At 48.1% G+C, this 69,452-nt stretch overlaps 5 protein-coding genes across 12 annotated transcripts in view; all 5 read right to left on the minus strand.

The window, feature by feature from the left end:
- The window catches only part of LOC120641192 (translation initiation factor IF-2-like), a 4,221-nt gene extending 3,623 nt beyond the window's left edge, over positions 1-598 (minus strand). For both annotated transcript variants that reach the window (XM_039917196.1, XM_039917197.1), the window contains exon 1: positions 1-598. This exon is cut by the window's left edge. In XM_039917196.1, coding sequence (XP_039773130.1) covers positions 1-572 — 572 coding nt within the window. In that variant the 5' untranslated portion in view covers positions 573-598.
- Positions 599-18,587: 17,989 nt separating this feature from the next.
- LOC120641193 (poly(A)-specific ribonuclease PARN-like) lies at positions 18,588-23,252 on the minus strand. Its single transcript, XM_039917198.1, has 7 exons — positions 22,812-23,252; positions 21,976-22,103; positions 21,456-21,778; positions 20,727-20,840; positions 20,340-20,466; positions 19,865-20,129; positions 18,588-19,660 (listed from the first exon to the last, which is right to left on the minus strand). The coding sequence occupies exons 1-7, from the start codon at positions 23,183-23,185 to the stop codon at positions 18,838-18,840; spliced, it is 2,154 nt and encodes a 717-aa protein (XP_039773132.1). The 5' UTR covers positions 23,186-23,252; the 3' UTR covers positions 18,588-18,837.
- A 186-nt stretch (positions 23,253-23,438) lies between these two features.
- Positions 23,439-27,395, minus strand: LOC120641194 (indole-3-glycerol phosphate synthase, chloroplastic-like). 3 transcript variants are annotated; one of them, XM_039917201.1, is made up of 10 exons: positions 27,115-27,395; positions 26,763-27,020; positions 26,496-26,672; positions 25,733-25,810; positions 25,589-25,633; positions 25,322-25,486; positions 25,136-25,214; positions 24,539-24,621; positions 24,031-24,099; positions 23,439-23,921 (listed from the first exon to the last, which is right to left on the minus strand). In XM_039917201.1, the coding sequence occupies exons 1-10, from the start codon at positions 27,301-27,303 to the stop codon at positions 23,826-23,828; spliced, it is 1,239 nt and encodes a 412-aa protein (XP_039773135.1). In that variant the 5' UTR covers positions 27,304-27,395; the 3' UTR covers positions 23,439-23,825. The 3 variants fall into 3 exon arrangements, with proteins under 3 accessions (XP_039773135.1, XP_039773134.1, XP_039773136.1); XM_039917200.1 differs by having other exon boundaries at positions 25,733-25,885; XM_039917202.1 differs by lacking the exon at positions 25,733-25,810 and adding an exon at positions 25,811-25,885 and having other exon boundaries at positions 23,480-23,921; positions 27,115-27,394.
- A 304-nt stretch (positions 27,396-27,699) lies between these two features.
- LOC120641195 (protection of telomeres protein 1b-like) lies at positions 27,700-32,274 on the minus strand. Of its 5 annotated transcripts, none has more exons than XM_039917204.1 (10): positions 32,013-32,271; positions 31,171-31,304; positions 30,818-30,998; positions 30,090-30,157; positions 29,923-30,008; positions 29,461-29,739; positions 29,302-29,366; positions 28,818-28,876; positions 28,437-28,592; positions 27,700-28,240 (listed from the first exon to the last, which is right to left on the minus strand). In XM_039917204.1, exons 1-10 carry the CDS (start codon positions 32,209-32,211, stop codon positions 28,031-28,033), a joined length of 1,437 nt encoding a protein of 478 aa, XP_039773138.1. In that variant the 5' UTR covers positions 32,212-32,271; the 3' UTR covers positions 27,700-28,030. The 5 variants fall into 5 exon arrangements, 3 of the variants coding, with proteins under 3 accessions (XP_039773138.1, XP_039773139.1, XP_039773137.1); XM_039917205.1 differs by having other exon boundaries at positions 29,302-29,378; positions 29,623-29,739; positions 32,013-32,270; XM_039917203.1 differs by having other exon boundaries at positions 29,302-29,378; positions 32,013-32,270.
- Positions 32,275-32,725: 451 nt separating this feature from the next.
- LOC120641196 (kinesin-like protein KIN-14F) lies at positions 32,726-39,183 on the minus strand. The gene is made up of 17 exons (XM_039917206.1): positions 38,954-39,183; positions 38,126-38,289; positions 37,861-38,004; positions 37,220-37,546; positions 37,036-37,104; positions 36,632-36,823; positions 36,229-36,310; positions 36,053-36,142; positions 35,787-35,966; positions 35,572-35,678; positions 35,174-35,352; positions 34,868-35,032; positions 34,472-34,725; positions 34,232-34,395; positions 33,964-34,143; positions 33,237-33,811; positions 32,726-33,145 (listed from the first exon to the last, which is right to left on the minus strand). Exons 1-17 carry the CDS (start codon positions 39,021-39,023, stop codon positions 32,998-33,000), a joined length of 3,090 nt encoding a protein of 1,029 aa, XP_039773140.1. The 5' UTR covers positions 39,024-39,183; the 3' UTR covers positions 32,726-32,997.
- Positions 39,184-69,452: the final 30,269 nt, after the last annotated feature.

A 69,452-nucleotide genomic window follows, 5' to 3' on the forward strand; every position in this document is an offset into this window, starting at 1 on the left:
AAATGGAGGCCACAGAGCGCGGCGGCGGCGGCGCCGCCGTGTGGCGTGAGCTCGAGCGCGGCCTCCACCTCGGCGTCCGTGGTCCACCAGTGGAGGTCGCTGATGTACAGCGCCGTGTACCTGGGCGGCGACGAGTAGGAGGCCGAGGCGCCCCCACCGCGCGGCGCGCGCTGCGGCCGCGGCGGCACGTGGTGTCCCGGAGGCGCGGGAGGAGGAGGAGGAGGAGGCCGCGGCGGCTGCTGTCGCGGGGCGGCGGGTTCCGGCCGCGCCTCGGGCTGGCGCTCCGGAGCCGGGGTGCGGTGCGGCGGCGGGGACGGGGACGGGGACAGGGACAGGATTGAACAGCCGGGGGAGGGGGTTTTGGGAGGCGAGGAGGGGGCCGGGGAGGGGGAGAGCGGAAGGAGCGGGAGGAAGCTGACGTTGACGTCGCCGTAGAGGCCGTCGCAGTCCTCCTCGTCGGAGGGGGTGCGGAGGCGGGCGTAGGCGTCGTCCCGGACCGCGGCGATCGCCTCCTCGGCCTGCGGGGAGGCGGAGGCAGCGGCGAGCCGGCCGCCGGCGCCGTACCCGTCCATGGCGGAGGCGGGCGCGGCGAGGAGGGTTTTAGGGGCTGTTTGGTTTGGCGCCTACGGCGCCACACCGCGCCACACATCGTGCGCCGCAGGTGTGGCGGCCGAATCGGCCGCCGCGTGTGGTTTGGTTTGGTTGGGTGGTGTGCTGTGTGGGTGTGGGGCCTGTGGTGTGGTGGAAAGTTGAGCGGCGCAAGCACGGCAGCGACGACCAACGCGGCGCGGCCGCGCGGAGGCTGCAGAATGGGGGAGTGGGAAGACCGGGAGGGGCCCCAGTTTGGCGCTCTCCCTCTTCTTCATTGTGACAGCTGTATGCAGGTTCACGGCTTCACGAATCACGAACGACACTCCAGTTGCTAGGGGAGGCATCCCAACCGACAGGGAAGCGAATGTTGGATCGTGGCTTCCCATGCGATTTGAAAATTTGAACATTCGTGTGCTAAAATTCAGAAAATTCCACCACGCCACCAAATCTGTCGGGTGGTAAATCCAGCCGGGTGGCTGAATGCACCTGCCTAAACTCTGAGGGAGAATGAACTCGGCAGAATGCATCCGCCTAAACCTTGAGGGAGAATGAACTCGGGGTAGCTAGGATTAGTCCGATCTAGATCAAGAACATGATGAACACAGAAGGTTTAGAGTAGTTCGGGCCGCCGGAGCGTAATACCCTACATCCACTGTGTTTTGTATTGCCTGTACTCACAAGAAATTGCTCGAGAGTGGTTCCAGTTAGTGAGCTGAGAGTGTGAGGGAGAGAGTGCGCGTCCATTTGTCCTGAGACTAGCGTGTGCTCCCCTTTTATAGTCAAAGGGAGCATGTACATAGCCGTTGGGACCCCGACAGGTGGGCCCAACATTGATGTATTTAAATAACATAACGCCTAGCGTTATTATGGTGCTACGCCTGGGGAAGATCTTATTCCGGGATTTCGCTGCCTCATCCGCATGGATGTACTGACCGGCGCAGATCCTCTGACCGGCGTGTCTTGCCCTGTCATGTTGGTGCGGCGCTTGCAGCTAGCCGGGTAGGCTGCGCCACGCATGCTGTTCATGCCGCGTAGCTTGCGGCGTAGGCGGCATTACGGAAAGGGTCGTGCCATCGTATCCATTTAATGCGGCAGACTAACGTACACCGCGTGCGCGGCGCCTGCGGCTACACTGTGCACCTTGGTAATATGCGACCAATAGTGGAGTTTGGCAAATGCTGTCCCGTGCTCTGTGGCGGTCCCGGAGGTCCGGGAGACACGTGGAGGTCCCGGAGCCACTCGGGTCCGGGGCCGTTGGTCTGGTGAGGTGGAGCCCGGACAGCAGGGGTCCGGCTGCTCGGTTCCTTGGCACGCAGTTGCGGATAACTACACGAGTCCTGCCTTCTTGCAGTAGGAGTAGGTATCCCTGCTACAGGGTACCGACAGCGGCCCCCAGGCCCACCTTAGGAGAGGCTACGAACCCGCAGGTGCGGCCACTACTGTGACCTAGCTCCGAATAACTTGAAGCTTCCAGTGCTCGACTGTGTGTGTTGCAGGGGTCTTGTCCGGCTTCGACCATCCATCGGGTTTCTCGATGTCTCATCAAATCGCAACGGCTTACCGACTCGTGACCCCCACACACAGTGGTACACCTAGTCACGCGAGCGACGCTCGGCATTGTTGCGGCCGGGGTAAATGGAATTTTTGCCACCAGCGCAGCTCCCGAAAAGTCTGGTCTTGCCAGCGCTTCGTGCGCGCACGTCAGCTCAGCTTCCGCCTCGCTTAGTGCGCGGGCGACGGTTCAGATCCCGCTTTTTCACACCTTCACTTGTTACCCGCGTCTCATGATAGGTGGGCCTGGGCCCCTGTGTCATGGATTAGGCGTCTAATTCTAGGCATGAGTGTCGCTTGACTTCCAGCGACGGTTTCGGGTCACACCGGATTGGTCAGGCTTTATTAAAGGACCGTGCCGCTGAACGCGGCTTTTTCTTCACATTCGCCTTCTTCCTTCCAAGCCTTTGTGCCCCTTTGCTTTCGAGCCTCCTCGCCCCTTGCTCTTCTGTGCAGATTGTTTCTCTCCTCCACAGCAAAATTACGTCCCTCGTCCACCCCCGCCGTTTCCAGACCGAGGCGGAACTAGACGTGGTGCGCCGCCTGTTTGGGTGGAGTCCACGGGAGAACGCCTGGGGAATTCGAGCGGGCTCGGTTCCCCTCCGCGATCTGCGCACCGGGGAATTTGTGCTGTTTGTTTCGCACATTTCCACCGGCGTGGGGCTGCCGATTTCTTCGTTCTTACTGCTGCTGCTGGAGGATTTCGGCCTCTAGCTCCAGCATCTCACGCCCCACTCCATCCTCCTGACATCGATCTTCATCCACCTATGCGAGATGTTCATGGGGGTGCGGTCCTGCGTCATCCTCTTCCGCTACTTCTTCGTCCTGGTGAAGTCCGGGAAGAGCAAGGATGAAGTCGGGGCGTACTACTTCCAGACAAGGAACTATCTGCAGACGCCCTACATCCCCGGCCTCACTGGTGGAAAGTGGGAGGATTGGCGCAGGGAGTGGGTGATCGCCACGACCGATGCCAACGAGCGCCTCGTCATGCTGACCGAAGGGCCCGCCTCCGACTGCCAGTCCTAGAGGGCCAAGCCGTCCCTGCCGTCGGAGTTTGCCCCCGTGTTGAGCAAGAACAGGACGCTGGCAGATAGCGGCCTCATCTCGCTGCACGTCCTTGGGGATTTCCTGAAGCGCCGGATCGCCCCTCTGAAGTAGCGGTTGCGTCCTACCTAGAGCTTCACCGGACTCCAAGACTGCAGCAGAACCCACCGCGGAGAGGGTAGCGATCTGACCCAGGAAGGCCTGGAGGTCGTGGTGCGGGCGGTGACGGGGGAGATCTTCGTCCTGGAGTACTTGATCCTCCCTCAGGGCATCGTTCCCCTCTGCGAGGACTTGAGACTGAGGGCTACGGTGTTGGCCACTCTGCCGACCCTTGACGATGGCGGTCTGACACCGCGCCAAACGGGAGGTGACCCCAACCGCGGCATCCAGATCCCCGGCGCGACTGGGGACCTGGCCCAGACTGGCGCCACGAGGTCCGACATTTCTGACAAGGGCAAGCAGGCCGTGGTTGGTAGCTCCGCCCCGAGTGGTCCCAGCCCGGGCCGAAGCAGCTCCGGCGCTCCACCGGTGGAGGTGAGCCAGCGCAGGTTGCACCGTAGCGACGGGACCCCAGTTATGGAGCCCTCCGCAAAGCGTCAGAGGGCCACTGAGGACGCAGGCCAGGGTAGCTCCCGGGCCCCCAGCTCACGCGGGACCCCTGGTGTAGCTGCGCCGCCATCACCACCGCCGGGAGGTGCCTCTCCCCGGCTGCAGCTGCAGCAGCAACAACAACAACCTCCATCACCACCGCCACCACAAGGGCAGCAGCAGCAGCCATGAGGTGCGCCTCCGCCACCGCCGCCGGAGCAGCTAGAGCGATCGCCGCACCGGACGGCGCCCTCATCTCAGCAGCAGACAGCGCCACCACCACCTCCGTCGCCACGGCAGCAGGAGTAGCAGCGGCTGCAGGATGATCTAGTGCCACCGCCACCGCCACCACCACCACCACAACAGCAGGATCCGGCGCCGCCGCCGCCACGGCAACAACGGTCGCCCAGCCTCCGTGCATGCTGGAGTCCCGGCGCTTCGGGGTAAGTGTTCTTCTATTCACTCCCGGTGCTTCGCTTTTTGCTGAAGAGCTTCTTCTCTTCGTTTGCCAGGGCCTCTCGCCCTGGCAGCTCTTCCGCCGCCCCTGCTTCATCAGGTGCCAGCTTCGGTGCCAGGCCTGGTTTCCCACAGCAGGCTGCCGAGCTAGGCGTCACTGGTTCGTCAAATCCGACTGGCTCCAGCTCGACACCCCGAACCACCGAGGGGATTCCAGCGGGGGTCCAAGCGACCGGTGCCTCGGCGGCAACGACGGAAGTGGCGGCGGAAGTGGGAACCTCGGGTGCGGAAACGCCGGACGCGGTGGCGCCCGTGGCTCCAGCTCCGGTGGCAGACGCGCCGACACTGGGCTTGGCGACGGCGAACACAGCGACAGCGGACGCAGCAACGACGAGCACCTCGGTACCCGAGAGCCCAGTGTCTGTGCCAGATGCTCCCACCCCCAGCTCCCAACCTGCAGCAGAGGAAGAGCTGGAGGTGGTTTCTGGTAGGCGTCTCTTGTAGGGTCCCCTAGAGGAGGATGCGGTTCCGCTCCCCCGTGTGCTGGTCCGGGTCTGGCGGACCATAGAAGAGGCGATTTCTACCGCCGAGGCAGCATTCCGGTGGGAGTGGGCGGCTCTAGAGAGCGAGCGTCAGCGCCTCGGCGACTGGCACATCCGCTTGGAGGAGCGCACGAAGACCGAGGCCTCCCGTGCTGCCGCCACCGGTCCGAGCTTGAGGCCGACCTTGAGACCTACCAAAAAGGGCTTCGGAAGGTGTTCGACCGGGAGCTCGCGGCGGCGGGGCGGGAGAAAGCCCTGGAGCAGCGGGAGGAGGCTATTGCCAAGGAGGAGGCCAGCCTTGCGGCCCAGCGATTTGAGCTTGAGACTCGCAGTCAGGGACTCGAGGTCCGCAGGTAGGAGCTCAATGAACTCTCTGAGTCTCTGCATCGATGGCGCCAGGAGCTGCAGGAGACCGCCAGCCAGCAGGCTGTTGCCGAGATGGACCTCGAGGAGGAGAGGAAGTCCCTTGCACAGCGGGAATCTCTCACCACCAGCATGGAGCGTTCCCTTGAACGCCAGCGCGAGGCGCTTAAGGCCCTCCGTGAGAAAGTGGTGCAGAAGGAGGCCTCGCTCCAGGAGAAGACCCGCCAGCTGGAGGCGGCTCAGGCGGCACTGGATGCCCGGGTGCAGGAGGCGGTCCAGGAGGCAGTCCGGAAGCTACAGGAGGACCAGCACATGGGGCCCAGCAAATCATCGACTGGGCGGGTGAAGCAAGCTCAGCTCTGGTGCCACTTGGAATGAGTCCAATCCAAGTGGCGGAGCAGCCAGCTTCAATTGCTGATGCCCTCCCGGTGCTGGACTTTGCTTCAGAGAGACTCCGGCGCCTGGATCAGATCCTCATTGGCCACCTCGAAGCCGAGGGCCGTGAGCTGTGCCGGATGGTGGCGGAGTACATTTTGACCTGCCTCCGGAGCCACGACCCTGCCATCTCGCTAGCCCCTGTCGTTGATGGTACAGTGGCAGAGACGGAAGCCTCCGCTCGGGAGAGCGTGCAGGAGGTCGTGGACTTTGTTGCTGCTTATTTCAAGCGGGAGCCTCCAGATTCCTGAGCGGCGTACCTGCAAAATGACAGGGGACCGCTGGACCATCGTAGTAGTAGAACCTTCTCTTTTTTTGTGTATGTAAAAATATTGTACTTGTTGAAATTTTAATAGAAGAAATTTCAACTTAGCTGTTTGTCACTTGCTCTGATCTGCCGTATGCGGCCCTCGGCGCCCTGGCCCCTAGGTAGATAGGTTCAGGTGTTAGAACCTATATGCCATCCGAGCTGAGCAGACGCTCCGGACCCCCCCCTATGGGGTTGAACGGGTGTTCTTGGGCATAGGTGTAGCACAGATTGTAAGTCAAACGAGCGACTTATTCCCTGAATAGGAGAAAAAACTAAAGAGAGGAAAATCAAACTCGCTGGGATGGTAGTAATGATACTGCAACTTAGCTGTTTGACACATGCAGAGTCGATCCTTGGTATTTGGCTCAAAGGGAGCGCTCCGGGCCGCCTGGGAGACAGGCTCAATTGTTTGAGTTTGTCTACCACCGAGTCTGGACCTCGATCTGCATGAAGCCTTTAAGCGGATGCCCGGGCCCCCTGGTAGGTAGGCTCAATGGTTTGAGGCGAGCTACCACCAGTCAAGGCTTAACCTGCATACCACTCAAAGTCAAAGCTTAGTAGTGGGCCCGCGGGACCTATTCTGAACCTGCCCCCAAGCCAGTATGAGGTCCGGACCTCCGGGTACGCAAGTTCAGGTAGCATAATGCTTGTTATAGGGTGGTGGAGTGTGTAGGCTTAGGGTACAGGACCAGGATAAGCGGCTACACCGGACTCCGGACCATTCCAGGAAACAAGCACCTTTTCTCCGGATCTGGTTCCCAGCGTTCCAGACCTCTCCTAGCAGTGGGTGAGGCCATTCTGTCGTACTCGATCCTTTGAGATATGCAGCTGGACTTGCCGTGTAGGACTTAGCAAGCCAACCCTTGAGCTAGAACGAGGTCCGGGCCCCTACTTACCCAGCTCCGGGTACTAGAGCACTCGTTACACGGGGGTGGAGCGTGTAGGCTTTCGGTACGGAACCGGCTAAGCGGCTACACAGGACTCCGAACCACCCCAGGAAACGAGCTCCCCCTCTCCAGAGCAGGTCCCTAGGGGTCCGGACCCCTCTCCCAGCAGCAAGGGGTCCAGACCTGTACGACAGTCCGGCAACTCAATACAGATCTTAGTTGTAACGACAAGAGTGGAAGTCCGCGCGGGGGTTAGAAAGGGAAAGGTTCGAGTATCGAAATGTGAAATAAAATTTTAACACAAAGATAGAACTGGGAGCAAATCTTTCCTTTGCAACTTGATATACACGGCTTACGCGATGGATGCCAGAGGCCGGGTTCATGAGGGCGGACCTCTACCGCTCTGGGCCGCGCGTTAATGCTAGCCGGTGGTGCGATGGATGCCAGAGGACGGGCTTACGAGGACGGACCCCCACCGCTCTGGACCGCACACTGATTATATCTTATTACAAATCAAAAGTTCATTTCCTGCTTTGTCTAAGCGTAAAACTTACGCAGATGCTCTATGTTCCACGGGTTGGGCAGCGACACTCCTTCTTCTGTGGCAAGGTGAACGCATCCGGGGCGGCATACTTTCCGTCACCTTGAAGGGACCTTCCCAGCTGGGGGAGAGTTTGTGGAGCCCTGCTCGGTTCAGGATCCGCCTTAGGACCAGGTCCCTAGCCCGGAGCTCCCTACTGTGCACGAACCGTTGATGATAACGCCTGAGCGTCTGGTTGTAGCGTGCATTTCGGATTGCTGCTCGCCACCTTCGTTCGTCAACGAAGTCCACGTCGTCACGCCGCAGTTGTTCCTGCATGGTTTCATCAAAGGCCTGGACCTGTGGTGAGCCCAGGTGGATTTCCGGGGGAAGGCATGCTTCGGCCCCGTAGACCAGGAAGAATGAGGTCTCCCCGGTGGCTCGGCTGGGTGTGGTCCGGTTGCCCCATAGCACACACGGAAGCTCATCAACCCATCTTGCACCATGCTTTTTCAAGCAATTGTAGGTGCGGGTCTTGAGTCCCCTGAGGACCTCTGAATTTTCCCTCTCGACCTGTCCATTGCTGCGGGGATGTGCTACGGACGTGAAGCATAGCTGGATGCCGATGTCCTCGCAGTACTCTTGGAAGAGTCTGCTTTTGAATTGGGTCCCGTTGTCCGCGATGATGCGGTTTGGGATGTGAAATCTGCACACAATGGACTTGGGGAATATGACTGCTGATCTTTTAGTGATGTTCACCACAGGGGTAACCTCTGGCCACTTTGTGAATTTGTCAATGGCGACGTAGAGGAACCGGTACCCGCCGACGGCCCGGGGGAACGGCCCCAGGATATCCACGCCCCATACGGCGAACGGCCATGAGGACGGGATCATTTGCAGAGCCTGAGCTGGTGTGTGCATTTCCTTTGCATGGAACTGGCATGCTTTGCAGGATCTTACCAGCTCAGCTGCATCCTGGAGTGCTGTCGGTCAGTAGAAGCCATGCCGAAAGGCCTTACCAACAAGCGTGCGAGATGAGGAATGACTTCCACACTCGCCTCCATGGATCTCCGCGAGTAACTCGCGGCCCTCTTCCCGGGAAATGCACCGCATGAGGATACCATTGGCGCCACGGCGGTAGATATCCCCTTCTACCACCGCGTAGCATTTAGCCAATCGTACTATGCGCTCAGCGGCTACATCATCTTCAGAAAAGGATGTTGTCCTTCAAGTAGTCCCGTATCTCGGAGATCCATGCATCGAGACTTCCCTGAGTAATTGGGGGTGGCCCTATGAGGTCTCCAGGGTCCTCAACAGCGCACACAACCCTGGGCGGGCACCACGGATGGAATGCCGCCGGGACCGCTAGCTTCGAGGTGCTAGCTTGATCCCCTTCACCCAGTTCGGCAGGCTGGGCGGTAGGTCTCAGCAACCGTCTTTCGAAGACGCCCTCGGGCACGGGTGCCCAGGTAGATGCTCTCGTGGAGAGGTCATCTGCTGCTGAGTTGAATTCGCGGGGAACATGTTGCAGTTCCAAGGCGTCAAAGTCCTTCTCGAGCTTCCTCACATGTATGAGGTATGCTGCGAGCTGGGGATTGCTGCAACTGCACTCCCCTCGGACCTGCTTGATGATCAGCTGAGAATCTCCCTTCACCAGGAGCTGCCGGACCCCCATAGACAGGGCTTCTGTCAGGCCAAAGATCAAAGCCTCATACTCTGCCATGTTGTTGGTGGCCTTGAACTCAAGGTGCACCATGTACTTCAGTTGATCTCCGTTTGGGTCGATGAGGACCACACCAGCTCCGGCCCACTGCTTGAGGACGGATCCGTCGAAGAAGAGTGTCCAGTGGGGCTTGGTGAAGCTGGTGTCCTGACTTCCGGCTCCGGGGGTCCGGCCCGGACCCCCAGAATTGCTTGGGGAAGGAGTCCATTCTGCTATGAAATCAGCCAGAATTTGGCTTTTGACTGCGTGGCGGGGCTGGAAGTCCAGCTGGAACTTTAGCCAACTCTGCTGCCCACTTGGCGATGTTGCCTATGACGTTGGAGTTGTGTAGGATCGCTCTCAGTGGATAAGAGATCACTACGACAACTCTGTGTGCCTGAAAAATAATGGCGCAGTTTCCTGGACGCAATAAGTATGGCATAGATAAGCTTATGCGTCTCAAGATACCTGGCGTTTTGCCTCGTGGAGGACTTCGCTGACATAGTAGACTGGCTTCTGGATGGTCTGGACCCTGGCCACCGGGTCTGGCTCGCCCTTGTCCACCACGTCAGGTCCTTGGGCCCCCAGCGGTTCTGGGTTCCCTCTGGGCTGAGGCTCCTCCGAACCCCCATGTCTGGGGTTCGGACCTTCAGACAGAGGTTTGGCTGCCGAACCACCATGTCTGGGGTTCGGCCCATCATCCTTGGCCGGGGGGGGGGGGGGGGGCGGTGTCCCCCTGGCGGGCTTGCTCAGTCCTCTCGGCCACCAGCACCATGCTGACCGCCTCTGTAGACGCAGCAAGATACAAAAACAACGTCTCACCTGGCTCTGGAGCCACCAATACTGGCAGTGAGGTGAGGTGCTGCTTCAGTTCCTAGAAGACCTGTTCAGCCTCTTCAGTCCAAGAGAATGGACCGGACCTCCTCAACAGCTTGAAGAAGGGGAGAGCCTCGAAATGAAGCGGCTAAGAGCAACCAAGGACCCGGTGAGCTTCTGTACGTCCTTGATGCGGCCAGGAGGCCTCATCGCCTCGATCGCCTTGATCTTGGCTGGGTTTGCCTCGATGCCTCGATGTGAGACCAGGAAACCCAGCAGCTTCCCTGCCGAGACGCCGAAAACGCACTTCTCGGGATTTAGCTTCGTGCACCTGGTGCGCAGTCGGTCGAAGACAAGGGTCAGGTCCTCAACTAGTGTTGACCCTACCTTTGTTTTCACTATGATGTCATCGACATATACCTCAACTATTGTAACACCCCTGTGTTAATCGTCTCGCTAATCTTGAGTTAACTCGCTAATCGTGGACTCAAATTCGTCGTTAGCGTTAATCGGGTTCGCATAGGAACCTTTGTTTTAGCGATGTTCGATCTCGTTTTTGTCTTTGATGTGAGCTCCAAATCAATTTCCGCCCAAAACGAAAGTTGTAGATCTTTTCTTCCTCTACAACTTTTATTTTGGCCAAATTTCAAGTTCCTATATGAAAATTTGAGTTTCATCCGGTCAAACATGGGTCAAAATCGAGTCAAAATCCTTCGAGTGTTCTCTGTGCTCCTCTGTTCGGTACTGTGGCGCCGCGACGCCCATACCGCGACGGACGCCGGCGAGCTCGTCCACGCGTCGACGATCGCGCCTCGACTTCGGCGTCTGAGCGCCGCCCTTATCCTCTCGCGTGCACGGGAAGCTTCTCCTCCCTTCCAGCTTCCTTCTCCCTCGCGCTTGCATCGCGCTGAGCTCGGGCTGGACGCCGTCACTCGCCGTGCTGGCCAACCCTCGCCGCCGCAGCCCGATTCCGCGCACCCCAACCTCCCTAGCTTCGCCTTGGACCTCCTCCACCCCTCCCCGAGATCGGCCGCGCTTAAACCCGGCCGAAATCGCGGACCAGACCGCGCCGCCATCGTCGTTCTTCTTCGGAGCTCTGCCTCTCCGTCGAACTCCCTCCTACGGCCGTCCTACGCCCGAAATCGAGCCTCGGTGAGCTTCCCCGCACCACCCTCGACCTCCCTGACCTTTTCCCCGCCCAAATCCGGCGCCGCCGCCGCCGGTTCGCCTTCGTGCTGCCGTGGGCGCTCGGCGCGCCGCCGCGCGCACGCCGCCGACCGCCCTGCGCGAGCCCCGCGGGCCGCGGCCGCACGCCCCGCAACCGCCGGCCCTCGCAGATCGTGCCCCCGCCGCTTGACGCCGCCTCCGCCGCCGCGAGCGGCCGCTCTAGCCCCCCTGCGCCGCCCTTGCCCCGCAACCGCCGGTCCCGCCGCCGGGAGGCCCTGGCCGCGGCCGGGCTGGACCCCGCCGCCGGCGAGCCGCGGCCGCGACCGCGCCGCGGCCGCGACCGCGCCGACCGGCGCCCTGGCGCCCGCTAGCGGGCAAAAGCAGGGGAGGGGGGCGGGCCTGGCTCCCTGACTTGTGGGGCCCGGCTGTCAGCCCCCTCTCTTTTATGTTTTTCTTTCAATTATTTCGGCTGGTAATTCATAGTTGTGTAGAAATTCACAGAAAAATGCGAAAAATGCCAAACAAATTTTGTTAGGTTTCTAAAATCATGATCTTCAGAGGAAAAATACTTAAGCATGCATTTTATCAATTTTGCTCTGATGAAAAATTCAATTTGTTTTTAACCTAGTTTATTTCGTACCACTTGTTGTGTTGCTCTAAAAGTTATGAAAAATTTGCAGTGGCCTTATCCTTGCATGTGTAATCCACTATAAAATTTTCAGATGCTTAGCCTATGTGCTTGGTTGTCTACCTGTTAGTGTTTGTTTTCCTTTTCTAGGGCTAAAGGAAATGTGTTTCTATATCTTTAAACGTTAGAAAAATTTGGGTGGCATGCTTACTGCTTTCAAGTTTAGCTGGTAAATTCTTGAGCTAGAGCTTGTAGGCAAGTTAGGGTTTTGCTTATAGTTGCTCTAGCTATGCTCTTTTCCTTATTTTAGTGTGGTAGTTAATTTGTTTCATGCATGTGTACCTTAACAAAATAAACTCCGGTTTTAATCCTCGCTGCTCTAAGCAAGTTAGTAGTAGTTGTTTTCGAAGGAATCACTTCAGGCTAAAATGTTTTAACTTTTGGAATCGCATCAGCAGCACTCATGTATTGCTGTGATCTAATTGTTGCATGACATATTTTATTCGTGTAGACGCCACGAACGACGCTGTCCACGAGCTAGTTGCTGAGCCGGTCCAGGAGCCACGAGCAGGAGCGCAGCAGGAGGACGCCGTTGAGCACGCCCCCGGAGACCTAGTTAACCCCGCTGACCTTCAAGGCAAGCCCCGGAGCATAACCATAATTTAAAATTATTCAATGTTTATTTAAGTATTGTGCATTTATGTTCTAGGAGTTGAATGGAACCATAGTATGCATGTTTTCCCTAGGTACCGTGGGCCTATACTAGTATGCAGGTGTCGATAGAAATGCTTTGCTAAATAGGATTCCGGTAAAAGTCGAGTGATTGCTGTCACTCGCGAGTTTAGGATCTTGATCCCTTAGCTTTGGCTTGGAAATACGTTGTTGAGTAAAAAGAAGTGGAGACCGGGCGGGAATGAGTTGGTTTATGTGAGAAAATGAACTCCCGCCTGTGTCGATTGAGGACCGTACCGTTGTTGGCCCTGATGACCGAGTTTGAACAGTACTAACCACATACCGGAAGTAGGAGGTAGTCGAAACCGGTAAGCTGTGTACCACATTACAGCGGTGATTTGAATTCCGCCATGCTACGCTGGGCGTGGGAGTTGGCGGGTGTTGGATAGGATGCCGCCTCCGGGTTCTCCGGGAGTTCACCGCGAGGGGCCCATCACCTGGGTTTTAGCAGGCGTAGTTCAGATGCCGTGGTAATGTGGAAACAGTTGACGCGCATGGCCCGGCGGGGCTTACATGTGTCGTGTGAGTTAGGTCCACCTTGCAAGGTTAAATCGGATCGATTCGCCGTCTCTCTCGGTTAAGAGAACCTTGGTCACTGCGTCACATCGTAGTAAGAAGTGAAATAAGTTTTGAAAGGTAGCTATGGAATGTTGTATCTGTTGTTCTAAAAGATAATTTGTTCCACCATGTGTGTTTTAGATGAATAGGCGAACTTAGTAATACTTGGTATACTAAATGGAGCTAAAATATTGAAAGTAAGGATTCACTTCTAGCAGCTTTTCAGCAAAAGAACTTCAGAGCCAAAAAGCCTTGCATGTCTAGGTAATGGGCTAAGTATACCCAAGGTCGGGTAAGCCTTGCTGAGTATTAGTATACTCAGGGTTGTTGTTGTAACCCTTCTAAGCAGGTTGTGTCCCTGCGGACTTCGAGGAGATCTGTGCGTCCTGGATTGGACAGCCGCTTCCTCCAGGTTGGACCGTCGAGTGGGCCCCGTCTTCCCCGTGAAGATTGGGCAGGTCGACGTCACATCGGTGGGCAGGGTGTGGAGCTCACCTTTTATCGTCGTCGTAGCTATCGTATTGTATTTCGAACTCAGTTTTAAACTTCCGCTGTGCGTTTGAACTCTGTTGTTTGTATTGAAGGCTTTTATGTAAAACTGGTGTTGTAAATTAATTTGAAGATTTTTGTATGCTGGTAACACCTGTGCTCGTCTTCGTACGGGTCTAAGTGCAATTGTGATCCTGGAGTACAGTAGTTTAATCGGGATTTTACCCGACAGCCTGTCAGGTTACACCGTTTTAAGTGCACAGTAACTGGATTAAGTATTAAGATGATGGTTAGTGCATTTAAGCCGGTTTAATTTGGACGGTGCTGCTACAACTATATCCCTAATTAAATTACAGAAAATTTTGTTCGTAGCTCACACAAACGTGGGTAAGGTATTCCGCAGACCATATGGCATGACAATATAACAATAAAGTCCATCCACTGTTACAAAAGTAGTATGTTTCCTATCCTCCCTAGACATCTATATCTGGTGGAAACCAGAGTAAGCATCTAGAAAAGACAAAAGGTCACACCCGGAGGTGGAGTCCACAATCTGATCGATACGTGGAATAGAATAGGGGTCTCTGGGACATGCCTTATTGAGGCTGGTGTAGTCGATGCACATCCGAAGCTTCCCGTTGGCCTTTGGGACGATGACCGGATTGGCCAACCACTCGGGGTGGTGGACGTCCTCGATGAAGCCAGCGTGTAGCAGCTTGCAGACTTCTTCACGGATGAAGTTCTGCCGCTCCACGGACTGCTTCCGAGGTTTTTGGCGTACCGATTTGGCGTCGGGGTAGATCCTCAGATGGTGCTCGATCACTTCCCTGGGGATCCCGGGTATCTGTGACGGTTCCCAGGCGAACACGTCCACATTTGCCCGGAGTAAAGTGATGAGCGCGTCTTCCTATTTCTCCTCCAGGTTTCCCGCGATGCGGGTGGTCATGGAGGTGTCAGGTCCAATCTGCACGGTCTTCACGGGTACATTATCCGGATCAGACGGCTGAACCTTAGGTGACCTTGCGGGCACCCTGGCTCGCGAGGTGGAGGGGGTATCCTCCTCGGAGCGTGCAGCGTCCGCCGCCAGAGCATGCAGTTTCTCAACTGCAGCGACGACAGCGGTGCGGTCACCCCGCACGGTGAGGACATCGGCAGGGGAAGGCATCTTCAAGACCAAGTACCCATAGTGGGCAATGGCCATGAAGCGGTAGAGCGCCGACCTGCCAATGATGGCATTGAACGGGAGGTTTACCTCCGCGACGTCGAACTGGATGTTCTCCGTACAGAAGTTCTCCTCAGTCCTGAACGTGACCAGTAGAGTGATGCTCCCCAGAGGGAACACCGGGTGTGGGCCCACTCCTGAGAATGGGCGAGAGGGAGCCAGCTTGGACTCCGGGATCTGCAGCTGCTTGAACGCTGCATAGCTGATGACGTTGAGGCCAGCCCCGCCGTCGATCAGCACATGATAAAGCCTGATGTTAGCTATGACAGGGGCGGTAACTAGAGGTAGTACACCAGCCCCGGCCATGTTCTCCGGGCAGTCAGATGGCCCGAAGGAGATGGCGGCGTTCCTCCACCTGTGGTGAGGCGCCGCCCTCGGGACCCCTGGCTTCACCAAGAGGACCTCTCGGCGAAGGGTCTTGACGTCTCTCCGGGAGACGAGTTCTGAGCTTCCGCCGTACATCACGTACAGCTTCTTGCTGCACTCGCCTTCGCCAGAGTCGGTGTAGCCATTCGCATTCTGGCCCCCAGCTGCCGCTGCTGTAGCTGGTGCTGCTGCCGCAGCGATTGGGGCTCCAGCCTGGGCCCCCCGCGACCGCGGTTCTTGTTCTTCTTCTTGCCACCGCCCTGGACGGTAGCTCCGGAGCCACCAGCCTCGGTGACTCCGTCTTGGGGGGCTGAGTGCCATGCGCGGCCCTCAGCGGCCCTGGCACACTTGTCGGCTAGGGAGAAAAGCGTGATGACGCTTTCCACCTCGTGTGTCGCCAGTTTCTCGAACATCTTCTCATCACATACTCCCTGAAGGAATGCAGTAATGATAGATGCATCAGAGATACGAGGGATAGTACCTCGTACCTTGGTGAAGCGCGAGATGAATGCCCGGAGCGTCTCTCCGGGTTTCTGCCTCACGGCGTGGAGGTGAGCCTCCACACCATGCTACTGATAAGCACTGGCAAAGTTTGCCGTAAATCTGGCACAGAGCCCCTCCCAGGACTGAATCGTCCCGGGAGTGAGGTTCATGAGCCAAGTCTGGGCTGGCCCAGTCAAGGCTACATGAAAGTAGCTCGCCATGACAGCGTCATTGCCACTAGCTGCTGTGATGGCGGTGACGTACACCTGCAGGAATTCCGACGGATTAGTGGTACCGTCGTACTTCTCCGGCAGTTGTGGACGAAACTTGGACAGCCAGGCCACCGCGCGGAGATGATCCGCGAGCGCGGCACAGCCCACCCCAGCAACCGGGGCAGCCGCTGGTGCCCGGGCGTTTCCCGGGAGCCTGGGTGCCGCTGCATCCAAGTCGGCATTGAGATTGCGGCCCTCGATGTTGAGGCGGCGTTCTCGTGCCCTTTCCACAGAGATGCGGGCGTCCTCACCCGCGCGCCTGCAGTTGAGCTCCGCCCGCAGGTCTTCTGTTCACGCACCCCTCACCGTAGGGTACCACCGCATTGCCAGGAGGAGGTCGTTGGCCAGTCCTTGTGGAACTAGGCGAGGCCTGAGCCAGATGGAGGAGACTGTCAACGTCGTCCCGCCACTGCCTCAGGGCGTCTAGCGAGGCTGCAGCAGTCGGAGGGTTGCGAAGCAACTCCCTAGCTGCCGCCAGCGCCTCGCTACTCGCAGCTTGTGAGGGGGGCCTTTGACGGGCGCCCTGATTCTCGCAAGCGTGCAACGGGCACCGCTGCCATCGGTGGCTGCTCCACGGGCACGGTTGCCCCTGGCGCAGGAAGGCGAGAGGCGCGTGGCGCGGATGACGCCACACCCTCCGCCATCTCCACGTCGTCGTCGTGGTGGGAGTGCTCCACCACCCGAACCATGGAGACGAGCGAGAGATGAACTAAAACTAGCTAACTTCCCCTACCTGGCGCGCCAAATGTCGGGTGGTAAACCCAGCCGGGTGGCAGAATGCACCCGCCTAAGCCCTGAGGGAAAATATACTCGGGGGTAGCTAGGATTAGTCCGATCTAGATCAAGAACACGATGAACACAGAAGGTTTAGAGTGGTTCGGGCCGCCGGAGCGTAATACCCTACATCCACTGTGTGTTGTATTGCCTGTGCTCACAAGAGATTGCTCGAGAGTGGTTCCAGCTGGTGAGCTGAGAGTGTGAGGGAGAGAGTGTGCGTCCACTTGTCCTGAGACTAGCGTGTGCTCCCCTTTCATAGTCAAAGGGAGGCATGTACATAACCGTTGGGATCCCGATAGGTGGGACCAACGTGGATGTATTTAAATAACATAATGCCTAGCGCTATTATGGTGCTACGCCTGGGGAAGATCTGATTCCGAGATTTCGCTGCCTCGTCCGCATGGATGTACTGACCGGCGTAGATCCTCTGACCGGCGTGGTCTTGTTCTGTCATGTTGGTGTGGCGCTTGCAGCTAGCTGGGTAGGCTGCGCCACACATGCTGTTCATGCTGCGTAGCTTGCGGCGTAGGCGGCATGATGGAAATGGCCGTGCCGTCGTATCCATTTAATGGTGTAGACTAACGTACACCGCGAGAGCAGTGCCTGAGGCTGCACTATGCACCTTGATAATATGCGACCAATAGTGGAGTTTGGCAAAGGCTGCCCCGTGCTCTGTGGCGGCAGAGCACGCCTCAGCCTCCCGCATTAAATGCGGTGGGTGGGGCACACGGCAGCTCCGGACCCCTCCTGGGCGGAGTGCTGGCGCGTATGCTTAGGGGGTCCGGGAGACATGTGGAGGTCCCGGAGCCACCATGGGAGGTCCGTGCCTCTGGCCGCCGGTGCTAAGCATCCCTCCTCGGGGGACACGTGGCGACACTGGACCCTTCCCCGAGCAGGGGGCGGGTCCGGGGCCGTTGGTCTGGTGAGGTGGAGCCCGGACAGCAGGGGTCCGGCTGCTCGGCTCCTTGGCGCGCAGTTACGGATAACTACACGAGTCCTGCCTTCCTGTAGTAGTAGTAGGTATCCCTGCTACAGGGTACCGACAAAACCTTTGTCTACTAACCCTAAAATTCGTTGAGCTAGAAGGGTTTATATTACATTGGTAACCCTACTATTCTTAGAACTTGCTGATGGCCACCAAAAGAAAAAAAAATATTAGCCCACCATATCCCGAAGAATAGAGGAAACCTAAACCCCCCAATAGCCTTATTTTTTGTGAAGTTTTCAGCCCCACTTGCCCACTGTTCGGCTGGCCAGCAGCACCACTGCTAGACTTATTTTTGGTTTATTCCCTCTCACACAAAATACTATTAAATCAGTCGAAATTAACCAGCTTGTAGATTACCCGAACTATTTCCAATAGTCCCAATTGGCCATGGCCTTCTCAATGGCTGTTGTTTTGACATTTTTCCGTCCGCCCTAAAATTTGCCACTGCCGCCACCTCCGACGGTGCCCACTTTCTCCCTAACTCTCCTAACTTGGGGCCTGTTTGGATACATAGGGATAATGGTTATCCCTCACCTTTTAGCTCCAAATTATCGCTCATGCATCCAAATAAGCAGGATAATTTTGGGCTAAAATGGATTATCACTTCTAAAATTCTTAGCCCATCCAAGGGGTGATAATAAAGTTAATTTTGTATGGTCCCTACAAAAAATGTGAGTATGCACACACCTAAACATGAAAATGGAGGGAGAGTAGACATTAGCCCATAAATCCAAACAATAGGTAATTCTTAGCCTACCAATTTAAGATTAAATATTAGCTTTCAAAATTAACCTTGAGCTAATGTTCCAAAGAGCGCCTTGATCATGCACGCTGAGCTCCGCAGTAGCTATCGGGCATAACCCTCGCATGTCGCATCATGCCAAAACCACACGCTCCACAAGGCACAAGCTGGGGCCTTGTGAGCTTCGGTAGGGTTGATACGAGGTTGTCCACCGCCACGCCCCATCCCTCCGACCAACAGTCAGGTTGACCGAAAGTGTTCAAAATTAATGCAAGAGTGAGCTCTTATGTTCATTTTAGTTTTAAAAAAATCTCTTATGTTAATTTTCAATTGGTATGATCCAGTGAGCAAAAGAGGATGGAAGAATGCACTAATCATTCTTGTAAATGACAACAGGAAGAATGCTTCCCTGCATAAGTACACAATTAAGAGTATTCTGTAGTTCAAAGCTTTGCACTGCGTAGGGATGGCACTGTGCCTAAAGACATTGGGGATATTCCCTATTAGATTCAGAGCAGTAAGCCTCAAAATAAAAGGCAAATTGCTAAAAACCCGTGGATAAAGGCCGCTAGCAGTCATTAGCTTTTCTTTTTAAAAAAAAGCAGTCATTAGCTTCTCATTCGTCTGCCATTCAATGCTCTGCCATTGTGTAGAGCATCTAAGATATGCTGGCATGTAATATCAGCATCGCCTTCATTCTTGGAACCAGATTTTGTTCCATCTCCCTTATTTACAGAGGCGAGCACCGTGCCATCAAGAATACTCTGGTGCACACCAGATATAAGATTGTCATCAACATTCTCTTGGAGCTGATTCTCTGAAGTTGCACAAACTGCTTCAGCTTGATCAGCAAAAAGATATTTTGATTCAGAAGAGCTGCAGATGTCTCTGTAGGTATCATATTTCGCAGCTCGAGTTTGGCCTCCTTCCAATAGAGTTGACAATGGGTGTAGACTTGAGATAGCACTATCCGTCCTCTCCAAAACTGCCTTCAAATCCAAGAAATCGTTTACTGACTCTGGTTTCTTAAACTGCACAAGGACAGCAGTGGAATCGATGGAGAAGACAGATATGACCGAACCTGGACCAAGCACTTTGCTGATGCAATCCTTAATTTCCTTTGGTCTGACCTTAGACATGAATCCCCAGATGAGAACAATGTTATCATACACAGAAGCAGGATACCTTCTCATATAACCTGGCTCTGGTCTCTCCATGCCACTGCTTAAATCAATCACTGTTCCACTGTTCCAGCTTGGGGACAAAAAATTGATGTGTTTCTGGAGCTTATTGTTTGTTGCTAAGTTATCCTGAGGTGAGAGCTGCTCAAATTTGATATCAAGATAAGTGCACAACTGTGCAAAAACACATCCAGTCATGTATGCATCATACCCTGCTTCGTGCTTAGCACCTGAAATGAAGCAAGAGGACCTGCAGGGTAGCAGGACAAACAAAAGAAGAATGGATCAATATGTCAATTTGTTTAGAACCAACTAATTCCAATTAAACTGGAACGTTCAAAAGCATGTTCTCTGTACATGCCAAAGAAGTTTTGGGCATAACCACATAAGCATATCAAATGTTAGCAAAAAAATTGAAGTGCGGAAAATATCAAGGATCCAGAAAAAAACATACTTTGTTTCATCTCCTTCAACTTCAATTTTCACAGGAGAAAGACTGGATGGCTTCATAGCATATGAATCTGATGCAGGGCACAAGAATGAGAAAGCTGAAGACAGTGATTTACTTTTCCGCTTCATCAGTTTCTGAACTGCTTGATCGACAGACATAAGATGCCTGGTATCTACGATGTGTGGGAAAATTTTGTGGATACTTAAGGCAAATTCCTTGATAGATGAAGGAAGAGGACCGACAAACTTGCTATACATTTGTGCAATATCTGTATAAAAACAAAACAAAATTTTGAGAAGCATAAGAGTTAGTGCTAGATAAATCACCAATTCAATTGGTATCAATCGGTCCAAATTCCCAGCACATCTGAGCAGAAATTTCCATGACAAGAAATTGTTACTGCAGTGCATTGGGAATCTCACCATGTATCAACTGTGGAGTTACTTCTCATAAATTATCCGTAAGGACAAAAGAGTACCTAGAATACAACTATGGCCAACAATCAATTTCCTTTCCGATGAAAGAAGGTCAATGACATGCCGGATTCCTATTGCTGATTTGATTCTTGCTTCCCTGCTTTTCAGTAGATCTTCCTGCACATCTTTCTGCATTGGAATAGAAACAAATATCACTACCTATTGCTTAGATTAGTGGAGCAATGATCACAAATAAGGTTATGTCCCATGGATTTCACCTCTTCAATTTAAAACCAAAAGGAAATGATATGCGCAAATTCTGAAAGCTGGACTGCACCATTTGAACTTAAAGTCAAATAGATGACCTCCAGCTTTTGAAATAGGCTCAGTATAAATAAAAAAGTAACAAATCATGTGCCATGCCAAATAAAATAAATTGATTCTCTTACCATCAGCAATATTTTGTCCTCATCAGTGTCTGAATAAACAACTCTCTTTTCAGATGTGTCATCCTCACCAAATGTACAGACATAAACAAGATCCCTGAAGTTTTTTCTCAAAACCTGCACAGACAAACGACAGATACAGAGTGTACAACAAGCGTTATTAATTGCCACACACCGCTTAGTAAAATTTTGTGCAGAAGAAAACACAATAGCTCTAACATATCCTAAATCTAACCAGTGAATGTAAATTCTACATGGCAGAGTTACTACCAAAATGACAACAGCCAGAATTGTTGAACAAGTATCTTAAGGATTAATGCTTTACTTGGATGTTTTAGGAGGACAATGTGTCCATTCTATTTATTGTTATAGTATTCACAAAGAAAAATATGCATATGTTCCAAAGTGTTCAACCCATTCAGTGCCTGCTACATTGAGTTATGAGAATCTATTTCTTTGGCTATTGGTCACTTCGACTGCTTTAAAACACAAAATAAATTGAAGGTCAACAAGGTACAAAGAGACAACTTTAGCAGGGGCGTGTGGTCATCTTTTGCTTTTGTTTTCATCACAAGGATGTGTACGTATAATACATCAAATAAACAATAAAAAGGATGATCACATAACAACACTATTCATAATTTTTAGCAAAGATATAACTCATGAATGAATACAGTATCTTTTTCACAAATTAACTACCCAGCTAGCTCTAAGTTCCAAGGAAAGTAATACCTGTTGAATTAGCTGCAACTGATGTGACGAGAATCCATTAAGCATAATAGCTGGGCGCATTTTGAAGAAAACTGTTTGGAATTGTCCTGCCACACATTCAGTGTTTCCTGACAAATGGCTGTCGGGCTTGCTTACTATCACATCACGCCATTCCTTGAAGTTCATTTTCATTCTTTCCGTGAAAAGGATATCAGCAGCCCTCTCTAGAGGCATATCTCTATCCCCTTCAGAAGTGGTGGAAGATGCAGATGTTTGATCTTGATGCAACAAATTTAGTTTCTGTAGTGCTTCTTTCTCTTGTGCTCTGGATAAATAAGATATTCCTGAGATTAACCAAATATTGTAAATGAAAAAGTACCTCGGGGAATAACATGCATGGAGCATGTGTTAACTCTTAAGTACTAGATAATTTAGAACTATAAAATGAGTTTTGTGTGATAGGCACATCTTACAATCTTAATTGACAGAGAAAATGCATAAAGTAACAACTCAACCAAGTATTATAGGTAAGAGAAAGCACCTTCACGGAAGCATGTGTTGAAATCAAATTGGTACTTCGCCAAGAAGTCAATTGAAGTTGTCTGACAAAGAAACTCATGAGATGGACAATCACTCAGCTCCTTGCGAGGGAAGATAAAGAAGTTATGCCTGCCAAGAAGGAAAAGGTTATGCCCTGAAAAAAACATCAGCTACAGAGCTGATTAGCAAGTGATCAAGCAATCAACAATTAACATCGCATAAAAAGGCAAGCCAAACTACATATGCTGCAAAGGTGCAAATCTTCACAACTAAGACAGATACAGAGGATTCAATATTGGACCTCTGCCCTCCACATCTATGAAGCTCAAATCATCTGCCTCAGATGGCTGTGTGCCAGAGCAGCGTCCATGTCCACCATGAAGCTAGACACTAGCAGTTAGCATACATGTTCTGCAGAATGGCAGTGCAATCTAGTACGGCATATCCGAAATTTTTGCAAGGTACACCATGTTCATGAGCCATTCTTGATCCGAATTTTCTCACGTCTCCATTATCATTGCTATCTCAATACGAGATTATCATTGCAGAGCATTGCAACAAGCGCAGTAAGCAGTTATTATTAGGATCAAAGCAAAGACCACAATGAGACTTCTGCACCAACGAAGTGTCGTTACAAAACTTTCTACAGGAAAACAAGGCCAAAATGCTGTTGCTGAAGCACACAAATCTGCTAGTCGCAAACCGCAAAAGCAACGAAGTATCACCACGAAACTTTCAACAGGACAAAAAAGCCAAAATGCTGTTGCCTGAAGCACACAAATCTGGGCGGGTTACTAGAACAGAAAGGAGATTTGGGAGAGGCAAAGCAGCACGTACGGATGGGCGACGAAGGCGGACTTGGCGGGGTCCCATCGGAAGGGGCAAACGCCGAGCTGCAGGGCGGCGAACCGCTCCGCGGAGTCGCGGAGCTTGAAGTACCGCACGTCGTCGCGGTCCAGCTCGAAGGTGTCCCTCCAGGGCGCGCTCGTGACGCCGCTCATCTCCAGGTCGAGCCCCACGAACGCGGCTTCCCGAACGCGCACCCGCAGCTCATCCAGAGCCTCCGCCAGGTTCCCCCGCGTCACCTGCTTCACCGGCACCCCGCTGCCGCCATCGCCGCCGCCTTTCGGAGGCGGCGAGGAGGAGAGCGCGCGGAAGAGCAGGGCCCTTGGCGGCGGCGCGGGGAGTAGGCGGCGGAGGCGGCCCTGCATGGTCGCCGTCGCTGGAGAAAAATGGCGGCGGCGGTCGGCGGGGGGTTAGGCAGCTGGGCTTGATTGTGTCTGATCTAATGGACTGTAAACCCGTGTCGGTATAAGGCCCATTTGTCGAAAATGTCATGGACGAAGACGAGCTTAAATTTGGGCTGTGTATACTACTGTATCGAAGACGACGTCCCAGAAATACAAAATAGTTTGGAGCATACTGTATTGTAGACAATATCCCAGTAATTTACAAAATAGTCCATTTTCAAAATGTTTACAGTATATTTATAGAAAACAGCCCAGTTTTCATCAAAATTTCTACAAATCCTTACGTTCTGTACTGCATGAAGTTTAATTTTTCATGCTCCAAACAAGACGAGCCACAATGCAGATCAATTCTACAAAATATCAAGCTGCTCTCGTACATCCAGATCATTCAAATATACCTTGCGAACTTTAATCTTGTATTTATCTGTCCGGAAGGTTAGGTCACAAAAAGACCGCATAATGGAAAAATCGTCTGATCAGGTCAGGTACACCAAAAGACCACCAAAAACCCTCCGAAGGAGTCATCTTTCCTCAAGATATACAAAACGGATGCGGTCCAGCATTGCGTTTCTCAATTATCTCGACCGGCCCTTCTGCATCTTCAGGAAGCAACCGCGTGCGAAATATCTTTGCCGAAAAGCCCAGCGATTGCTTTCCCTGGATCCTCCTGCTTGATGAGAGACTCCCCAACGAGAACCTACAGCGAACGTACCAGCGTCGTCAGCTCAGAAAATAAGCAAAGGAGCGCCAATTCGTCAGATGAGTCTGGAGTTTGTTTTGGAGGCGTCTAGTGGCTGATGACTTACTGCTTTGACCCCGGCGTTTTGAACGAATGAAATGTGATCAGGAGTGAACAGACCAGATTCTCCTACAACCTGAAACATAGGAAAGAACATGAATGCTCGATGAAGTAATACTTCCTGGGCACAGTCAAATGTGTGGCATGGTGCAGTTATTTTCATAACTGCTGGATAGTGATTTCATTATAGGTTTACTGGCATCCACGAATTACAGTTGGAATTGAAGGTACATGTACATAGGCCTGATTCACAGGACAGCGCAATATGCTATATAGTGAGGCAGTTTATGATGGCAATAATTACGTGATAAAGAACTGCTGCCCCAAGTGTAGCTACTGATGTCAATTTACTATGTAAAACATACTACTACTAGTTACTTGTGGGATATTTGCGTTGCAAGGTTAGTACATTGTAGATCAGTGATTAATTCTATAAAACTAGCCGTAGCCTAAAGACAGGTGGAAGCAGGCTTTCATTTTCTTTTCACAAGACTCATGTCAAAGAAAATACTTACAATTACATCCTTCTGAGCTATCAGCTGTCCTCGTTCACCTTCCAGAAGTTTTTTTGTGTTTGAAATATCAACTTCAAATGTCTCTGCAAAAGAAGATGTCCTCAATGAATTATTCAACCTAATAACATGACTGGAGCATTACAGTAGTCTATAATAATTTATTTTCTCACAGTGACCACCTATACAAGCACTTAAATAGTCAGATTGACTGTATGTTTACTCCAATTACTTCTCTACCATGCAATCAAATCTTCATAGTACGGTGATATTTGAGATGCATAAACCAATGGTTTAATACTCTGATATGAATCAACAAGCTTCCAAGTGATAAAATAGCTAAACGATTTTACAGTAGTCTATAATAATTTTTTTTCTCACAGTGACCACCTATACAAGCACTTAAATAGTCAGATTGACTGTATGTTTACTCCAATTACTTCTCTACCATGCAATCAAATCTTCATAGTACGGTGATATTTGAGATGCATAAACCAATGGTTTAATACTCTGATATGAATCAACAAGCTTCCAAGTGATAAAATAGCTAAACGATTTGTCGGGGGTCACTAGGAATTGAATCAGGGTAAAAAAACATACCAAGATTGCGGTTATTGATGCCAATGAGCTGTACACCATTGATTCCTAAAACACGGTTCATTTCCCTTTCATCATGAACCTTCAGCAACAAGTCCAGTTGAATCAATAAATCAAATGACTCAAGAGCAACATGAGGTGGCAGTTGAAACAACATATAAAACATATCGCAAGAACAGCTCAGCTAACCTCAACTAAAGCAGCCATCCCTAGTATTTTGCAAATTTTCAACATGTAGTTGATATCACGGTCAGGTAATACAGCAGCAATTAGAAGAACAGCATCTGCACCCTTGGACCGTGCATAGTAAAGTTGCCAAGCATCAACTATGAACTCTTTGCACAGAAGAGGGCACTGCATTTTGCAATTCAGAACTTGAGCTATTCATGCACTGGAAGTACCCTATCTGAATACAATTGATTTCTGAAATGTATGTACGCAATGTGGATACAGCACCTGGACTCCAGCATTGCGTATAGCCTCCAAGTAGTTAAAACTTCCCTGTCACATATTAAGGAAAGCATGTGTATTCAGCATACAAAATTTAATAATGGATGACAGAAATGAGACAAAATTTCTGAAGGTGAAGAAGTTAATAACCTGAAAATATTTTTCATCTGTAAGAACAATGGATGACAGAAATGAGACAAAATTTCTGAAGGTGAAGAAGTTAATAACCTGAAAATATTTTTCATCTGTAAGAACACTTAGACATGCTGCTCCATTTTTCTCATATGCCTGAGCGATCTGAACCTGTTTATGTCCCAACAAACATTATTACACGCCTAAAGAAACTGATTGGTTTCAAAACATAAATATGTATGTTGATTCAGATTTCAGAATCCCAACAAATAAAACCTATTACTATCACTAGACAATATTCAAAAACAAACATTTATTAGATGACCTCTATTCACTTATTTTACAATTTTTTAGCAGGCATGCAACATATATGGGCTATCTGGTAAATGGTAATACATAAAACTTGAAGGCAGACAACATGTATAACCTCTATTCTAATCCTCGCATCTCTCCTATAGGCATCGCACAGGTTTTATAGAAAGGACAGGCATCCTGGCGTACTCACAGTTCGTTGTATTATTCCCTGACAATTAATTAGCGATTACTAATTATCACTTGATATGTCACTGACAATAATCAGTTCAGTCAATAACATACCAGGTTCATATATTACTACTAAGGTCCCACAAAATGAGTTCCCAGGACAAACTATCACTGAAATGGTATTTACTCTTACACAAGGATTATAATGCACATATAACAAATAGATAGATTTTGATAATACAAATGAGATGTTGGAGATCCACAAGCCAAAATTCAGTCATCCATACCCCAAACTCACCGGATCAAAATCCTCCCTGAGAACACCCCGGCTCGGTGAAGCCTTCTTGACCTCCGCAATCAGAGCAGGCAAGCCAGTCCGATCATACGACGCCTTGAGCGCCCCAACGAAGTCCCTCGCCGGAGGAGCAGCCTCCAGCGCCCCCTTCAGCATGTACAGGGGCCGCCTCTCCTTCATCTGCCAAACGCAAGCACGCACAAAATTTGAGCACGGGCTAAGGCAGGCACTGGGGCTCGCGCATAGCGCGGGGTCATCTCACGGACGTGCCTGCGAAACCTCGACGTCCTTGTCCCAGACGATCTTCTCGAGGATGTTCCGCGGCGTGTTCCCCTCGTTCTCGAGGCGGAACTGGAACGGGCCCACGTAGTGCACCGCCGGCCCCGTCACGGGCCGCCGCCGGATCCTTATCCCGTCGACGCCCTCGATGGAGGCTACGGGGCTCCCGTTGCCCCCTTGCTCCGTGGCGCCCGCCGCCGCGGCCTCCGCGGCGGGCGAGCTCGTCGCGGCCTCATCCACCTCCGACTCCTGCACGAGAGGACGATACCCGCACACAACCTCACGATTCGGGTCGCGATTCTCGGCGAACCGAGCTCGACAGCTGAAGGCGCGGGGAACTGACCGTCTCGGCGCTGGCGCAGCGGGCCGGGGCGGGGCTCGGGCGACCGCCTCCGTCGGCCTCCATGGGGGCCGCGGCGAGTGGGCGGCAGCGCGCGGCGGCGAGGGTTCTCGGGCGGCGGAGGTGGGGGTAGCGGGTCGGGGCAGCGAGGCCCGGCCGGGGAGGAGCGGATCCTACAGCGAGTGCTTCCATTCGAGGTGCCGCGGAGCAGAGGTGGGGCTAATTGGATTGGGGTGGGCGTTAGCCGTTGGGCGTCGTACACCAGCGCTCCTACTGGCCGCTTCACTGCTGGCACCGCACTGTAGTCTGTAGTCTTCCAGCACCAGTCGTCTACATGCTGGGAGGAGATATATGCCCTGTTTGGTTTCTCCTACCGCAACTAGAGAATCTTGCATGCATGAAGTACTAAATGAAATTTATTTGCAAAATTTCTTCACGAATGAGCATAACTTTTCGCTAGGTCAACAGAGGATTGTTGCTGCAAAAATACAGGTCACAGGTCAACAGAGGATTGTTGCTGCAAAAATACAACAGAAACTGATAAAGAAGCCGTCTGCCAGGAGCTTCTGAAACTACAGAACGGAGAAATTTCACAAGAAACGGCACATTCGCCGGGGGAAATTGGAGGGTTTCCAATTACATCTCATTAGATAATTAGCATACAGGGGATTCACAGATACAGATTACAGAGTGCAGCAAGATACTAGTGTTCTACATGGGACTGTACACAAGCAAGCCAGCAAAGGTACTGCAACAACATGCTAATTCTTAGTCCTAGGCACAACAGTAGTTGGCAAACTAAAAGGAGTGCTAAGCGCGTACAAATAGTACACAATATGAATGGGAATCATTTGCAAGGGTTTTCCAGGCATATTCAAGCAGCATCCCTACTAGCAAAAAAACAAAGCAGCATCCCTACTCAATCCCTGATCTCTGTGCCAAAGATTCGATATCTTCTGCTGCCCCAGGGGTCGTTTTTGTCCAGACGGTAAGATTTCACGCAACACCATATCCAAGGTGGGTTCCTGGTCAAGGGAGTGCCTTCCTCATCCTCTTCTGGGATGCCCAGTAGCTTGTTCATCTTCTTTATCAACGCTTCTGCTGTTAGAAAACCACCGAAGAATTTGGCCTGCCATGGATTTAGATGAAGACAGGATAATACACATAATTCAGCAGGACTTTCTAGCACACGTAACTTTTACTAATACTGATTATTTTCCACTATTGACGAATATGGACACCAGAGGCAGTCTTACATAAGAGTGAAGCCACTGTAGGCGAAGCATCAAGCAATCAAACATATGAGTGATTTAGTAATATATTACCCCGTCATCCTTGTGGACGTATGCATGAATTCTCGCTGTAGGATCCTCAAGAGTCAACCGAAGACAATAGCTACCAGTCAAAAGCAAACGGAGTTCACTAGCTCGACATGGATATGCTGCCACAACACGGACCAGGGTTTTGAATTTGTGCGTCACCTAGCACAAGAAAAGGGGGAGTTATTGAAGCTGTCTAGCTTTAGAATCAGAGTTCAGAACACTCTCAAAATATAGTTTTCCTATGGAAAGGGAGAGGCCAATCACCAGGATACAAATTAAAGTGAACATGCTCATGTGTTCTAGGGGTGTCAGGTGACATTAGATCAAATCTAACACAGAAAGGAAACTCTTAAATCACTGGAAAACAATGGAAAGAAGTAATACCTGTTCATGAGTTAAAGACTCCATTAACGTTGTGTAACCTGCTGCCTCATATTCTACATCTGAAAGAATTGATAACAAATTGTCATGTGGCAAGCCTTAATTGGGCAACATTCGACAACAAAAGTGCATTGCAACTTTATGCAGCGCTTCATCAATATAACACATGCAAATAAGCACTTCAACATAAAAAAGTTCATCATGTGCTAGTGCTACATTTAGATACCCAGATTCATACCACATGAAAAAAATATATTAATGAGGTTTATTTTTCAACAACAACAACCTTCATGTGCCCATAGAACAGTGAAATGCTAATAATACACTTATTCAGGTAATTAGAAATAAAAAGGCCTGGGGAGCACACTTAAATATTTCTATTCTAATCAACTAAATGCTGAATCAGAAGCTAAATACCTGGCTTGAACCATGAAATAGAATATGCTTATCAGTGGGGCAAAACAAATTATCAGATTATGATCTATACCAGCAATGTTAGATGCCCCAGGGAGGCTCGCCATCGGCTGCCGATGAACTTGGTTGGCGATGCGGCTGTCATACATCCTGGAGGCATCAATGCGATTGATAAAATTTACTTACATAATGTTCAATAGACATTCAAATTCATGAGAAAATAGAAGATTACTTCATGCGATCAACAACGCTGCCATCTTCATGAGATAAAAGGCGAACTCTGCTAGAGGGCCCTAAAATGCCTTTCCAAATCCCAAACTCTTGCTTGCAAGTTATATTGCAGAACCTGGCCCAGTAAATATTCTTTTGCAAGTGAAATACTTCCTTGATATACCTGTTCGTGAAAACCCTTAGAACAGTTCCGACGCATGGCATTGTGCATAAAACCTCCCTTGGTAGAGGCACTCCTTCCAGATGTAAAGGGGATGACTCAACCGCCTCAGCATCCAAACTACATGTTCATCAATCAAAAATTACAAATTTGTTTTTCATTAACATTGCTCAAGTTTAATGCACCATATAAGAACAAACTAAGAAAGATTAAGAGCTCAAGTGATACTTCAAAAACACTAGATGGTTTTGTAAGCTATTGGTGCAATTAAACATAATAAACAATGACAACCTACAATCCTACATTGCCTGAAACTCAGCTGCAGGGGTATCAGTTCCATCCCAAACATAAAATATCCATTCACCGTTATTTTCATAGACATGAAGAACCTACAAGGCAGAGAGAGATTTAGGAGAGAACCCTGTGCCAAAATAACTCTTGGGTTCAATGTGATTGAATAAAGAACTAACCTTGCATACTAAATCAAAAGTAGTATCGGACTTTAAACTCCTTAACTGCAATTCAAGATCTTTCAGACCTATGGTGCAAAATAGTTAGATAGAAACAGATGTTGCAAGAAATGGTGATGAAGCATGTATTCAGTCATGAATACAAATATTTCGCAAATCTCTGCACAGAGGCAAACACAGAATCCATGCTGAAATAAAGGTATATATATCCTAAAGAAGCAGGATAGTGTATACTAATCAGAAATTCGGATAGCAGGTAGTTAAATGTGACACGAGTTCACTACAAGAAGGTAGCAGCCTAACTAAAATAGGAACAATTGTAGACAACAAAATTCAAACTGCTGTTGTGTTTGATTGAAGGGCAAGCTGGCAGAGATATCCCTTAACCGGCCAACATGGGATAATGCAACTGCTGTTGTATTCAAAAACTTTTAAAACAAATTACCCCTTCGGATATACATAACCCTAAACGCCTAAATAAATTCAAGCACATTGACACCATGCTACTTGGGGGGATGAAGAAATCAAAAACTGAATTAGTATTTCAGCCCCATAAGTATGATAGATAGGCCGGCTTCTTATTTGGATGAGAATATATTCACCACCATGATATTTCATAAACACGTAACTTTGGAGTTGAATGAGCATCATCAAGGCATCACAAAAAATATCATGCAGATGGGTGGATTTAAAGAAATTAGCAATAGTATTTATTGATTAGGAGTCACCTGGAGGATTATAAGCAAGCCACGTTCTCATCTGGGTCAAAAGTTCATTATCATATTGGGTCCCATAATATTTTGTAGAAGTCTGATATGGGCTGCACTCTGTAGATACCTTGCCCTCAAATAGGGCGAATGAAGAAAATTTCTTGTTAAATGTAACAAAAAATTCTCCATGCATTGTTATCTGCAGGTAAAAGTAAACATGAACTACTTGCTGTCAAATATGTCATTAAAAATTCAAAATGATGAGAAAAGGCTTGGATAACCACACATATAAAAGGTACATGGAAAGTTAGCTCTTAGAAATACCAGGAACTGTGAAAAATGGCATAATTAAATAACATTTTATGCTGTACCACGACATTATGAAGACTGATCACATCTCCGCTTGCCTTAACACAGGGCAACAAGGCGACATTGTCAGCAAAAAATGTTACAGAGATCCCAGCTGGACGTGATTGATCTGCAACCCTCAATGTAAGAGTGAAATCTGCAACAACAAAAAATAGTCAAGCGTCCCGGCATTGATTTGAGAATATAAGCAAAAGAATAAGCATTAACATTAATGGAACATGACAATCAACAGAACATCCCTCTCACTACATGATGGCTTGATGCAAAAAATCACCAAAAGGGGCGATGTAGGGATGAACAAAAAAAAAGGTCAAGCGTCCCGGCATTGATTTGAGGAATATGAGTAAAAGAATAAACATTAACATTAATGGAACATGACAATCAACAGAAGATCCCTCTCACTACATGATGGCTTGATGCAAAAAATCACCAAAAGGGGCGTTGTAGGGATGAGGGATATGGCGACGCTAAAGCATGGAGATTTCCCCCCAATGCAAGCTAAGCAGCGAGCAGATCGTAACCAGCACGATTCAACAAATCATTCCAAAAATTTCTCTGAATTCACAGCAAAAAAATCGCAACCTAACCCCACAAATTCCCTGTTTCCGCAACATTGGCAGTCCAGAACAAGCCCTAGGTGAATACTTGAATCAGACTGGAGATGAACTGAAGAAGGAAGGAAGCATACAGCTTGCGGCATCAAGCGGTGAAGAAACTGACGGCCTCTGCAACAGCCGAAGCACAACCGCCAAACTCCACCGCTTACCCTGCTAAAACCCAGACTAAACCCTAGGAGGAGGCGGGTGGGAGGAAGGAGGGGTTGAGACTTGAGAGTGAGGCTCACCCGTGCCACGGCTGCGGACGGCGGCGCCGATCTCGGAGACGGCGGCGAAGAGGAAGACCCTGGCGCCGGGGGCCTTGAGGGCGTCGGCGACGGGCAGGTACACGTACTGCGCCTTCCCCGCCCCCGCCGCCGCCGCGGCGGAAGGAGCCGCGTCGCCCTCGCGCGGCCTCTTCCGCTCCCTTGCTGCGGCCTCCTCCATAGCCCGCGTGAGCGACTGGAGCGTGCTCAGTGTACGGGTTCCCAGGTGACAAATGCGACGTTTCGAGACGCTATGGGCTGTCTTTAGATTCGTAAAATAGTACTACCTCCGTACCTTAATATTTGACGTTTCAGAGAAAACTTTACACTACAAATAACGTTTCAGAGAAAACTTTACACTACAAAAAAGCTAAAGTTTGATATCCTAACGTCATTTAAAAAAATCAGAGGGAGTAGTAAAAAGGGTCACATTAAACACTTTAGCATTTTTCGTTTGTTTGTGATAATTGTTGTCCTACCATGATCTAACTAGGCTAAAAAAATCGTCTCGTCGTGTACATCAAAACTATACAATTAGTTTTTTTATTTACCTACATTTAATGCTCCATGCATGAGGCAAGAGATTTGATGTGATAAGTGAATAGTGTAGTTTGGAGAGAGAAATTTTAGAACTAAACACAGCTGTTTTTAAAATGAAAAAAACATTCCTTTTCAGTCCAAAAACATATACCACGTCATTCCAAAAATGTCGCACAGCGTATTCAAATTTTCAATCACCCATCGAAAAGAGATGCTGAGAAACAACATCAAACGCTACATTTTTTTTACATTGCGCAAAAGAGCGTAAGACTTCGCCTGAAACCAGCACGGGAGAATCCTAAAAACAACTCAACAGACGGCAGGTGGGGTCTTCTAGTTCTGCCCAAAGCGTAGAAAGCCTACACACGGATCCGATCACAATGTAGCAATCAATGAAAGAATGCCTGATGGACCGAACTAGCTAGATTCACACAAGAGGGTTCTTCCCTCGCGGCAGGGAGGCGCTGCGCCGGATGTCCGGCAAGGGGATGCCGTTCCTCTCGGCGTGCGGCGGCTTGCTCCAGTTCCGGCGTTGCCTCCCTTCGGTCAGAGGCTCCATCTCCCGGACAGAGGCCCTGGGCATTGTGAGAAAACCAAACCTTCGTAAGTAAACTCACATGTGGAGTGGGAACAGAAAAACAAATAGCTGATGAGCTTGAGCGGTACCGAAGAACAATGTTCTGGGACTGTCTTGTCGCCTGCGAAGGGAGCTTCTTCGTCTTTCGGTTGAAGTGGAAGGTAGGCCCATCACCTGCGAACTCGTTTTCGATCTCAGACGAGTCCCTCGTGTTCTTGGCCTCTGACCTCACTTTGGTACCCGAGTGTCTGTTTGCCGACTGCTCTTCTTTGTGAGCCTTTGGCGTGCTGTCGGACCTGTTCTTTGTCATACTTTGCCGAACAGATGGGATTTTGCACCTGTTCTCTTCCGAGTCCCGGAATTTCCGTAGGCTCTGAGCTGTCAGGACGGATGAAGGTGTGTTCCTCGAACTGCTAGACAGTACTTTTGGAGGCAATTCGACATTTGATACGGGTGTGCAATCGATGCTACCGGTGTTCTCCACAGTTTTGGCAAAGTTGCCTCTCTCAGCAGAGAGTGAACTTCTAACTGGAGGAGATGGAGTCTTATACTTCCACGCGCTCAGGTACAACTCCCTGTTGATAACAGGTGACTTGTCATCTAGCTCTCTCGCTGACAATGGGGAGCGGAACCTTCTCTGCTTGCCAGATGATGAGCTTCTTATCTGTAAATGAATCAAGTCATATCTTTAGGAATCAAGAATTCAAGATGCTTACATGAGAAAAACATGTGAGAGCAGTGTGCTGGACCTTGAAAGAACCTGGAAGAATACTGCTGTAAAAAAACAACATAAGAATTTTCAGAAAAACAAAGTACCTCACTTGTACAAGTGTCTACACTAGATTCTTGACCAGCTTCTGGTTTCAAGGACATGCTGGTAGTTAAAGGTGACTTTGTCCTTGCATTTCTCATCTCAGAGGTCACACGATTGGCAAGATCTTTAAACTGTGCTGCTTCACGTTCCTTTTCATCTAATGCCAATTTCAGCTTGGCAACCTGGCAGACAATTCTCATGCCATGAGTTGTGAAATCAAAGTTTCGATATTCATATGGCTACATCGTAACTAATAAAACAGCAGCATACCTCTTCCTTTAGGTCTTTGACCTGGCCTGCTTCCTTATTAGCACGGGCCGCACCAAGTTCTATTGTGGCCACACGCTCAGCGAATTTGAGAGTGCTCATTGTTTCAATAAAAGAGTCTGTTTCAGGGTTCACATGCACAAACATCAATGTTTTTGCCTGGCCACCTGTATTGCAGGAAAACAAACGATTAGAGATGTATTTTGACAATAATAACTTCAAGAGTATAAGGGCTTCTAGTACCTAAGGCATCCTGCAGCACTTGTGTTAACTTGCTATTTCTGTATGGGACATGGGAACTCTTTTGGGCAAGTGCAGCTATAACATCACCAAGTGCAGATAGCGATTTATTTATGTGCTTGGCTTCAGTTAGTCTTTCTCCAGTTGCTTCAGATTTGTCTACCCTCTCACTTCCCGCAAGATCCACCAGATGAAGGCACCCTCTTAGAGTTGAGCCCGACATTACCTCCTTTCCTTGTACATGAACTGTCAACACACTAAAAAAGGAGCAATACAATCACCAATAGCACAGTGACACTAGTATCATCCAGATAAATCTCTGGAGGTGTAAATTTGAAGAGAATACTGATTATATGATCCTATCCCGAGACAAAGTACAGTGCAGCAGTTCAAGAATACCTGTGTGAGCGACTACTTCGTTCGTTAAGAGCAGTTGATCCAACCGCTCGGTTTCTCTGTCCAACTTTCATCAGATCCAAAACATCTTGTGCACACTTAACTGGTACAATATTTGCATCTGGAATGTTGAGTCCATTTACATGAGAATTATTGCGTATCTCTAATGTGTTTCGTGGTTAAAGAAATACAGAAGAGGCATGCATGAAAAACAAACCTTTGACAGTAAAGCAAAAAAAAGTTAATGGAGGGGAAATTTCAACTTCTGTATTCAAAAATAAATATAACTTGTTCATCATAAAAGGATATCTTCTGTTTGCACCATCTGCCATTAATAAATCCCTCACTTGTTCATTGTATATTTCAATCATCTGAACTTTAACATCATATGTGATAGAATCTGCTCTGGTTTGAGAAATTTCAAAGAGATCATTCAATGACCGGTAGTTCACACCCCAGGTTTCCTCTGCTGTTACATCTGGACCGCTCTGAGTTGCACATACAAAAATATATTATCATAAGGAAAGCAACTTGATGGTATGCAAATAAAAAAATCTTCTAGTAAGATACTGTTTTTAGGTATCTATCCAATGGTAACTACTCTTTTGTTATGCATTGTGCCCCTGATTTGAACTTTCCACATAAATATCACGGTTTGAAGCAAAAATTACTTGTGAAGCTCTAAGAAATTCTTTGTGAAGAATTACCATTGTGTAAGTTTTTCCAGATCCTGTTTGACCATATGCAAATATGCAGACATTGTAGCCATCCATGACGGATCTAATCAATGGTTGTGTATCAGCAAAAACTTCAGCTGTTACAAAGAAAAATTGAAGTTAGGTCATAAACATTAAAGTAGGCACAAAAATCACAGTTTCTAAAGTAAAGGAGAAATGAAAACTGGTAAAGATTTATTATCTACATTGTGAAGCATTTGGTCCAAATATTTTGTTGAATGTGAATATCTTCCGTCCGTCCTTCCCTTGCTTTCGAGGATTCGCAATCATGATTTCTCCATTTTCCCCAATATGATCAACAGTAGACCTTTGATCAGATTGTGTCTTTGGGAATGGTTTCACTCTGCAGTAAACTCTAATGCTACCTGACACATTTGTTTTGGATTAATCAGTAATCAAATATCTTTTATACTAGTAAAATGATATTAATAAATTGAAATTCGCAGGTTACCTTTAAGATCTTGTACTTGATTATACAGCTTACGGTTTTCCTCAAGCAACTTGTGGTAGGCATTATGGTTCTGAGCCTCAAAGTAGCTTTCTACATTTTTTAAGACATTGCTCAGCGATGAAGCAACTAAATGTTAAAATGTTTGATATGATATAATTTCCAAATCTACTACCTACCTAGCCTCCTCAAGTCTTTCTCCCAGTCAGCACGAGTAGAATCAACTTGAAGCTTCATCTCATTGAAGGACATCTTCAACTTCTGAATTTTCAAATATTAATAGATTAACCATAATCAGTAAAATACAACAACACACGTAGTGCAGAAAGTATTATATAATTACTTTAGCTGCCAAGCTTTATTTTTTATTTTTATTGCTAGAAAATGTGTCCATTTTTCTAGAACACAAAAGACATCTAAGTGGAAGTAGAAACAGGTTCTGACAAGTACACCTGGGAATTGCTACAAATTAAGCTTAGCATGAAACATGCAAGCCTAGATCTTTAACAGTTCTGATTCTCCATTGGATATATTACCAAGTAACAAGCTCACTGGCACAATCAACTTTGGCATGGTCTTTACCTCCAGTTCATCTTGTTGGCTTTCAAGTACTCCTCCATCATCCAAGTGTTCACGGCTGCCACGAGAAATTTGCGATGAAGAAAACAAGCACTCACTATTCTCCTTCAGACATTTTGAAATAGCTTCAACCAAATCCAATTTAGAAAGGGTTCCATTGTCATCCTTCATCATCTTCCTTAGAAGTGACCGGACCTGCTAGAGATCAGGCCTTAAAAGTAAGTAATAATTATTATTGTGAATATTTTAGTTTTTAAGGCTGTCACTAACAGGGTTATTTTAAAATTTTGCCAATTCCTTTTTTTTCCAAGAAAAAAAATATGTAGATGCCAGGGTTGTAGAATAGAGGTTACATAGAAATGCGATGAACAGAAATCCAATTTTTATTTTTACAGACAGTATAGTACCTGATTTCTATGGGAAGCAAGCAGAATAGTAAATTCTTTACAAGCCTGCTCGAGTACTGTTTCAATGACCTGCAATATTCACCGCCATATGAACAATCAGTCCAAATGTAATTGTGGTTCAGCATCAATCAGACAAGTATTAAGAGGGACAGCAAATAATTACAAATAAGCAGAACTCACCTACCATATCATCTAGAGGCAAGTCTTCAGCTTCACCCCATTCCAGAAGGAATGCCCTCACAACTCGTAGAACAAAGTGCTGAAAAAGAGAACGCTGAGCTTCTTCAACTCTTGATTCCTCAAGGGAGACCTCAGAGAGAAGATGCACGAACTCCAGCATTTGTTGGTCTGAGCCTCCACCTCTGGTTAAATGTGAAGCAGGCCTTTTGCTTGAGGATGCAATTTTCACGATGCCACCATACCGCCATATACCAATGCCACCAGAGAGTTTCCACTCGTGGTATCCCTTGAGGCAGAGTATGCAGTCGACAACTTTCATTGATGAACCTCCCTGCCAGCGTTGTAGGTGAAATTCAGATGGGACAATTTTATCATAGTACGGAAGTCATAGGTTTGATCAAATAGGCTAGCATTCTAGCATACTGCACGATGGGGGTTTTCTGGTGTGATATATACAACCTATAGATGGGATCCCGGTACTAGAAATAGCACAGCTACAGTTTCACTGAGAAACAGTCACCTATTTTCTTCCAAATGAGCAACAGTTCAATCTGATCAAAACTACTCGCAATAATCCAAGAACTTTATGTACCTTCTCAACTAATGCTACTCAACTAATGGGACCAATGCAACTCAAGTATGTACCTTCTCTATATCAGAAGTTTCAAACATCAACAGGTTCATCGCGCTAACTGCTACAAGGAAGTTCCTCATGTTCTCGAAGTACTGGATTGCAGACTGCGCAGGCCCATCGAATGTCTGAACCGTGACGACGGGATTCTCCACAACCTACCCACAGAAGAAAGAACGAAGCATTGACATGCTGCAGTGGTATTCCAATTTCCATTCAGCAGGAGAAAAAAAATTAGTCACATTTTGTCCCCAAATTTGAAGTGCATCTGACACGCACCTTCGGGACGGCGCCGGGATTGACGCGGTTGAGCACTTTGCAGAGAACGAGACCGTTGCGCAGTGCCGCGCAGAACTCCTCCTCGGACGGCCTCTCCGGCAGGGACTCCGCCGCCGCGGGCTCCATCTGCCGCAGCCATCGCGCCGCCTCGCACCTCCGCGCAGCTGCAGGGGCGGCAGCACCAGCAACAATAGATCAGAGGAGGTCGCGTTTGTTACAGATTAGGAGTAGCCCAGAGACAAAGCTTGTTCCAGATTTGGATCTCACTAGTCACTAACGCAGATTTATTTTTGAACTATGAATAACGGTCACAGAAATTAGAAATACTAAACCGCAACCACTCCCGATCGCATCGACGAGATCGAAATTAATGTGGCGTGTTCAATGAACGCAGCATAGCACTGCCACTAGCTTAAACCAAACGCGATCTAGTCACCTAGATTAATGCATCAGTGATCAAACTTCCCCGTACTGCATGCTTGCACATGCGTGGCCTCAAGCTTGCCTTTCGGGGAGGCAGTGTGTTTAATTGCAGAGGCGTACGATGAGCAGAGCACAGTAATAATCATCCCGTGCGGTACTAATCCGCTTGCTAGCCGCAGCCGCGGAAATGCCGCGACGAGCTGCTGCTCCTCCCCTCCACTACTGAGCACCGACGGGCGAGCGCCGCCGCCGAAGGCCGAAGCTCCGCCCGCCGCCACCGAAACACACGCAGCACCGCCGGCACCGCGGGCGCACGCGCAAAGCAGAGCAGTAAGCACAAAGCAAACGCGAACGGATCGCCTCTCACCACCACTCTCAGGCGCGGGCGGGGGCAGGGCTACTCACCGGCTTCCTCGGCCTTGCGCAGCGCCATCCCCGCGTCGTGCGCTCCGGCAGCCGGTGCCGTCGCCCTCATCACGGCAGCGGTGGACGTAGTCGATCGCCTCCTCGCACCGCCGACCTCGCCCCCGCCTCCGCCTCCCGGATCGCAGCTCGGCTCCGCACCAGAGAGCACTCCCACGGCGCAACGGCAGCGACGACCGGTCCGCAGAGCCAGGGGGCGTTTGAAAAGCTCCGACCCCGAGGCTCAGGCCAGTGGGGGGGGGCTTCCTTTAACGGACACTCAAGGGCCTCCTGGAGACAATTCGAAACTCGCGGGGGGCTAAGCGGCTAACTCCAGCCAGCAGTACATGTACAGTAACTAACAGCGAGTTTAACTGGGGTTGAACGAGCCGCAGCGCTGAAAGATAGGGCGCGGCCGCTGCGGCCTGCGGGTGCGGGCCCCCGAACAACGCGGTGGCCGGTGGTGGGCTCGCTGGCTGCCTCTCCCTGGGCCGGGGCACTCACGTGCACGCCGCGTGCGGGCCGCAGAAGGGTGGTGGAGTAATTTATTTCCGGAGCCCGACGGGATTCAAACGCGCAAAGCCATTTTGGAGTATCCTCTTCGTTCCGTATGCCGGGGTTGGGGAGGGATTTCGAACCAGGGAAACGGTCGGCTCGGGGAGATCCGGCACGGTGGCAGAGCTGCCTGGCAGTGGCAGCGTGTGACTTTCATTTTTAAACGAGTGCTGGTGCAGTGGATGAGAATGCGTGGTCGCGTGGACAGTGTAGAGCAGCAGGTGGTGATTAGCGGCGCTGCCGGTCGGGGACTTCGGAAGCTCGGACGCTGATGGGTGTATGATCCGGTTTTCAAACTACCGTGCTGCTAGGTTGGCACTTGGCACGGCACGAGCACGAGCGGAGGTTAATGGCCTGGACGCCTGGTCCAAGCTCCAGCCCCTTGCTTCGTTCCGTTTTGAAATTTCAGACCGTAGGATGCCAGTATTTGACTCGACAGAGTTAGAGATTGACTAGACTCAGTGGAGTTTCTTATAGGCTTTTTTTACTTCATGACCCATATAGCCATGTAGGTGTAGAGGCCGCTGAGATATGAAGTTTGGCATGGCAAGGCAACAAGGTTGGCATGGCCAGAGCGAAGCGAAGCCAAGACACGGCGAGGTTCGCACGGTGTCCAGCGTGAGAGGCGAACAGGGTCAAGGCAAGGGCGGCGTGGTGGAGCGGTGCGCGCGTGCGCTCGGCATAGCCGCGGCGCGGCGCAACGGGGCGCGGCGCGGCGCAACGGGGCGTGGCTAGGCACTGCCTCTGGGCGGCGATGGGTGCACACGCGTTTGGCATGGCCGAGGCGCGGTGCCGCGGCGGTCTAGGAGGTCAGGAATTGGGCAAGGCCAGCATGGCGGAGAATGACCCTGGCGAGGTTGAAGGTGGAACCTTTCCACTTGCCATGTCGTGGAACACGTGTGCGCGGGCTATGGTGCACGTGTGACGTCGCGGCACTGGCACGCGGTGATCGCGCGCGGTGGGTCAGTGCGCGTGGTCGTGTGTGCATCGTGAGCGCTCGACGAAATGCCCAAAATGGCTCACCATGTCGCGAACGCGGCGCCGTGGCTGAGTTCGTGCCCACGCACAATTGCAGTGAGAAGTGTCCGTGCAAAGGGCCAGAAAAAGCCTGGTCTTTTGCCTTCGTGTGCGAGAATGTGATAGGCATGGCCGTGGCGGACAGCAAGAGATCAACGGCGGGTCGCAGGGCGGAACGAGGCATCGGCGAGGCTCCTGAGAAAACAAGGGACCGGGAACCCTATGGTTGGGCTCTAGAGGGATTATCGGTGGCATCGCACTCACAGACAACAAGGGCTAGGAACAGCGGCGGAGCAAGGTCTACCGGGCGGCTCGACGTCGATGGAGAACGTGGCTTGGTGCGGCGGCGAGGTGACGCAGCGACGAGTCGATGATGTGCCGTGTCGAGCTGCGACGTCACATGAGGCGTTCGAGCGTTGAGGTTCCAGCAGGTGCGCGCTGGCTCCTGGCTTGGCGAAGGTCGGCGGCGGCAACGTGCTTCGGCGCCGCATGGTCCTCCTGGTGGCTTCCCTCTTCCTCTCCTTGCGTGCTGGTGGCGTCAGGTTCAAAGGACTATGATGTCGCCTAGAGGGGGTGAATAGGCGCATCTACAAATTTTCACTCAAATGCAGCATATTAAATTCACTGTCTACCAAATCTGAAACTTTTGGATTTGCAAATCCGGATTTGGGTAAGACAGCAGGTGAACTCAGAACTTCTGGGTTTGACAAACCAGAACTTCCGAGTACACAGAGAGCAAAGTGAATAAGATAAATACAGTGCGAGTAAATGGATATAAGTTCAAACCCCAAATGTAGAGTACACTCAATGAAGCTCCTTGGGCAGGTCTACAAAGTTCATGCATGCAAATATACTACTAGACAAGTAGATCAACCAAAATCACAAAACTCACAAAGAGTGCAATGAAAAGTAGAACAACGGAGACACAAGAATTTGTTTCACTGAAGTTCAAATTCATCACGTTCACCACGTGTGAATTCTAGTCTCCGTTGAGGCACCCAAGAAGAACACCTTCTTCTTGAGCTATCTAGTCTCTCCTTAGTAACCCGAGTTACTAAGGGTTCTTTCTCGATGTAGAGGTGGTACAAACTTCCCGAAACACGCCACAACTGTTGGGTGCTCGTGGGCAACACCTAGCCATCTAGGAGCCACGCTCCAAGAGTAACAAATGCGAAACACAAGATTTTGGCTAAGCTCAAGTGCTCAAGGTTTTGTTGTGCTCTTTTGTGCTCTCTAGCAATCTCTCTCTCAAACCCAACTCAAGGATACTACAAGAATCACATAATCTCACAAAGAGAGGTTGGGGAGAGCTCAACTATGGCTATCAAGCTTCTTGGGACGACCAGCAACCAATAGAACAATGTCTGGAACAGCATCCCACCAAGGAGGGGGCTAAAGGGTATAAATAGCCGGTCCCAAAGAAACTAGCCGTTAGGTGATAGTTAGAACCCGGAACTTCCGGATTCAGTAACCTGGAACTTCCGGATTTTCAAACCAACTAGCGGTTAGTGCCATGTGTACCAAATCCGAAACTTCCGGATTACCAAATCCGGAACTTCCGGGTTGGCCCTGGCAGATAGCTCAAATTGTGCATGTGAGGCTTTTTGTGTCTCTCTCAACTTTCATAGGTTACATTTTAACTCCTTAAGCTTCTCATTTGTATCTCATGCCATGCGTTGATCAAACTCAATCTAAGGATTGCATCCAACTTTGCTTCTTTACTTTGAGCACATCTTCCTTGAGCTAGTGACTTGGAACCTTTATCTTTAAATGAAATACACTTCTAGTTTAAATCACCATCTTCACACTATGATTCTAGAAAGATTTGGTACTTTGCTAAATATGAACACCATACATGATCAAGATTCCTCAAGTTGAATCCAAAGAACATTTCTTCGCCCTGGCATTGGTTCTTCGGCGCAACCCAATTGCCCTCCTTCAAGCTTAGTCCCTCGAAATGTTTTCCCAAATTCCAACTCTTCATCCTTGCATCACATAGAGCTTGTTGACACCTACCAACGTCACCACTAGAAATTAGCGATTGTGTCCGCAGACATCAATGGAGTGACAGGTAATTCATGAGCCACGAATAAATCCGCAAGGGCACGGAGTACCGCCGTAGCATTTTACCCGAGAGTAACCTGGGGTGTCATTTATATTTCCGCAGGGAAGGCGGCGGTGTATAGAATTTAATTAAGTCAGGAGGAACCACTATGGATTAATGTCAATGATTCGAACAGGGGAATAATGTTCATGACAAAAGGGGGTAGCAAACACACAAACCTAACTAGGTAACTGTTTAGGACATCGGAGAGGAAAGAGCAAGATCAAGGGTAACTAGAGCCATAGTCTATCATACTCTTATGAGCAAACTGAACTGAGTCATTCATACACACAAGAAAAGCCTGATCAATGCACTAGGGAGACCGCATCCAGATGAACAGAAGGAACCTGAACATCCGACAACTTTATGTACCTCCTACCCCTCTATCCAAACGTGGAGGATTACTAGGGCTCAAATAGGGCTGTCACCACCTGCCGGCTACCTCTACAAACCGTGAGATAGAGTTGCATTCAAACGTGGTTATCAACCCAGGCACCACGCCTGCGCTAACAAGCACCACTCTAGCCTTGCGCAAGGACACCCTTGTCTATCCGGGGTCTTAGTTCTAGAGCGCCCAATTAAGGAAGATGAAATAAAGCCATGATACACGAACTAATCTATGCATATGAATCACTCAAGACAATCATAACTCACAAGAAGGATCACATACACAACAAGAGCATATGAACTCAAGTACTGAATAGAATAAATAAGCATCTAGCACAAACTCAGAGAGTTACATAAAGAGAAGGTAAAAGATATACCAGACTCTCCATGAAGATTCCAAGACCTCGAACTACGACTCTAATCTGAACACCTCTAGTCCTAAGACCACTACAAGTGGAGAGGGAGTAGCTCTTCACCAATTCTCTATCACACCTTGAAATGGAGCCCCTCCCCTCATATTTATAGAGGGGAGCCACCCTTTGCTTGGCCGGGAAATGGGCATGGAACCTCTTGAACTGCCATTGTGAGCCAATTAGAAGGTGCCACATCGAAGCCTGAAGGCGATGGGGCTCATGGGCTGGCCGGTTGACTAGGTAGGTCGGCCGACCTCCCAGTGGGCCCACCGACCTTCTCCTTCTTCGGTTGGGCTTCTTCTAGTGTCCACTTGTTAATGGTCGTGGTTTGGGCCCTTATTCTATTGAATTTCTTCTCTGGTGGGCCTTTCGATCCATGTGAAGCTCGTGTGGGGATATCTGATTGGTCGGTGTTTGCTCCTTGGCCAAAAAGGGTATGATTGCCCTCCATTTTCAGCTAAAACCCGCACTCATAGAAATCTAGAGGGACATGTGGAATTCGGTGATTTATTAGTAGCATGAGTGTAAGAAATGCAAGCTTATCCATTTATTATGGCAATATTGACGCTCATAAATAGTCATTAGTGAGCATCAACAGAGCTTCATATATGCTTGTATCATATTTAAATCAACAATGAAATCCAATCTTGATTTATAAGTCTCTTAGAATGAATGACACCTTTCAATATGAAATTCTCCTTGTCTCTTAGAATTCTTTGGATTTGATCATTATTGATTTTCTTGCTCACGCCAAGCCGTCGCTTATGTAGCCTCTTGAAACTCGCCTTTCAATCTCATCCATTTATTCACAAGAGCCCTCTTGAACTCACATTGTCTTGTGCTAATAGAATGAAAACTATTTCTTCAATTTATTTGATCATCAGCAAGCCTTCTAATTTGAGACCTCATATATGGATTAAACCATACTCCTTTTTATTTTCCATGCTTGCTAGATCAACATACATCATATACATTTCTAATAACAAACTTCTCCAAATTTGAGACTACGCAAAAGCATATAATTTTGTCTCATTCACAATACCTTTGCTTGCCAATATTTTCTCATTTGATTATAGCATAAGACACGTCTTGTTGTATGAGCCTTTTGTTGTTAACCATCAATCCATTTCTTCACATAGATAATTGATATGATGATTAATTCTTGCTCAAATACTCAACAAGATGGTTAGTCCTTTAATCGTGGTGTCAATCAATCCACCAAAATCCACTAGGGGCCTAGATCCTCTTTCATGGGTTCCAACGGTGGTGGCGCCCCACGGGCCGCTCCTCTCTGGCTCCTTCTTTCTCTTCCCCTCTTCTTCTCCCTCCTGGCTCTCGGCTCCTTCTCCTCTGTTGTTCCTCTTCCTCCTCGGACCTTTGCTCTCGGTTTGTGGCGGCGGCAAGCTGAAAAGAGCCCCAGGGCCTAGAGTTAGAGGTTGCGGCAGCTTGGGGTTTTTATACACGCGGTGCTAGAGTTTTGCGCAGGCCGGAGCATAGGAATGGCGGCAATTCTCGACATCCGTGCCATGAACGCGTGGATCTAGGGTTCGCTTGGCGCGTGCGAGGGCAGCCAAGGGCAGGTGGAAAAAGGGGGTGCGGCAGTCTTCGCGGCTTGTCACGAAGCAGGGGAGGTGAGGCGCGGGAGCAGGCGGCACAGAGAAAAGCGGGGCAGGCGGCAACGAAGGCGAGGAGCGGGGCTACGATGCGTGAAAGGGGAAAAGGCAATAGGGGCGCCTGTCAAGGCGGGCCCACCTGTTAGTGGCACAAGGGAGTGGTGAGCGGGTACTGGGTTGGGCTAGAGCGGCGAGTTGGGCCATGGCTCGCTTACTGGGCCGTGTGAAGTGGGCTGGCGGTTTGGTGGGTTGCAGGCCGAGTTGGCCTTGGGCCAGTTCTGCTGCTGGGTTGGGTCAGGACTAGCTTTGATCTTGGGCTGGATCGAATTGCCAGTTTGGGCTGCGGTCTGGGTAGGGCTGAGCCCGTGCAGCAGTTAGGGTTAGGGTTCAGATACGGGTCATCTAATAGGCCACAGGTTTGAGCCGGGTTAGGGCTAGGTTAGCATTTTAGGGCTAGGTTAGCATTTGAATTTAAATTGAAGGGCACACTTCAATGTAAATTCCACACATTTTTCAAACAAGAAAATAAATTCAAATCGAATTCTGTGAAACAAGTGATGAGGGTAAAAGTGACGGGTACCCCTAAACTGCCCAATCAGTCCTAACCCTCAGGTCTTGGCCCCTGACAAGACCACGATGGCGGCGAGCGTTAGCCCATGGACGACGGCCCAGGATGGCTCGGCAAGTGTAGTGAAAATGGCCTCTCATGCCATATTTCAATATAATGTTTTGGTGATTAATGACACACACAACACTTGGACTAATATGATTGTTAAGATGACAATTCTCAGGCTTTTAGGTTCAAGTGATGACAAAGAGAAGATAGGCGTAGCTAGGCCCGAAGGGCCGCCCCTACGGGGGTTCCGCTAAGAAAATTATATACATCGGTGCATTGACTTGGAGCCCGTCTGGAAGTTTTGGTAACACTGGTTGAGCCGACGCCAGGGAATTTGAATACGTCGGTGCAATGAACTCAGCGGCTGAGGCAAAATCTATACACCAGTTAAACCGACGCTAGTCATTGGTAAACATCAGTGCAGTTGTCCAGAGAGTTAGTTTTTCAGCAACTACACTCACCGGTTAAACCGACGCTGCATCGGTTGAATACGTCGGTCGATTGGAGTAGCCGTTGAAGTATAACGGCTAGTTGGAAAATGCACTCACCGGTTAAACCGGTGATGACAAAAACAGGAGCATCGGTTTAACCGGTGATAGCAATTTTTGTCAGCCTTTTTCCAACGGCTAGTTTGGGGTGTGTGGGCTATATATATGCCACCCCACGGCTCATTTGTGAGTGCTGGAGACTAAGGAAGCATACTACACTTGAAGAACATCTCCAACCACCATAGAGCTTCATTGTACATCATATAGGCTTAAGCACACTTGTGAGAGTGCTTAGTGCTTGTAATAGGGATTAGTTCTTGCGAGAGCTCCCTTGAGAGAAGTCTTGCTGCGGCAAGCAATCCTTGTGATCCGTCGTGTGACCCTCCATCTTGGTGTGGAGTGGCAACGACACTTTGTGCGGGGGAAGAGGAGACCCCCTCCTTGGTGGAGAAGCTCCGTAGTGGATTTCGGCCGGGTGACCGAGAGAGACGGTGGCGGTGCACGAGACTCGGTGTCTTGTGGGCACTTGCCTTTGCTTGCTGGCATCGCCTTGGTGGCGTAGTGCAAGACGGTGATCGGAAGAGCCTCGGTGTCCCGTGGACGTAGGCGTTTGTGCCGAACCACGTTATATGACCGTGTCTACTCGGGAGTTTGCATCCCTCTTGCACTTACCTCTTTACTTACCGTATTACGTTTCCGCATTTACTCTTACTTGCGTGCCTTTACTTTCCTAGTTAGTTTGTTTAGGATTGGCTATAGGTTGCAAGTATTTTGGGGTAAGTAGAGAGTAGCAAAGATAAACCTTAGACTTACTAGCATGCATAGGACGTGTTAGGTTTATCTCATGCAAGTAGATTGAGCCCTAGGTTAAAAAGCGATTAGCGACCCTATTCACCCCATCCCCATCTAGGGTCGGACACCCCGGTGATCCTTACAGCAAGCCAAAAGTGGCCCAAGACTCGACCAAGGACCCCGCCTCGCCCAACTCCCGTGGGAAGGCTCCACCTCGCCCGACCCCCGCGAGAGGTCATCTGCTTCGCCCGACGCACATTATGGGCCCCGCGACCACAACAAGACTCCAGGAAAGATGGGATGCCCCCAGTCAAGGGGGTCCACGCACATGGCCCCAGGAAATAGGGAAATGACCGTTCCACACCCCCGTACGGACCAAAGTGGGCGATGGGTCAATATGTCCCTCGGAATGAGACGTGGACCAACAACTCCGTCGTACGTCATTAACAGAGAACATAGTGATGAGTGCTACGTCGAGACGTGACGGACCACCATGCCCCACAGTTAACAACGTCAACAGCAGCACGAATCCCGCGCTCCATCCCGCCACGACTAGCACAGTGCTGGGGATGGGGACATACATCCTTCTGTCGCCATCAAGCAAGGCTAGCGGGACCCACCATACTCCATAGTTGGTAGACAGGGGTCTGGAGGCGTCCGATCCCACCCCCTCGCCTCTCTCTCCCTTCTCTCTCGATGCAAGCCTCTCTCCCTTGGACTATAAAAGGGAGGAGGCGTACCCCGTGGAGGAGGACCGAACGAACTCCACATCGACTCTACCCACTCAGCACACACACACACACACACCCTTGCACGCAATCCAGAGACTTGAGAGCCCCGTTCCCTCTCTCGCCCGTCTGTAACCCCTACTACAGATTTGAGTGCAAGAGCACGAGAGCTCGAATTGGACGTAGGGACATTCAACCCGACAACAAGTTTACCTTGGGTCTCATTCTTGCATTACCATCCGAGCCCGTGACACGCGTACAAGTTTACTAGCTAGTGATTCGGAACACCGACAACAAAGTAGAGCCAAATAAATTCAAATCACTCCAAATAATATTATCACACTAACATTTTATTTCCTTATTTGAACACAAATTTTTAATTACTAGTAATTTTTGGATGGTAGAATTCCTAGTTAGATGAATTTATTACAGCACTACCACAAAATTTTTTGAAATTCAGATTTTTCGACTATTTAACATTTCAAAAAAAATCCCAGGGAAAGATAGTATTATGACAGTACTAGCCACTAAACTGGGCAACCTCCAAAAGCAAAAAAGAACTAGATCCTACGGCCGGAAGCTTCAGACATCCCCTTCATCATCAGTTGTCTCTTCATCGACATCAACCGTCATCATGCTCGGGGCGTTGCTAGGGTGTTGCGCCAACACCCGGTGAGCACACACCAGCAGAGCTTTGACACCAACCATCAGAGTCCCTTGCATGTCAGAGTTGTATAGACCTGCCCAGTATGTCATGAAGGAACAAGCATGAAACATGATTTCGAAAGGGCATTTGATTAGTTTTTTTTTTGTCAAAGTAGGCCCTGTTTCGGCACTTCCAAATAGCACAACAAATAGCAGCAAAACCAAAATGATAAACTGCCTACCCACCAGGGAGCCATTTTCTGATCCATGCTCTATATTACAAGATAGGTTGAGGTATATCAGTTGCACCAAGACAGTGTGCCACAATACCCCAAGTGACTTTGGCCACCGGGCATTGAAAGAACAAGTGATCCACTGTTTCCATTTGCGAGCAAAATGAACAACTTGGGTCCCCCGGCCATTTCTTCCTCACCATGTTGTCTTTAGTCTGAGCAACCTTGTTTTCCACAAGCCAAGTAAAAATCTTAATTTTGTAGGGCAATTTACGTTTCCAAATGTGTTTGAAACGACCTCTAGATCTCCCATAAGAAATGTGTTCGTAGACTGATTTGGTGGAAAATTTTCCATTCGCATTCCATTCACACTTAACTTTATCTCGAGAGTATTCGAAATGCAAAGTGATCACCCTACCTTATTTACCAGCTCCAGCCAGCTATTAAAGAGAGAGTCTTTTACCCGTATACCCTTATAAAAGTTGATGGTTACCTCCATACCCCTAAAAAGTTCAGTCGCACCTGTATGCCCTCGCGCCAACTTTCTTTTACCCGTGTACCCTTCCATCCACATTCTGTTAGAAGATAATAGTTGAGAAGCCATGACAGGTGGGACTCGTCTAGTGAATTGTCCATGTTGTCCTCAGGCCGAATAAGGCTCTCGCAGGTCCTCTCGTCCCCTCCCTCTGCTCGTCCCCTTGGGGCGGGGCCGCGCAGCGGCCAGGCAGTCGCGACGAGGCCGTCCAGGGTGTGGCCGGGAGCGGAGCCGCTGCTCGGCCAGCCCAGCGCCGGCGAGTGCCGCCGTCACGCGCCCTCCTTCCGCCCCTCCATCGCTCCCTCGCTCGCCCACCACCCCTGTGGCAGAACCGCCTAAATTATCCCGGCTCAAGTGCGTAAACCATCACCATAAAGGCAACATTAGCTTAAACGCACTTCAAACGGAACAATTTTTTTTGGTCTGTCGGGTAACGTCCCGATACAACCACCGATTCTCGGATCGAACAAGCATACCCCGCACGAAGGCGAGTCCAGAGATATTACAACCACAAGTTTACAACACATGCATAAAATGATTACAAACCAGTTCTAAAACATTATTACAAGTACAAACTTTAAAAAGCAGTTATACAAACTATGATTATAAGTTCAGAGTTTAAACAGCGGAAGATGAAACACGATGACTACAACACGTCGCAAAAGTATACCAAGCTAGCCCAAGCCTGGTATCACTCGTCATAGTCATTGCCGGCCGAAGACGTATCCCATTCTACGGACCAGCCAGGAGGCAATGAGCAAGGATAGGTCACGCTAGCGATCTGATCCTCAAAAGTCATACCTGAAAAAGGGGTTTCAATAGCAAGGCTGAGTATTCTAATACTCAGCAAGACTTAACCGACAACGGGTATAAGTAGCCCACCTTAGCTAGACTATGCAAGGCTTTGTAAGGCTCTGGTTTTCCTTTGCTGAAAAGCAATAAAGAGTAGGTCCTTACTTTCAAGTTTTAGCTTCAAGATTCTAGTTGATTAACCATTCTATGTAAGCATCTACTAACCAAACATGGTGGAACTTCTAAGCAAGCATCAAGATTAATAAGAATATTGTTGCTCTTATTACTCTGTGTGGCAAAGAGATCAAGCAGTCTCATTTCATCGTGAGAGGCGGACGATTCTGAATCGAAATTCAACCTTGCAAGGGTAACCTAGCACACACGTCTGGAATACCGTCGGGTCATTCCCAAACAACCGTTAACCTTTCTTTCCGGCTTGTGGATAGTGCCACTCTCCCCGACTACAGGGCTCCAAGGCCGAACCTTGTCCCTAGAAGTCGTAGTGTTGCGCAACATAAAATAAAACCTATCCCTACTGAGAGAGTGGGAGGTATATCCACTCCCCGGTCCAATCGGCTACTAGGCTTGCCGCGTACCATATTTACGGCATGTGACTAGTACTTTCAAAAACTTAACCAGCACTACCACACACCGCGACCTTAGCAAGTTCATCAACACAGACGGGGTCTCACATAGGACATGATATCGACACAACCCCGTCCGTCGTCCTTATATTGATAACAGAAAGTAAACAAGCAATTCCTATATAGCTCGCGAGTGACAGGCAATCACTCGACTTTTACCGTTCCTATAAGCTTAGCAGATAGTCGAACTTAGGTCTAGTGTTCAGTACATGGGTTCCTAGGATCATGCATCTAGGGTTTCAATTCAACTCCTAAGAACTGTAAATGCACAAGTAAGTAATAACAGTAAATGATAATAATTTGAAATATAGGTTATGTCCGGGGCTTGCCTTCTCGGTAATTGCTAACTATTTCAGCGCTAGGCTCTTCCGAACTTTGGTTCGGGGCTTCAGTTAGTTCCACAGTGTTCACTTGAGTTTCGAGATCACCTCCGTCAGACTCCGGAATCAACTCGTACGTCCCGTCTGACAAAGTAGTCGTATCTATATGTAATGCAAGAACAACATTAAAAACAAACATGGGCAATCGTTTATAGAGTAGTTAAATAACAAATTTAACTACACAAGGCATCATGATCAACAGCACAAAAGAAGTTAACTAACTTCATAAAATGAGTGGTGGTGATTTCCTATACAATTAAGTCATGGTTTGTAAATAAATCAACAACTCAAAGTACAAATAGAAATAAATTAAACCAAAATTACACTAAACATAAAATTAACATACTAAGCTACCCTGCAAAAATCATGCCAAGACATGAAACCATTTAATCACAATAAAACATTTATGCAGGCAACACCTAGCACAAGCTTGAATTATACAGACTAAAATATAGCAAAGTAGAAGCTCAAAAATTAACAGGAGATCTACACAGGGATGATTTATCTACTGTGAATTTTTCATGATTTTATATACACAGGATTAATTCTGAGAAAAATAAACAAAACAGACATCAGTTTAACAAGATTCAATTTTAACTCCTGTTCTAGTCATGAACTGAAGCCTAAACTTCCTGGACAAGCTAAGCTACTCAAAAAGAACATGCCAAAATAAAATCATGATTTATTACAAACAGAAACTATTTACCATAAATAAAGTGTACTAAACAAAGTTTAAAACAAATAAATAGCTACACAAGAGAACTGACCATGAAATTTTTATATCAAAGCTAGTGTAACAAGAGTAAACTACCACCAAAATTTCAAAGCAATACAAGCTTTCAAGCATCAGATAAGAAAAAGATTAAAGAACAAGTAGTTATACACCTAGTAACACAAAACAACATCTACAGCAAAAACTTGCAACTAAGGCCTAACATATTCTGGTTCTACTGCATAGAGCTCTTCAAGAGGATTCCAAAACATCAAGATTTGCTATTTTACGAATTTTCTACGAATTGATCTAGAATTTCAAAGTTCACTGAAAATATTACAAAGCAGCCCCTACTGGCACTATTCATCTGAGTCTAGACCTATGCAAATAACCCCCTGGGTTTTCTTTCCTTTCAACCCGAGGTCCCTGGGCCGGGTCAGAGAGGGGAGGCGGCGGTTGACCGGCCGTTTCCCGGCGAGGGGCTCACCGGCGGCGAGAGGGGAGGGGTGCGTGAGCTTCACGGGTGCAAGGCGCACCTCTGGGTGGCCTAGGGTTGCGCGGAGGGGCTCGGAAGCGGCGGCTCGGCGGAGCAGGGCGGGTCGGCGGCGGAGGCAAGCGACGGCGAGGGTGCTCCGGTGAGGTTCAGGCGAGGGGAAGTGGCCTGGGAGCTGCGCGAGGTCGAGGCGGTGCTAAATGTGGGGGCTGTAGGGGTAGAGCGGGTCTGGGGTGGCGGCTCCGCGGCGGGGTGAAGCTCGCCGGCGTTCGGGGTGAGCGGCGGCGGCGTTCTGGGGTGTGGGGTTAGGGAACTGGCTAAAAGAGGAGGGGAATAGAGCGCAGGGCTTCTTGTAGTGCTCAGGCGCGCGAAAGATCGAGAGCTGGGCCTCGGGTTTGGGCTCTCCACGGCGGCGTCGCGGTGGCGGCCGCCGGGGAGGTTCTGGGCTCGGCGGGGGCGCGTGGCGAGGGGTGGGGGCTCCAGCGCGAGGCAACAGGAGGGGGAGGAGCTCGCCGGCGACGCGTGGGAGCCAGCGCACGGCGAATTGATGGCCGGGAAAGCCGGGAAGGCGTCGGCGGGCGGCGCTGTCGGTGGCCGGCGGCGAGAAGCAGAGCAGAGAGGGGGAGATGGTCATAAGGGCGATTTTGCAATTTCCAAAAGTTCCAGGGACCTTTCTGTAAACAAGCAATAACTTTTGAACTAAAGCTCAAATGAAAAAGTGTCCAACATGAAAGTTGTTCAACTTTTCAAGATCTACAACTTTGATGTTGTGCAAAAATTTATTTGACCAAAGATTCAAGAGCTAAAATTAAAATCATTGAAGGGATTTTGAAATCTAGGAAATTTGTCTTTTTCAACGTAAATTCACTACAAACATAGACTTACAAGCAAAATTGGTTGCCATGCAATAAATGCACTGAAATTTTGCACAAACACCCTCCATAAAAGCTATAAACACAATTAACTATATAAAGGACCTTGCATAAAATCATAATTACACATATAACCTTTCATAATTACAAAAAGATCCTTTTTCAAGCAATTCAAGCACATGATGCATGATTTGGTTCTAATTACCCTAAATTGGCTATTTAAAAACCTGGGTTGTTACAGCCTACCCCCCTTAAAAAGAATCTCGTCCCGAGATTCCGAACGAAACTCTTAAGGGAAAAGGAGTAGACTAACCATCAAAGCCAACAGGACAAAGTCACGATAAATAAGGTTGATGTTGACGATATGATCTTTTGTAGATAAGGATTGAGAACTTAGAGAAAGTTCAAGAAACAAGGTATGAATTTATGAGCGAGAAGAATTACTGTACGATTGTGTGAACTAATCAATTGTTTTTTCCACACTAAAGGCTCTAGGATTTCATTCTTTGCAGCAAGAGTCGGTGGATAAAACATGAGATCACAATCACCATCAAAGTTGGTTGGAAAAGACTGGTGGACTATTCTAGTACTGACATATAGTAGGATTCTTGTAAAGAAGAGAGGACCTAAGTTCTGGTAGGATCAATGTCTCAATTTGGTGGTGAATCTGGATAGAAAAGATATCAAGGTGAATTTTTGCTCAAGGACATTTTTGCTCAAACTGTTGATTAGATTAAACAATATGATGCGAGATGCATATGCTCGATGACCATGAGAATGATGCATCCTCGAGATGTATGATTGCAATGCTGGTGCAATGCAATAACGAAATATTTTATACACAATTGAAACGGTGCTTATGACACAATGTAATTGCCACGATGCGGACCTAAATTTGCATATACTCTGATGATGCTCTAGATGGATGCATGTATGAAAATGCATAAGCATGATGCCAACAAGGGTGAGTTGATGATGCACACAGCGCAATGCGCATATCGTACCCATATTCCCCCGATTAAAACTCGTAAGCCCTATACACTTGAGGAAGGATCAGGGGTTAGGACACTAGTAAGGTTGCATAGAAGGGGATTGCAGTGAGTTACGTCACACATACCTTGACACCAGCGCGCTCCTAGTAACTCAATCATGTGGCTGCAGCACACACGAGAGTCTAGGTTTCGTCGCGGCATCAAGGTTATATGACTAAACTCCACCACAAAAGAAATCAAGAGTGGCAACCCAATAGCGCCAGCAACGATAAGATAGGAACCGAAGACAACCCACGAAGTGGTACTCAAACGCATAACCCTTAGTCAGTCTACAGATTCCCGATCATGAGGCAACACTATGCATTGACTAATGTCATGAAATGATGTGACGCATGATTATTGCATCAAGGACTGTATTTCAAAAGTTTATTATTACCATAAACCTTTTTAATTTTATCCAAGAAAAGATTGAGTGAGCAAGAATGAAAATATAGGATTTAGATATCAACATAGCCAGCAAGATCCGGCATAACACCAAGAGGAATAGAATGACTATTGATGGGGTTTTGTTAACAACATCATGGCTTAACCAGGGAGCCATGAAGGAAAAGAAATAATGATTTTGATAGGAATAGATTCAAGACATTGATCAAGGGATGGATTGATGAACAAGCTAAGATCAATGGTAAGGTTTATACACAATCCAAAGCCACTAACTTGCAAAAGACCTTCTCAAATAAAGCTTTAAAAAGACTGCGGAAAAGCAAATATGATTCTAAATTCAAAGATGATATGGTTCCAAACTCAGAGAATAATAAACCACAATCGGTACTGGTTCATCATTTGAGATTCTAAGAAATGAAAAGATACTTATAACAACAAGATGGGGCTTAGGAGGAAGGCATGACTCGGAACCATATTTTTCATCCAAGGAAACCTAAGCATTTTAACAAGCATGCTACTAAAATCAGAGTTTCACTCACTCATGTTTTAAGCATACTAACACTTATCTTATAAGGATTCATACTAGAAATTCCTTAACAAACTCATGTAGCAACTTCAAGTACTAGGAACAAATCAAACATCAACTAGATATGCATGCACGTCCTGTTCGTTCCTCACAAGATAAACAATTGCCAACTATCGTTGGGCTTACGTGGTTAGCACGGTGGCATACATAAATACGGCTCTCCCTATATAGCTAGTCGATACATTCTAACCGTTCTTATCTTATCGAATCGTGGTTAGCGTACCTGCAGAAAATTGACAAAACATATATATATCCAATGAACCTTTCATGCCAGCACTCATGAAAGCGTTCCCAAACATTACCGCTCACTATAGAAGCGGCAGCCATACAATTTCCGCCGTATGGCCAACGTTAACATACGCTACTTAGTGGCGTATTCACGAGTCCCTTTACTCCCAATATAGTCGACCGAGATCGGTATATTGGCAGCAGCTCAAGTAAGTCACTGCTTGAGCGCAGCGTTCGGTTCGCATCGCCGACGGGAAGGTCAGACTCCCTCAGCTGACTGAGCACACTTTACTCCCAATATAGTCAACTAATAGTCGGTATATTGGAAGCACCTCAAGTAAGCCACTGCTTGAGGGCAGCGTTCGGCTCGCATCACCGACGGGAAGGTCAGACTCCCTCAGCTGACTGAGGATCCTTACCATCTTACCTCACGTAGGTGCGTCGTTACAAGAATTAAGAGTTGCTTGTGAGTATGGTTTGACAAAATATAAAGTGCTGGAAGTCAGATAACATAAACCATACAAAAATAACCACCTAGTAACTCCCATACATTCCCTAGGACTTTACGTTCTAAACACAACTCTTAACGAATCCAACGTAGTTTTTCGAAATTCTTTATGGTTCCAATTTTATATGGAAAGCGATTTTTAAGGTTCCAACACCTCCGGTATATGCTTGTAGCTCTGATGCCAGCTGTGGCAGAACCGCCTAAATTATCCCGGCTCAAGTGCGTAAACCATCACCATAAAGGCAACATTAGCTTAAACGCACTTCAAACGGAACAATTTTTTTTGGTCTGTCGGGTAACGTCCCGATACAACCACCGATTCTCGGATCGAACAAGCATACCCCGCACGAAGGCGAGTCCAGAGATATTACAACCACAAGTTTACAACACAGGCATAAAATGATTACAAACCAGTTCTAAAACATTATTACAAGTACAAACTTTAAAAAGCAGTTATACAAACTATGATTATAAGTTCAGAGTTTAAACAGCGGAAGATGAAACACGATGACTACAACACGTCGCAAAAGTATACCAAGCTAGCCCAAGCCTGGTATCACTCGTCATAGTCATTGCCGGCCGAAGACGTATCCCATTCTACGGACCAGCCAGGAGGCAATGAGCAAGGATAGGTCACGCTAGCGATCTGATCCTCAAAAGTCATACCTGAAAAAGGGGTTTCAATAGCAAGGCTGAGTATTCTAATACTCAGCAAGACTTAACCGACAACGGGTATAAGTAGCCCACCTTAGCTAGACTATGCAAGGCTTTGTAAGGCTCTGGTTTTCCTTTGCTGAAAAGCAATAAAGAGTAGGTCCTTACTTTCAAGTTTTAGCTTCAAGGTTCTAGTTGATTAACCATTCTATGTAAGCATCTACTAACCAAACATGGTGGAACTTCTAAGCAAGCATCAAGATTAATAAGAATATTGTTGCTCTTATTACTCTGTGTGGCAAAGAGATCAAGCAGTCTCATTTCATCGTGAGAGGCGGACGATTCTGAATCGAAATTCAACCTTGCAAGGGTAACCTAGCACACACGTCTGGAATACCGTCGGGTCATTCCCAAACAACCGTTAACCTTTCTTTCCGGCTTGTGGATAGTGCCACTCTCCCCGACTACAGGGCTCCAAGGCCGAACCTTGTCCCTAGAAGTCGTAGTGTTGCGCAACATAAAATAAAACCTATCCCTACTGAGAGAGTGGGAGGTATATCCACTCCCCGGTCCAATCGGCTACTAGGCTTGCCGCGTACCATATTTACGGCATGTGACTAGTACTTTCAAAAACTTAACCAGCACTACCACACACCGCGACCTTAGCAAGTTCATCAACACAGACGGGGTCTCACATAGGACATGATATCGACACAACCCCGTCCGTCGTCCTTATATTGATAACAGAAAGTAAACAAGCAATTCCTATATAGCTCGCGAGTGACAGGCAATCACTCGACTTTTACCGTTCCTATAAGCTTAGCAGATAGTCGAACTTAGGTCTAGTGTTCAGTACATGGGTTCCTAGGATCATGCATCTAGGGTTTCAATTCAACTCCTAAGAACTGTAAATGCACAAGTAAGTAATAACAGTAAATGATAATAATTTGAAATATAGGTTATGTCCGGGGCTTGCCTTCTCGGTAATTGCTAACTATTTCAGCGCTAGGCTCTTTCGAACTTTGGTTCGGGGCTTCAGTTAGTTCCGCAGTGTTCACTTGAGTTTCGAGATCACCTCCGTCAGACTCCGGAATCAACTCGTACGTCCCGTCTGACAAAGTAGTCGTATCTATATGTAATGCAAGAACAACATTAAAAACAAACATGGGCAATCGTTTATAGAGTAGTTAAATAACAAATTTAACTACACAAGGCATCATGATCAACAGCACAAAAGAAGTTAACTAACTTCATAAAATGAGTGGTGGTGATTTCCTATACAATTAAGTCATGGTTTGTAAATAAATCAACAACTCAAAGTACAAATAGAAATAAATTAAACCAAAATTACACTAAACAGAAAATTAACATACTAAGCTACCCTGCAAAAATCATGCCAAGACATGAAACCATTTAATCACAATAAAACATTTATGCAGGCAACACCTAGCACAAGCTTGAATTATACAGACTAAAATATAGCAAAGTAGAAGCTCAAAAATTAACAGGAGATCTACACAGGGATGATTTATCTACTGTGAATTTTTCATGATTTTATATACACAGGATTAATTCTGAGAAAAATAAACAAAACAGACATCAGTTTAACAAGATTCAATTTTAACTCCTGTTCTAGTCATGAACTGAAGCCTAAACTTCCTGGACAAGCTAAACTACTCAAAAAGAACATGCCAAAATAAAATCATGATTTATTACAAACAGAAACTATTTACCATAAATAAAGTGTACTAAACAAAGTTTAAAACAAATAAATAGCTACACAAGAGAACTGACCATGAAATTTTTATAGCAAAGCTAGTGTAACAAGAGTAAACTACCACCAAAATTTCAAAGCAATACAAGCTTTCAAGCATCAGATAAGAAAAAGATTAAAGAACAAGTAGTTATACACCTAGTAACACAAAACAACATCTACAGCAAAAACTTGCAACTAAGGCCTAACATATTCTGGTTCTACTGCATAGAGCTCTTCAAGAGGATTCCAAAACATCAAGATTTGCTATTTTACGAATTTTCTACGAATTGATCTAGAATTTCAAAGTTCACTGAAAATATTACAAAGCAGCCCCTACTGGCACTATTCATCTGAGTCTAGACCTATGCAAATAACCCCCTGGGTTTTCTTTCCTTTCAACCCGAGGTACCTGGGCCGGGTCAGAGAGGGGAGGCGGCGGTTGACCGGCCGTTTCCCGGCGAGGGGCTCACCGGCGGCGAGAGGGGAGGGGTGCGTGAGCTTCACGGGTGCAAGGCGCACCTCTGGGTGGCCTAGGGTTGCGCGGAGGGGCTCGGAAGCGGCGGCTCGGCGGAGCAGGGCGGGTCGGCGGCGGAGGCAAGCGACGGCGAGGGTGCTCCGGTGAGGTTCAGGCGAGGGGAAGTGGCCTGGGAGCTGCGCGAGGTCGAGGCGGTGCTAAAGGTGGGGGCTGTAGGGGTAGAGCGGGTCTGGGGTGGCGGCTCCGCGGCGGGGTGAAGCTCGCCGGCATTCGGGGTGAGCGGCGGCGGCGTTCTGGGGTGTGGGGTTAGGGAACTGGCTAAAAGAGGAGGGGAATAGAGCGCGGGGCTTCTTGTAGTGCTCAGGCGCGCGAAAGATCGAGAGCTGGGCCTCGGGTTTGGGCTCTCCACGGCGGCGTCGCGGTGGCGGCCGCCGGGGAGGTTCTGGGCTCGGCGGGGGCGCGTGGCGAGGGGTGGGGGCTCCAGCGCGAGGTAACAGGAGGGGGAGGAGCTCGCCGGCGACGCGTGGGAGCCAGCGCACGGCGAATTGATGGCCGGGAAAGCCGGGAAGGCGTCGGCGGGCGGCGCTGTCGGTGGCCGGCGGCGAGAAGCAGAGCAGAGAGGGGGAGATGGTCATAAGGGCGATTTTGCAATTTCCAAAAGTTCCAGGGACCTTTCTGTAAACAAGCAATAACTTTTGAACTAAAGCTCAAATGAAAAAGTGTCCAACATGAAAGTTGTTCAACTTTTCAAGATCTACAACTTTGATGTTGTGCAAAAATTTATTTGACCAAAGATTCAAGAGCTAAAATTAAAATCATTGAAGGGATTTTGAAATCTAGGAAATTTGTCTTTTTCAACGTAAATTCACTACAAACATAGACTTACAAGCAAAATTGGTTGCCATGCAATAAATGCACTGAAATTTTGCACAAACACCCTCCATAAAAGCTATAAACACAATTAACTATATAAAGGACCTTGCATAAAATCATAATTACACATATAACCTTTCATAATTACAAAAAGATCCTTTTTCAAGCAATTCAAGCACATGATGCATGATTTGGTTCTAATTACCCTAAATTGGCTATTTAAAAACCTGGGTTGTTACAACCCCCATCCGCGCGGAGGTACATTGAGGGCGGCAAAGGCCGGCGCTGCCATGTCGAGGCCGCTGCGCACGTCGAGGGCGCCTCCAGGCCGCGTCTAGGGGGCCACCGCATGGAGGGCGGCCGTGAATAGGGGCCCGCCGTGGTGACCTGGCCCCGTGCGCTGGTGGTGGTGCCCGTGGCAACTCTGGTGGCGAGCTGCTCTAGGGTCGACGAGCCTGGACGACTGGTGGGGTAGCTCGGTGAGGTCGCAGTGGAGCCCTATGCCAGAGGAATCGACCGGAGTTTGCGATGGTGGTCACGGATTTGCCCGATGGTCAACTCCTCTGTTTCGTGGAAGGCGACGCTGTTGGACGGAAGAGAGGTGACTCTGGCGCTGGACAGCCTCGGTGCCGGTCGAGGAATCATGGCGGGGTCGCGACAAGGCCTCATGCACGAGGAATCGACACGGCCAGCCGTGGATACAACGGATTTGTCTGCGGGGGTGGCTCGGTTCCACAGCAGACAAGGCGGGCGATGGTGCTCCGCGGCTGGGTAGTGCGGCGCGCAGCGGTGACGGCATCTGCATGGATGGTGCATGGTGGCGATGACCTCCAGGTCTCCGTGTTGGGATTACGACGACCTCCCTCCGCCCATCGCTGACCTCCACTTCGTCAGGCACTACCGGGGGCGGGCGTGTGGGGTCGTGGTCGCCGGGTCAGTCGCGGCGGGGCGCGCGCTCGGGGCAGTGCATGGGCTGCTGGGGCACACGCCCTCACCGAGCGGCGGACTTCAGCGGCGACAATCGCATCAGCACCGCGGGCTTCATGCTGTGGAAGCTAAAGAAGCCGGGCAAGATTAGCCAGGAGGAGATCACCGAGTTCCTGGAGGAGTGACCATCTCAACACTGACAAATCTGGCACCCTCTCGCCGCACGACCTTGTCGTGGCGCAGCCCGGTTAGCTGGGCAATCACCGACGGCCACCAAGGCTGGCAGAATCCTTGTTCTTTTATTTTCTCATACCCTCTTTTGTTTTTGGCATATGCTATTTTTTATTTTTTTACTATTTTTCTTTTTTTTCTCATACGCAAGAAAAGGAGACCTGATTTTTAAAAAAAAATAAATTGAAGTGTGACCCTCGGTGGTCACGGTCCTCACGGTGGTCACGGTCTCCTCTGTGCCTCCTGGTTCTTCTCTTCTCCCCCATTTAGCAGCTCTCGAGACAAGGGTAAAAGTGTCTTTTTTCATCTCCGTTAGCAACCGTTAGTCTCCATTCTGTTCAAAAGGGTATACGGGTAAAAGAAAGTTCGCGCGAGGGCATACAAGTGTCACGAAACTTTTTAGGGGTATAGACGTAACCACCAACTTTCATAAGGGCATACAGGTAAATGACTCTCAATAGGAGGTAGTCACCTGTTAAACATGATGTTCTCATTTTTGCGCAAGAATTCAAACACCGTGATGTTTTATCCACATAGAGGTCATAAAGGACAGGAAAAGTTAGACAGAGAGGTTTGTCCCCCAACCAAGTATCAGTCCAAAATATGGTGTTTTCCCCGTTTCTAGTCTGAATCTTTCTCTCCCTCAAGTATATATTCTTCACTTTGAGGAGATCCATCCAAACTTGTGAATCTCCCAATCTATGTCCAATAGCACCAAGAGGATAAGGTACATGTCATGCTCTATCTCTTATTCTAGACCATTCTATGCCTGTGAGCAGTTCTGTTGCCTCAGATTTGATAGTCAATAAACAAAATTTTTTCCTCTTCAGGCCAATCGAAATTCCCAGAGACCTTCTAATTGTGCGCCTAACCCCCCGAGCAGGGTCACTGTCGGAGTCGCGGAGACATGTCGAGTCACATAGCGGCACCCAGGCCCCGAGTAGAGTCGCCGTCGGAGTCACGTAGACATGCCAAGTCAAGTAGCAATCGCTGACGCAGTAACAGAGACACACTGAGTCAAGTAGCATTGCCCAGCCCCCGAGTTGAGTCGCTATCAGACCCGTGGTAGCGGGACTGCCCACAGGCATAGAATGCTCTAGAATAAGGAATAACGCATGTCATGTACCTTATCATATTATAACTACCCAATCAGGTGTAAAACTAGTCGACATGTAAGGAAACTATTAGACCGTACTCGAATAGGACTATGTGCTAGTATTCAGCTAGGATTTCTGCCGGATTGTTGATCCAGTAAGTCCACCAGGGGTATGTCCGGTGGTATATTTTAGGTGAGGGAGGATTCCGGAGCCAAGAGCTTGATGGTTATGTCATGAGCAAGGGTTGAACATGTTCGGGCCGCTCGAGAGCATAATAACTTACGTCTTGTGTCGGCTGTGTATTAGGGTTTCTAATGGATGAATGATTCACTTCTGGTGAGTACTCTCGCGACCCCTTTGTATAGAGCCGTGGGTTACAAGTACGGGTTAAGATCTACTCGGGTTATTTACCAAGAAGTAGGTTGTTAAGATTTCCAATAATCCGAACGTCTTGTTCGAGCCTCCATTCTGATCCACAGAGGACCCTTCCATCGTCCAACCGAGTGCATGTTCATCAGGCAATCTGAGCAGGGCAGCCAAGCAGGGTAGGTACCCAGAAACAGGGAACCTACTTGGCAAGTATGTGCATGAATCTACCTCCATCAAGCCCCTGAGCGTCGAAGGGCTGAGTTGAATCTTGATGCTACGTACAAAATTTTTTGTGCTCATGAAACACATCCATCAGTCTTGGACTCGCAATGGGATGCACACACCTGTTGGGTATAGCCCCCGAGCCTCAAAATGTTTCAGAGAAGCATTTCGACGGCTAATGAATCAAGCTTTCTTTCCTGTACCCCGAGATGTCAGAACATCCCAGATATAGCTCGCATGGCTCTCGACCTTAGAAGACCAATAGAGCCTCACGGACTTGTTAATCAAGCAGCGACGCCCAGTCCCCCGAGCAAGGTTGCCAGCAGAGTCACAAAGACATGCCGAGTCATCTGTTGGCTCCCAGCCCCTGAGCAGGGTTGCTAATAGTCACGGAGACATGCTAAGTTATCTAGGGGCGCCTGACCCCCCGAGCGGGGTTGCTGGTGGAGTCACGGAGACACGCCAGGTCATCTGGCGACACCCAACCCCTAAGCAAGGTTGTTGACGGAGTCACTGAGACATGCTAGGTCATCTGGCAACGGCCAGCTCGCGAGCAGGGTCGTTGGCGGAGTCACGGAGACACACAAGGTCCTATAGCGGCGCCCAGCCACTAAGCAAGGTCGCTAGCGGAGTTTAAACACCGATAGTCACTGGCAGAGTCGCGGAGACATGCCGAGTCAAGTAGCGATGCCCCGCCACTGAGCGGGGTCATTGGTGGAGTCGTGAAGACACGCCGAGTAAGTAGCGGAGCCCAGCCCCGAGTGGGGTCGGGGCGGTTGATTACCCTTCCTAGTTGAGATTTATTGGATCACATCAGTTATTTTTATTCTAATTTTTCTTCTCTGATTATATGTAAGGATCAGTGATCGTTGTAAAAATCCCACTTCTGCTAGTGCACTGTCTTATCAAGAATAAATGGAAATACCAAAGTTTCAAAATGTATGATCTATTCATTCAATGTTTTCTTTTCCCCCAAAACATCTTTTTTCATTTATATTAGCTATCCTAAATAGAAATAAGGATTTGTGGACATGTTCTCTAGATTAGCTTTGATCTCATATAATAGCTTTGGCCTCATCTAAACTAGTGCATACCAATCAGTAGTATTTTCACCATTACCTGTATTGTGCTTATGTGTTTCAGGAGGTCACTATATTTGATTTGTTCCTAGTGTAATTCATATGCCTATAGTTCGTAAATTCAGATTGTTTCACTAATTTTGTTCTCTCAGTGGCTAACCCTATCCTTTTCATTTTGTTATTGGTTTATACTTCTTCTTTTTTCTCCTTAGAACTGTCAACAGATTGGGGGAGCTGGGGTACAATTGTCCAATACAAATTATAACCTGACAGAAATGAGATCAGGAACCTATCACTGAACATCTTTTTCATTGTCTCCTATAAACCATTAAACCTTAACTTTTAAATTCTTTAGGTCTCTTATATAGTTCAAGTTTTATCGCACCACAGATTGCTTTATATCAACTTATACTTAGATTCACATATTTTTCCTCAGACATCAATGAGTTCATGAGAAGGCGTTGTCTAAAGAGTTAAAAATAGATGGAAAATAATTGGGTTTATGAGAAATTTCCGCAACAATAAAAATTGACACGAAGAGAAAACACAATTAAGGTCTATATCTTCCTGACATTGTTTCTTTTCAATGCATTTATTGTTTCATAGTTTATGCTTAATGTGATAATCTATGTGACCTCAATCCAAAGGAAAAAAACATCCAATGCAATAGCTACGTATTTATGGTCAGGACCTAATTATCCACTCAAATTCATATTGTTAATTGGATTATTCTCATGTTTTAATTTTTACTGAATACTCACAATATTCCTACTTTTTTCTGGGGAAGTTGGAGTGCATACTAGATTTTTAGTTAAATAAAGTTCCTTTTTAGGATTTTATTATCTAAGTTTGTGCATTTCTTTTGTTATGTTGATATATGACATTGTGAAGTCCCGCATACACACAATGATAGAAAAATTGAAAAGTGACTTGAGCAGTGAAACTATTGAATTTAAAATAATACTTGTGTGCTATTTGAGCAAAGAAACTACTTGTTGACCTGTAGGTATTCAACTCTTGATGCCCAATATGTTGTCAGTGCTAGAATATACAGGTATTTCCACTGTGAAAGATGCAATGAAAATCTACAATATGTGGATGGTGAAAGTAGATAGAAGTATTTTTTGGAGAATATACTTGTAGATGACTATGTACCTCATTTTCAATTGTTTGGGTTACATACGTACCATTTGTTATCGACGCACATGTTTAGTTATATCCTTAATTTTTTACAACTAAAATGTGATATAATAGGAGGAGTTCAAACCATTGTCAATATCAATTAAGGACCTCATACGTGTTGCTGCTCTAGAAGTCATATGTCTACAACAATAGATATCAAAACTTTGACACATTTTTTCCTTCTTTTTTTGGAAAACCACTCCCTCACCACATAATGCAATTTTGATCTTAGTGGACTATTGTAACGACCCGGCCCGGGAAAACGGCTAAGATCTACTCTGCATGTTGAGTAAACCACACTTGCTAAATAACTCTCTTGCGCTTTCGTCCTCGCTTCGCGCAAAAGGGTTAATCCGAAGTTACTAGCCTTCCCGCGACCGGCTATTTAAGCTGGTCTGCTCCTTCCTCCGATTCCAGTATGGGATCATCGGTCTAGTGTCCTGACGCTACAGTACCAGCTTGCTACAGTACCGGCATCAGGCCCGGCCCAACTCGACTACAGTGCTCGAGCTACAGTACCGGTCTGCTACAGTCACGCCACCCAACACTGTTCAGCTCGGCCCACTTAAGGCTGGAATGTCACAACTATCAACACAATACGTATTTGTCCAATAAATATATCTATATATATAATATTGAAAGAAAGCATGGCAAACTTCTAGAGACTTCTCCACCATACATGAATGAGAGATATTTCGTACTTTAGAATTGGTAATAAAGAAAAATTACATAATGTTGCAATATCTAGGATATATCTAGAAAGAGGATACTTGTCTCAACATTATGATCCCCTTGGTATATAAATAGAGGCCAGTTCTCCCATACTATGGCATTCAACCATGGTAGATGGGAACAAGGGTGGCAGTGTCACGTAGAAGAAAGAGTGAGTGTTAGGCTAGCTACCCAAAAATGTAAGAGTGCTCTGTTGTAAAACTATTGTTGTAGCAATAAGGAGAGTAGTTTGTTAAGTATATTGGTACTCATATTATTAGTAGGTTCGGTCTATGGGTGGGCACAAAACTCGATATCTGAATCCTAAACTCGAAACACCCCAAACATGACAATTCGGGAATTAACTCTGAATACCCAAACTTATTTTGGGAAATTCGGATTTCAGCTCCCGGTACATGAATTCCACGAAGGCTTGACACACACACATATTACATATTAGAAGACTTTTTAAGGTCAACTAGTTCAAAGTTTACAGCAACTTTTAAAATAAACATTGTGGTAGTCAAAATTGAAATCATCACTGCTACATATATTTTATAACTTAGGTGCACAGAAAATCAAAGCAGCTGAAAGATTCAAGAGAGAAAGATAACTTTTGTAAACTGATCAAACACATTATCAAGGTCAAGGTGCACTCGATGTTGTTAAAAAGATTTTATCTGACAAAGTTAAAGTGTGAATCAAAGAGCCTCTTCAAACCAGAGGCTGACTACAATAAATTTCGACAAACAATTAGGCTCTAGTATTAGGCTTGATGCATTGGAACTGTTCTGGCACATATCTATATAGATAAGTTATTTTGTGTGATGTGCATAAATCTTCTAGTCAGAAATAATTAATGGAATTGGCTGAACAGTAAGAAACATAAAATTCATATGCTACAAAATGTTCTATAGAAAACTTAAAACTACCAATATAATGGTTCTTCCTACTGTAATGGATGAACTTGTAACTTAAAAGCACACTGACAAGCAACATGAGAATAAGAGAGGAACCTAATTAGAAGTCTCCGGTCCGGCGATTAAGAAAATAAAAGAATTATAGAGACATAGACATATAATAACTGAAAAGACATATCGACCTCTCGGACTCGCACCTATACTCATTATGCGTAAACGGTAGACAATGCAGTAAATACAAAACAATGGTGCACTGATATTTATTTCTCTTTTTTTAGTACTAAGCATTACTGAGGTGAGATAATTATATGAATTAAAAGCAAAATTCTTGTCTATGTACCAGTTCCTTGTCCGCTCCTCTGGATTGGACACGAGATCACTGGCTCGATGCAGTGGGGCCACGCTAATTTACTGTCAACGTAGGGACCCCTTCCCTACGGTCGATATTCCGACCGTTGCTTCTTTTCCATTTATAGAATTTTTTTGTCATTTTCTGATTAAAAAAATTTAAAAAAATTACAAGAAAAAATTTGGAGAACAAAAAACATTTCAAGCAAAATAGAGAGCAGAAAAAAATTTCAAGAAAAAAATTGGAGAGCAGAAAAATTTCAAGAATTTTTTTCATCATTAAAAAAATATTCATCTGAAAAATCAAAGGAATTCAAAAAAAATTGTTGAAAATTTTTTGCAAAAAAAAAAGTGGAGGCGCGAGGCGGCGGCGGATCCGCGCTGCCCCGTCGTCCTCCCCGCCGATGGGGGAGCGCGCTGCCTAGGGAGGCGCGAGGCCGCCGCACCCCGGGGAGGCGGATCCGGCGGCGGCGACGTCGGTGGAGCGCGCGGATCCGGCGGCGGCGCGCTGCTAGTCGGATCTCGGCACCACAGTTGCCCGTCTTCCCACCGGCACCGCAGCTGCCCCGCCGACGCCGCGCCGGTCGCTGCCCCCGTAGCTGCTCGAGCTCACCGGCTGAGATCTGCCGGAGGAGGGCCCGAGATCTGCCGGAGGAAGGCCCGAGATCCGCCGAGGAGGGGATCTGCGGAGGATCCAGAAGGGGGAGGGAGAAAAGAGAAAGTGAAGAGGGGAGGGGATCCGGACTCATGGTATGGACGAAGGCGGACCGAACAGGTTGACCGTAAGTTTCCAAACTTACGGTCACCCGCAGTTTCAGCATCGCGGATGCAGTGACTGTCCTCTGTTGTCCGCTCCTCTGGATTGGACACAAGATCACTGGGTCGATGCAGCGCCTGTCGTGCTTAGCTTAGGAATGAAATATGAAAGAAGGCTGCACGTGTATAACTATATAACCGGTACTGTACTACAAATTGCCAGTACCATCTGATACTTTCCTGATGACATAAATAAATAAACTTTAGTATTCTTTCCTTTTAACTATAAAAAGGGCTGTACTACAAATTTGTATTGTACTACAAATTGCCAGTACTACAAATTTACTCATATATATCATGATGAACCAATGCGTTTCGTAGCACAACGGTAAAAGGACATGCCAGTATTAGACTTTTGAATTGGCTGCGACGCGAGGAAAATGAGACTTTTTTTTTGAAAAAGAAGATAGGGTTCCGCACTTGTATGATTTGGTCCTCTAAACAATTTGCTTAATGAAAAAAATTCATGGGGTTGAAATTATTTTATTTCCTCCCAACGAGGCAACGAGCCTTTATCTGTATTCAAATTGCAAGTGGGGCGGCGACGGGTACCCATTACCCACCCGCATAAGCCGCTAGCTTTGTGCCGGCTTACGCGGCTGCCCTCCAGACGCCGCGGGCATGTTGTGGGTTCCCGCGGCAGCCCGCATGCTGCATCCTGCATGCACGCATGCGCATGTGACGCAGGGCACGCAGCCTGAAGTGCCCCTTAACGCACACATGCACGACCCACAGCCTGCATGCACGCGAGCCCATCGAGCCACCAGCTCTCTGCTCTTCAAGATTCTGTCGCCCTCTCCTATGGCGTCCGGATCGTGTGCAGAGGTACCTCCGTGCAACTTTGAGAAGCCGCCGTCGAGGGTGAGGCAGCAGGGGCAGGGGGTCGTCTAGGTCGCCGACGCTTCGTCTGCCGCGGGCGAGGCGGGATAAGCGGGCTGTGCGGGATTACCCGCAGGTAACCCATTCACCGAAGGACTTTTTTCATTTTTATATTTAAAAAAATTAAAATTTCAAAAATATATGGTCGTTCCAAAAAAATTCAAAAATAGGCCCCTGTCGCCCATGGGGAGGGGCCCATGCGCGACAGGCCCCGCGATAGGCTTTTTTTAAAAAAAAATTTACAAACCGGTCTTCGGTCAATGCGGCGCGGGGGCTCGGCGGCGGGAGGGGGGAGGGGGCCGGTCGCCCCCCCCCTCCCAACAGGCGACAGGGGGGCATGTCGCCCCCCATCGGGCGACAGGGTCCCCTCCTCTATATAAGCCCCCCACCCTCATTCCCTCCTCATTTGAGCACAAAAATTCCACCAAAAATCCAGGGAAAAAAAAGAGAGGAACTTCCACCAAAAATCCTGAAAAAAAATAGGGGTGAGGAGAAGGGAAGCGGCGAAGCCCTGCCGGATTACACACTTGTGATCTGCAGGTAATTATATTTGAATCCATTGATATTGTATAGCAATTTAATATAATTAGTGCTATAGTAGAACAATTTAAGTACGAGTTCGAGGATATAATTAATTTTTGGATAGTGAAATATAGAATTGTAAATTTATAATGACAGTACCTTATTGATATTACAGCATAAGGCAATGGCTACCTCCAATTCTGGAGGATTTTCATGGACCGAAGAAAAATCTAGTATAATACTTGATATCATGACACATCTTTTAATCAGTAAGAAGTTGGATCCATTAGCAGAAGGTACGATAGAGATGGTGTTGTCCAAAATAGTAGAATTTAAAGATTTCACAATGTTTCGAGGTATTACAACGCAAGATATAAAGGGACACCTGCTAGAACGTCGGAATATATATATGAGAATATGTGAACTAGCGAATCATCCTAATGTCATTGGATTCTTACAAAGTTCTTGTAAGATATGGATGCGGCCAGAGGTGTATGAGATGCACATTAAGGTCACTCTCATTTATTTCTAATTATGTCCGTCATTTGGAATCTATATTTATAAAATAGTAAAATTGTTGTTTAATTATATGTTAGGATTACCCCGAGGACACGGAGTTGATTAACAAATCGATACCAAATTTTCGTAAATTGGTATGTATCTT

The sequence above is a fragment of the Panicum virgatum genome, chromosome 7K, assembly GCF_016808335.1.
Source record: "Panicum virgatum strain AP13 chromosome 7K, P.virgatum_v5, whole genome shotgun sequence".
Classification (NCBI taxonomy): Eukaryota; Viridiplantae; Streptophyta; class Magnoliopsida; order Poales; family Poaceae; genus Panicum; species Panicum virgatum.

Coding starts and splice junctions, on each gene's coding strand:
- LOC120641193 (XM_039917198.1), bottom strand. CDS start 23,185: ATGCAGGGCCGCCTCCGCCGCCTACTCCCCGCGCCGCCGCCAAGGGCC. Junction 22,104..22,811: donor TCCGCCTTCGTCGCCCATCC/GTACGTGCTGCT, acceptor CCTTCTTGGCAG/GCATAACTTCTTTATCTTCC. Junction 20,841..21,455: donor AGTTGCAGCTAATTCAACAG/GTATTACTTTCC, acceptor TTGTCTGTGCAG/GTTTTGAGAAAAAACTTCAG.
- LOC120641194 (XM_039917200.1), bottom strand. CDS start 27,303: ATGGAAGCACTCGCTGTAGGATCCGCTCCTCCCCGGCCGGGCCTCGCT. Junction 26,673..26,762: donor AGGACGTCGAGGTTTCGCAG/GCACGTCCGTGA, acceptor TGCGTTTGGCAG/ATGAAGGAGAGGCGGCCCCT. Junction 25,634..25,732: donor CAGATGAAAAATATTTTCAG/GTTATTAACTTC, acceptor AATATGTGACAG/GGAAGTTTTAACTACTTGGA.
- LOC120641195 (XM_039917203.1), bottom strand. CDS start 32,211: ATGGAGGAGGCCGCAGCAAGGGAGCGGAAGAGGCCGCGCGAGGGCGAC. Junction 29,740..29,922: donor GCAGCTGAGTTTCAGGCAAT/GTAGGATTGTAG, acceptor ATGAACATGTAG/TTTGGATGCTGAGGCGGTTG. Junction 28,241..28,436: donor ACGTCCACAAGGATGACGGG/GTAATATATTAC, acceptor AATCCATGGCAG/GCCAAATTCTTCGGTGGTTT.
- LOC120641196 (XM_039917206.1), bottom strand. CDS start 39,023: ATGAGGGCGACGGCACCGGCTGCCGGAGCGCACGACGCGGGGATGGCG. Junction 38,005..38,125: donor ATCCCGGCGCCGTCCCGAAG/GTGCGTGTCAGA, acceptor TTCTGTGGGTAG/GTTGTGGAGAATCCCGTCGT. Junction 36,824..37,035: donor TTGCTTCCCATAGAAATCAG/GTACTATACTGT, acceptor GATCTCTAGCAG/GTCCGGTCACTTCTAAGGAA.